This window comes from Marmota flaviventris, chromosome 4, assembly GCF_047511675.1.
Source record: "Marmota flaviventris isolate mMarFla1 chromosome 4, mMarFla1.hap1, whole genome shotgun sequence".
NCBI lineage: Eukaryota > Metazoa > Chordata > Mammalia > Rodentia > Sciuridae > Marmota > Marmota flaviventris.
Genome location: NC_092501.1, coordinates 144,570,191 through 144,642,279, shown reverse-complemented (window position 1 = coordinate 144,642,279; position 72,089 = coordinate 144,570,191). Strand labels below are relative to the sequence as shown.

Sequence of the window (72,089 nt, the reverse complement as noted above, 5' to 3'; positions counted from 1 at the left end):
TCCTGGCACTTCTTAACAGGGACCTCATTCTACTGAAGATTAAGATGTGTTTACTATCAGAATTTGTAGGACTTCAAGTGGATCAATCAGAAATTATTCATAACTTTAGGACATTCTTTTTTATTTATTTTTTATTTTTTATTTATATATAACAGGAATGCATTACAATTCTTATTACACATATAGAGCACAATTTTTCATATCTCTGGTTGTATAAAGCATATTCACACCAATTTGTGTCTTTATACCTGTACTTTGGATAATAATGGTCATCACATTCCACCATCATTAATAACCCCACGCCCCCTCCCTTCCCCTCCAACTCCTCTGCCCTATCTAGAGTTCGTCTATTCCTCCCAGGTTCCCTCTCCCTATCACACTATGAATCAGCCTCCTTATATCAAAGAAAACATTTGGCATTTGGTTTTTTGGGACTGGCTAACTTCACTTAGCATTATCTTCTCTGAGTCCATCCATTTACCTGCAAATACCATGATTTTATTCTCTTTGATTGCTGAGTAATATTCCATTGTGTATATATGCCACATTTTTTTATCCATTCATCTATTGAAGGGCATCCAGGTTGGTTCCAGGGTTTAGCTATATTGTGAATTGTGTTGCTATAAACAGTGATGTGGCTGTGTCCCTGTAGTATGCTATGTTAAGTCCTTTGGGTATAGACCAAAAGGGATAAATTCCTTAATAACACTCCTGTGGTGCAAGAATTAAAACCAATAATCAAAAACTGGGATGGACTCAAACTAAAAAGTTTCTTCTCAGCAAAAGAAACAATCTGTGAGATGACTAGAGAGCCTATATCTTGAGAGGAAATCTTTACCCCTCACACATCAGGTAGAGCCCTAATCTCTAGGGTATATAAAGAACTCAAAAAGCTAAACACCAAAAAATAAAATAAAATAAAATAACCCAATCAATAAATGGGCCAAAGACCTGAAGAGTCATTTCTCAATAGATGATATACAATCAATCAATAAATACATGAAAAAATGTTCATCATAACTATCAATTAGAGAAATGCAAATCAAAACCACTCTAAGATTTCATCTCACTCCAGCCAGAATGGTAGCTATTATGCATACAAACAATAAGTGTTGGCTAGGATGTGGGGGAAAAGGTACACTCAATACACTGCTGGTCGGACTGCAAATTGGTGCAGCCAATATGGAAAGCAGTATGGAGATTTCTTGGAATATTGGGAATGGAACCATCATTTGACATTCATTTTTGAAAAATGTAAAACTGAATTAGGTATCATTATAAAAGAAAGACAATTTTGAAATCTTGCATTTTTTAACAAATTATAATACTCTGAAATATTCTGATCAGTAAATATATATATATATATAAAAGAACAAAAAAAAATCTGATAACGTAAGATGTAATGTATATCAAACTTAATGTCTAAACTAGTCAACTACATAAATCCTTAGAACTGTAAAGTGCTATCTCACTGAGCTAGTCATTATTCTTAGTAATAACATATGACTAAAAATTTAAAGTTCTCATTAGATTGTTTCAGCTAACAAGAATATTTTTGCCATTGGTTAAAAAAAATAGATAAACTCAAAATCTTTTCTTTGGGGGAGTAAGTAGCAGTCTTACCTAATTTTTTTTAAACATGTACATATCTCTACACTAACATAAAATACTTATTTTATAATAGTTTCAGTCTATGATTATCATATATCAAGCTCTATACTATGGCTTACATTTATTCTGATTAAAAGTAAATCAGTTAAACCCCCATAAACATTCAAGAAGTGGGCAATATATGACTAATATATGACTGCTTTCTCTAATTGAGGCAGAGTGACTAGAATTTCAAAGTTACACAAGTCTCATCGGCCACATCATGATTCTGGGCTCCTCCTGGTTTTTAACACACTTTTTTGTTTCTCTGCACAATGCTCCCTTTTAGTGATAGAGTATAAGGTTCTTCAGAATTTACTCAGAGGTCCCTCATTTACACCATTATCATATTCTGAGACTCTCCTGTGAACTATACAGTTCCTAAGTAAACATGAATGGCAGTCTAATATGGAAACTGTGTAACTTTGAGGTTAACCTAGATTTACTTTAGACTCTTGTAATTTTTACTTATAGGACTTTTGAGAAATAATTGTCTAAGCTTTTGCTTCCTCATGTAAAATTCATAACAAAAATTCCATATAACCTTTAGTTATCTGGGGGAAGAAATTAAATAAGTATATAAAATTTTACAGTGTCTGTCACATAGTAAGTGCAGAATAGGCTTATTGAGGTTATCACCATAGGCACCTTTTAAAGAAGGCTTAGACATATTAAATGAAATACATATGATTATACATATAATGATTTTTTTAAAAAGGAAAATATGTACTAGTTTTTCCTGAAGTCAGTTTGATTTTAACTCAACAATAATACTTTTGAAATAATCTGTGAATATATGCAGATTTTCAAGTCTTGCAATGGTTTAAACATCTCAGGAACATTTTTCTTCTTACATAAAATATTTTAGGAAAGAAAATAATTTCCTTTTTGTTATGAACTTTACTGTCCAACAGCACATAAAAATAAAGTTTTTCTTCTTATGTCAGAGTTAGCACGTTTGAAGTACATCAAACATTATTTTTAAAACGCTGAAGTATGCTTCTAGCGGTAAGGAAGTTGCAGTCTCATGACCATTCTCAAATTGTTCTTGTGTGCAATTCTTTCCTGATGGTGTTAATACAATATTTGTTTACTCTCATTGTTTGAGATGCAAGAGTAACCTGAGACACCAGCTTTATAACTATTTTTGAACCTAATTTCTCATTAACATGTTTATCTAATTTGCCCAAATCACATGTGTCTTCCTAATATGAATGGGCTTAGCCTAGCTGAGTATTACTTAATGTCTTTTTCTGTCTGACCTTTGAACCACAGAATATGAGAATATGAGCTAAACCACAATTCTTTGCAGGTAGTGTTCTGAATGTGAAGTAGATTGCATTGAGATGCACTCACAGATAAGGCCTCAAAGAGGTCATACATGTAATGCTATTTTGATGTCAAAGGAAGGGAAGGGAGGTGGGATAGGAATAGGAAGACATGAATGGGACATGACTGTCCTGTGTTCCTATATGAATACATGACTAATGAAACTCCACATCATGTACCACAAGAATGGGATCCTAATTAGAATAAGTTTTACTCCACGAATGTATGATATGTCAAAAGACACTCTATTGTCACGCGTAAAGACAAAAATAGAATGCAAATAATCAGATTATAAAATGTTCTCAGTTCTACAAAAAAGAAACACCTTGATGTTTTAAGCCTAGTACTTCTTGAATCTGTTTGACCATTTATTTTTACTACAAAATTGATATTAAAAATGCATCCAATAAATGATATTTAAAATGCATCCAATAAAAGGAAGGTTGAGAAAGCAGTTGAGGCACCCAATCAGCATCTTTATATATGATCACAAGCTTTGTAACTGCTGGTAAAGAGCATCCGAGGCACAAATATGATACTTTGTCTTTAATTCAATGCCTTGGTGATGGCCCATGATTTTGACTCTTTCAACCATTAACGTCATTTAAGCCTCTCATTATCCATATAAAATGAAATTTTCTTAAGCATCTATCATCCATATTTGCTAGTGCTATAAATCTTTTTGGGGGATTTGATTATCTCACACTTGATTATTGATTTTCTACATGCTGTTTGGGTTCATACAGATTATGAAGTCTTCCATGGCACCTCCTCCTTTATTCTAAAATTCTTTTGAAAATTATTGGTACCTAATGTCTCATATTTATTTCATTTAACCTTGATGAAACCATGTCAAATTATAAGATTGCTTAAGAGACAAGTTATATTCATTTTCTGTTTTCCAAATTGCTAATATAATCTATAGTCTATTTTATTAGACATGTAATTCACAAAGTGGTGTTAATGACTTTACAGTTTCAATGACCCCAGCAAAGTATTTTAAATAGTATTTTTGGTTCCAGTTATTTATTAATTGCTTTTATCAATTGCTTCTCCATGATATTAGAGTTTGGGACAGTATGCTCACATTTTAGATTTCCATTTTGAAATAATCTCTTATAGATTTGATAAGCTTTTTGCATTATGTTTAATTTGCTATATTTTAATAATTTTAAGAAGTGAGTCTATTTCTCTTAGTAATGAATTTCTACTCATTCTAATATGTAGTTTAATTGTAATACAATGTAAATATTCAGAAAGTGCATCATTACTTAATAAATCATCTTTTCAATCTTTATTGTGTTTATTTAATGTGTTTAATGAAATATCATTGGTCAAATCTCTTAGAATGAAAATAATTACTTTTTTAATTAAGTAGAGGAAAACTAGTTATTATCTTTTGCTAGTTACTGTTTAAATCATTACACTCACTGGTTTGTTATAAGCATTTAATATTTTTAAAAGATTCTCCATGTTGCCATCTGGTGGAGAAGGGTTATTTCTTTTTCTTTTCTTTTCTTTCTTTCTTTTTTTTTTTTTTTTGTTGTTGTTGTTGTTGTTGTTTTGGTTTTGGGGGGTTTGTTTTGCTTTGTTTGTGTGTGTGTGTGTGTGTGTGTGTTTTGCAGACCCACCCAATGATTAAATTCAAGGCCTTTCACATGCTAGCTAAGCAAGCATTCTACCACAAAGCTAAACTTTCAGCCAGTGTTATTGGGGTTTTTTGGTTGTTCTTATACTTTTCTAAATTGACAAATTAAAATTACATATATTGTGCACAACATTTCTTGAAATACAGAAGTGACTAAATCAAACTAATTTGATATTCATTACATACTCTTTTTTGTGGTATAAACATAAAGTCTACTCTCTCACCAGTTTTTAACACATTGTTATAAACTACAGGTCACCATTGTACAATAGATCCTTTAAACCTGTTCTTCCTAATACAATGAAATTTTATGCCCTTAAACCAACATCTCCTCCACCCCACTCCTTACCCACTAGTATCCACTTTACTTCTATGAGGTTAGCTTTTATAGAATCCACATAAAACAAGACCATTACTAGTTCTAGCTTATTATATGATTTTAAAATGAATAAATTTTTAAGTATCATCTCAAATATTTAATTTCAAAACATATAAATACTTTATAATTTACATTATATATATATATGAAATTATCATTATAATGACTAAAAATTAAGAATAACAATACATAATAACAATAACATCAATCATTAGCATCCTAAATTTTTATTACGATAAAGTCCTTTATTAAATTAGTATGGTTCATAAATATCTAGATATTTAAATTTCTCAGAGAATTGGTTCGGAAACCCTTGTGGAACCAAAATCCACACATTATCAGGTACCTTAAATAAATGGCATTGTAGCTGTAGAGAGTTATGCATGGCTTCCAAAATACTTTAAATTATCTCTGGATTACTTATAACACCTCATAAAGTATAAATGCTAAGTAAATAGTGGGATGATGCATTGTGTATGGAATTATAACAATTAAAGAAGTCTAGTCTATATATGCTCAGTACAGACACCATTTTTTAAATATTTTCAATCCACATTTGGTTGAATCTGTGTATTCAGAACCTGTAGTTACAGAGATGGGTGATTGAATGTATGTATTATACACATAAATTTTTAAGTATTGTAGGTAAACAAGATGTTTCAACTAGGAATATAATTCAAAGTAATATTTTCAATATCCTACAGTCAATGAACCATGACAAATTAGTGCTATCAACTAAGCTCATATGACACTATATTAGCTTTTGGTCTCTCTAAAATACCTGATGAGGCAAACTTAAAGGAGGAAAAGTTTATTTTGACTCGTGGTTTCAGAAGTCTCAGTCCATGGACACCTGATTCCATGACTCTGAAACATGAAAGGAAGGCATCATGGTAGAAGGTGGGTGTTGGAGAAAAGCTGCTCACTCGTGGCCACCAGGAAGCACAGGCACATCCCTTGGGGACTATATATTTTTGGATTTGTTCATCTCATATTTCCTCCAGCTATGCCCCACCTGCCTACAGTTACCACCCAGTAGTCCATTCAAATTTTTACTCTATCAAGTGGATTAATCCACTGACCTAGTTTTGCTGTTCTCATAATCTAATCATTTTTCTCCTACCTTAACACAGGAGCTTTTGGGGGACACCTTATATCCAATCCATAATATAAACCCATTTGCTGCTCTGGTGGTATCAAAAAGCCAACTCTTGGGAAACCACAATGCAATTTATTAAGGGTTGTTAGAAATTTATACAGTTTTCACAGTCAAAAACTATTGGAGAATTAATATAATTTTCAAATAAAATATGTGAAACATTTCTTTTAAATATTATTTAATCTCTTGATGGTTTATTCACTTAATTTATAGAATTAATTTATAGAATTCACTTAATTTATAGAATTTAGAAGTCTTACACAGCATTCTCTTTTCAAAGACTATTGTATATTACTTGTGTATGCCATGGCTATAATTACTTTCTCCAGCAGGTGGCAGCACATGCAATATTATAACATTTTATAGGCAGAATCCCTAAATATTTGATTTTTTCAAATTATTGAACTCATTTAAACAGAAATACTGAAAAATTAATTCTCTTAGCATTGGTACTACACCTCATGGGTTTAAACATTTAATTTTATTAAGCCCATTAAAATAACATTTAATTCATCTTACAAATAAGATATCTATGACAAAAAATACAAAATATATAAAATCTTCACTAATAAATTACAAAACACATGTAGTTATGCTCATCAAATTTAGAATAGTTTCTGTATTTATAATAAAAAGAACCTATTTCCTGTTTGTGTAACACCTTCAAAGAACCTATGTATAATGTCACAAAATCTTGCTGAAACTCTTTGGTGAATAGTACTTTAAAATTACAGCTCATTAATTATTTTATTAATAACTTTATTTTATTTGTTTATTTATTTTTATGTGGTACTTATGATCCAACCCAGTGCCTCATACACTCTAGGCAAGCACTCTACCACTGAGCTACAACCCCAGCCCCTCATCAATTATTTTAAATGGCATGATTTATCTATCATAAATACTACTTAACCATAATTAAATCTTTTAAGAATAGTTCCACATAAATCAATTTTCATATTAAATGAAATTTATCATGTCAGGACTCCACATCTGTATATATTTCTAAATCTTTTTTTCATTTTAAAATAGTATTTTAGGTGTATACTCCCAAATTTAAATGCCTTTTCAGAGAGGAAATTAAAATTGGTTGTACAAATGTGAAATAATTAGATGGTTGAAACAAATGCCTTTCTTAAGAACTCTTTAGTAACACACCCATCAGCAATATAAGCTTTGTGATTAAAAAGTTTTGAAATTTCAAGACACATAGTGCTACTTAAATAATCCTAAATGTAATTTATTTGTAGATTAAGATAAATCACTTAGTTTCCCTTATTCATGCTCCAGGCTGTCGCAGTGTCCTCCAAGTCTCTGCTGGTTTCTGGAGTGTCTTGAGACACACACAAGCCAGTCTCTTCTTATTCATTTAATCTGCTTTTCTCTCTTTTTGTAGCTTCTAGCTTTCAGTGCTGTGGATATTACTTTGAGGAAACCACATGATTGTCGGGGCAGTACTTCCCTGCTGAGCATTTCTTCCTTATTCAAGCTTCAGAGGGGTTCTGTATCCTGTTTAAAAATGGGCTTTCCCCCTCTGACCCACACTTCCTGACATACCAACAATCAAGCTAACAAATCACTACCAACTGTGATCTCCCCACCCGAACTTTATATAACTGAGCTCTGTGAAGACAACGTCTTTGCATTTTTCCCATAATCCTTCTATTCACAGATCAACAAATTAATACTCTCAAAAAAAAAAAAAAAACTAAAGATCATCTATAAATTCTCACAGATAACCTGCTCATCCTCCCATTCAGTAAAATAACATTTTTATTACCCTGGCATATCATTTATGTCTGCATTAGGGAATCATCTATTTTTATCTTTATTGTTCTGGAATTGAAGAGAATATATTCCAGTGTGGTAAGGCATCTCTATTTCCCAAGGCTGTTTGCCTCTAAAATACATTATTGGAAACATAGTCTGGACCATATTAGTTGTTAATGTCTAGATGTGTATATATGAGAGACTAATGGCTTTCAATCAATTCTTTCAATGGAAAAGTATTAAATGTCCCCAGTTTTTGTATATTTCTGTTTGTATGTGTTGTCAAATAACAAAACACCTTCCAAAAAGATTAGTTTTTTAAAAAACTTTTTTATTATTGTTTATGGTTTTGTAGATTGTCTGTGCTGATCTGGGGAATTCTACTACATGTGGTGTTAGCTGAGATCATTATGCAGTTGAATTCAGCAAAAGCTGTCCTGTTTCTGGAACATCAAGATGGTTTACTCAGCTGGTAAGTACTGGGTCTGCAGCAGGGGAGTTGATTTGCTTATATGGCAACTAAGTTCTGTGGAACAGAAGTGGAAATTGTAGTACTTCTTAAAAACTAAACCTGTAACTAAGTTTTGGAGTATTTCCCATGAGTTCCAATAGTTAGACTGCATGTCTAAAAGTAGTTCAGATTCAAAGGTCAGAGATATAGATTCTATCTCTTTGTGGTGTTCAAGGATGGGAAGAATTGATCATATTTTCTGACAATCTGTCACACATGTCAAGATATCTACTCTACACAAGTCTTCAAATTTTATCCAAATGTATTTGAATTTTGTATTTATTCAAATGTCTTTGAATTTTGTAACAGAACAATTTAATGACAGCTACAAAATAAAGATGATATTCTGGGTTTTTTTTTAAATACAATAGTGACTTTTTGACAAGTTTGCCTCAAATGTGTTAAATTACATATATAGAATCTATAATTTTCATGTGTAAAACAGTGATTATAACTACTAACATTTACTAACATATCTTAGTCATATTGGAATTCAATATTTTGCCAAATTTTCAATGGTAAACTTTATTACCTATAGACTATTTGCATTATTCTCTCAAAGAGATAAATTAGAGAAATTTAATTAGAATTAATAAAACATGCTCAACCATTATTTTATAATCAGAAAGTTTCACCTCAATTTCTGACTTTAAATTGGATTTTCATAACATAAATTGAATTAATTTAGTAAATCCAATTTACCAAGATTAGTTAATTCTATTTCTTCTTACACCCTGTTTGTCATTCGTAAACGGTGTGACTGTGTGCTGAGTATATCATAGTGAACAAAGAAACATGTAGGAATTCACTGCTGCCGTAAAGCAAATTTCTTTACACTCCTGATAACTTTGTCCTGGTACCAGTCCACCAAATGCACACGCCAGCTCCCTCAAAATCCCCTGTGGAGAGGGGGCTACCACATTTGATTCATCAGAATATGCTGCTGCTGGATCAGTGTTATACCACCCAGCACTCCTGGGCCTTCTGCACAGGTAGAGTAGAACACAAGGCAGAACTTCCCTAGGGGCTCCAAAAAGAGATGCAAGAGAAGCACTCTTGCCTTTGGATTGCCACTCAAACCCTCTAATACACTCCTCCACCTGACCTTGAAACTCAGAAGCAAATCAGGGTTTTACTATCTAGACACCCACTTCTCAGTCCTTCCTTTCACTCTACCTTTGACTCCCAGAATTGTTTTAATTTCCAAACTTTTTTGTTCACATTACATTTCCCATAATTATATCTTCCTTCTTTCTGATGTAGAATTTTTTTTTTCTTCCCCATATCCTGGAGCTTAAAAATCATAATGGATACCGCAGGAAACTATTTAGTTGACAAAAGGATGAAAGTAAAATCAAATTGGAATTTCTTCATTGGAACTCAGGTGTAGAATATTGATTTAAAGTTCTTAGATGATATCACATTATTAAAGTTGTGAATAAAAGTGTCTCAAGACTCAGGGTTATAATAAAACTTCAAGGTACAAATAAATTTGGGGATATTATAAAGGAAGAAATACTTTCTTTGGAAAATATTAGAATTCTGTGGCATTTCCTTAATCTTCTTGGGGAGTAGAGAAATATCTAATTAATCCTCACCTCCAGTGACAAAATCTTTTAAGTATTCCACTCAGACTTAATGGGTGTCTCCCGAGTCTAAGGGAATGCATATACACAGGACCTAAATCTAGAAAAACCACAGGTTGTCTATAAGGTAGGTGAGAGAGCAAGGAAACAGGGCCTCACAGATATTCGGGACACCTGCATCATTTCAGGTCAAAGGATGACCAAGTATTGCCCATCAATGAGACGTGCACTAAGAGGAAAATATCAGGTCTGGGAATAAGTTCTTTTTCTTCAAAATCTTCCATGAAGTATGAAACTGTCAGAGAGCTCTTCATTTACAGCCTCTTTGAAAGAATTGTAAGTGGTATGAAGTAGCCAGCGAAAGGGCACTCTTTCCCATATCATAGAAAGTGTGGTAGAACATTCCTACAGAGGACCACAAAACAATTCACAATTTACTCCTCAAATTTAAAGGGTAAGCTTTAAGTATCTGCCAACGCCTGCAGAAGCCCAGATTCCATCAGTACTCTTGAAGTCCTATCTTCCTTACCAACTACCCCTTTACTTTAAGTGACCAGGACTCAAAGAAGTCAGAAAGCAGTGGAAGGTCTGTGTCGATGGGTAGCAACATAGAGGAGACTCAGTGTTGAAATAGAGGAAGCTGGTCTCTCTCCACACCAGTTTCCATACATCTGAAGCAGTCCCAGCTAGATGAGAATCCTAAACTTTAAATAGTATTCAGGGTACACAGTAACTCATTTGGAGAAATAAGAGAGATTTCCACAAGCTGAAGAGTTTCAAGAACCACAGGGAAGCTGTCAATCTCCATGTGTGGCCAATTCATCACTAAACTCTTCCCTTTTCTCTGACTAACCAGCAGATTTGTATTAACTCTAGCTCAGGAAGGCTTCTCTGTTGTACAGTTTCTAATTTCTACGTACAACCTTTGGCTATGATTATTAATGTCTGTATCATGAATAAACAGAAAATAGACCTTCAAAGTGAAAATGGAAATAATGAAGCAAGGGTGAAATTAAAACTCTCATTCAAATGAATGAGAGTTTTAAGCTTTCACCTATCAAATGATGTCAGCTTTTGTCTTCCCAGGAATTCCTCGGACATTTTGTATTTGTTTATAAGATGAATACCTACCTACTACATTCACAGCTTCTGAGTTGACTTGGGAATAGAAAGACTTCCATTGCTACATTGTTGTCCATTTTATCCCTGTTTTTAAAAGTTTCCCTTGAACATTTCAAGACTTGATTTGTTGCATGTGTTTTCCTTTGTTTCCCCCGGGAGTGAGCACGAAGAGGAAACTGCAGTTATATACACTTGACCCTGTTGTTCTGAAGAAATAGAGTACAAGAAAAGCACTGATCTTCAAAGCACAGCTCCCAGGCCTGTGCTGAATTCCTTACCAAATGCAGACAACTGAGGACTGAAACTTCAGACTCACCTACTCCATATGCATCTTGTCTTCTCAATAAGCACCCTATCCTCCTGCAATCAAAAACAAATACAGGCGCATGCGCGCATACACACAAACACACACACACACAATCAAATCTTTTATGATTCATTTTTCTGAAAGTGTCAGAATAAATGTCACTTCTATATGAAGTCTGGATAAATTTTCAAATTCAGTTTGTTTCCCATGTTACAAATATTCACAACTGTAATTAGACAACTATACTGTAGAAATTTTTTCTTATTGTTCTTTTGCATAGGATGTAATCTTAAAAAGATTGCATGATTGTTTTCTTATCATTAATAAATCCAGCACCCACTAGTTGGCAATGATTAAGTTCTCAGATAATTTTTAAATATTGTGATGAATGAATTTATAGTGATTCCTATTAAATAAGTTATGGAAAGGTAAATGTAGTGAATATCAAAACCTAGTTTTCAAAAACACCGAAACTCAAAATGATACCCAAAGTAAAGGGACAGAGATCTACAGATTTTTAGGCATGAGTTTGTGTCTGTGTGAATGAGAGAGAGAGAAAGAGAGAGAGAGAGATTGATTGATAATGTTGAGGCAGTGAAGAGATGTCGCACACTGAATGACAGAACCTGACTGAAACAAAACAACTTTCACTGAGTTACTAATTCTTAAATAAGATGTTTCTCCAAGTTTGATTGTCAGTCTTATTGCCATAGAGTAAATCAACATAAATCAAAGATGATGCTAAATTAGAAATCATACAGCTTGCCAAATGAAAATTATTTTTTAAATATAGATTGATTGAAATATGTTGCCTTAAGGATGAAATTTACTAAAGTGAAGCAATAAGACTCTAAGACAAAATTGCTTAGAGTGGCTCAGATTTATCTGTCTGACGGTTTTGGATAAAACTCCACATTAAGTGTAGGAACAGATGGACAAGTGGTGTGTTTCCCGGCAGCCTGTTATCTATTACATAAGCCATGTTAACCATTGTGCATATGTGTTGGGATGAGTACTGAGCACCTCTTTTGTCTTCTCCTCACTGCAAACACTGTGTGTGTTAAATAGGTATGCTTTTTCACAGATCAAATGAGTTGGGATCGATCCGATCATTTTGATAATTTGATATTATTTTTAAAACACACTAAAGTCTATGTTCTCAACAGTCAACAATCTGATCAGAAGATGTGCTCATAAAATTTAAATACTTAATTTTTGTAACTATAACAATATATTTCAGTACAAGTTTAACTTCAGAGGAATATAATTACATTTTTGTACTACCTTTTACATGTGTGAAATATTCTACAAGCCAACTGAAGTTCAAGCTTAGCTTTATACTTTGAAATGAAAGATGCAGAAATGAACAAAATATTACTGAAAGTAAAACTATAAAAGGAGTTTAGTAACTTAAACATAAAATACTAATATACAAAAATTTTTCTATGATTAGACAAATAGCCAGAAAAAAAGAACTTAGAATGCATGAGTACAAATGAAAGCAGTTAAAATGGTTTAACAAGTAATTTTTAAGTGACAGGAGTAAATGTAAATACAATGCCAAATACCAGAATATAAGAATGTTTATATTCACAAAATGATTTTATAATATCAAATTTATAACCATCACAAATATTAATTTGATAATTTTATTTAAATATGTATCTAGATAAGAAAAATGTAGGTGTCTGGCTAAGTTCAAGGACAGTCATACTAGGAGGTTTCTTTGCAAGATAATGAAAATACATGTGCCAGAATTAAAAATTTGGCACTGAAAAACTCAAGGTCAATTTCAAAGATCTATAAATCACAAGAGCCCCAGAGAACAAGTATCTCTTGAAAAACACAGGTGGTGTTCAGGGATGAGTGGTGATTTAGGCTCAAGTGTCTGTCAGCCTCCCACAGCCACAGGTACACCATCAGCTCACCTCAGACTCCATAATTAAACCCAAGGATTCTCTTGAAGATTTATGATGTCTTCCAGATCACACTTGGAGAACAGTGTTCCTTGTTTATCCCATGGTCTCATGTTATTTGCACTTATTTGAAATATACAATAACCATCTTCAAAGTTATACCGTGGGCTGAAGGGGGTGTGGAGGGGTAGGGTAAGGGAGGAGATCTCCATGACCTTCCTAACCTCTGTTCTGTCATTTTCTTCCTCCTCCTCATTCATCTTCATGGCAAAGGCCAACCTTTCTATGTGCTTTTCTATCCTGGAAAGAACCTCATTGAATTATATTTTCTTTCAACTTGAGGCAAAATGGAAACATGGCATATTTTATCAGAAGAAAACTTGTAACATTCTCTTGATTGAAGAAAATATAAAACATCAATGTCATAGCTATTTAAAAACAAACTGGATAGAGTCAAAGCAATGATGAAAAGAAGTTGATAGTGACTTCTAGTTTTTACCAATATCCAATGTAATGTAGTGAAATCATATAAACCATACTTTATTTTCATTTCTGTCACCAAAAAAAAAACCTTACAGAACAACTGAAAAGAGGAAACGTTTATTTTGGCTCATGGTTTCTGAGGTTCAGTTCATGGTCGGCCAACTCCATAGCTCTGGGCATAAGGAGATGCATCATGGTGGAAGGACATGGTGGAGGGAAGCTCCTCAGTTCACCATAGCCAGGTAGCAGAGAGAGCATTCAACTCCTCTCATCAGGGGCAAAATATAAACCCAAAGGCACTCCTACTTCCTCTGGCCACACCCTAGCTCCTAATAATCACCACTCAATACAGTAGTCCTTTCAAATTATTAGTCCATCAAGTGGAATAACTGGCCAACTAGGTTACAACTCTCTTAATCTAATCATATCAACTCTGAACATTCCTGCATTGCCTCGCACATGAGTTTTAGGGATGCATCTCATTTCCAAACTCTAACACAACACTTCTAAGCATAGTGCTAAAATGATCTGACCAACCTAATATGATAGTGCATGCCTGTATTCCCAGTAGCTCAGGAGGCTGAGGAAGGAGAATCGCAAGCTCCAAGCCAGCCTCAGCAGCTTAGTAAGACCCTGTCTATAAATATAAAAAGAGCTGGAGATGTGGCTCAGTGAGTCAGTGCCCTTGGGTTCAATCCCTGATACCAAAAAGTAATCAAATCAAATCATTTGACCAGCCACAGGCTCTCTCTTGCTTTTTCCTGTATCTACAAGTAGAAAGACTTAAAAGCTCTGGAAGCTGAGTAACACAAGTGCAAAGAAGTAAGATTCTTAATCAAAGCTTTAGAGCAGAATCACACAGAATCTATTCTTGGTCATAAGCAGTTGCTTCATGGTCTGCGCAATGAAGACATTCATTTATATTGTGTGAAGCGAAGCAAATTATAAAGATTAATTATATATGGGAAAAAGGGTAGAATAAAGAAAAATGGAAGCAAACCATTAAAGTTTAAGCTTGTGCTGTACAAATTGCTAAATGATATTTCCATAATAATGTATTCATCTTATTGCTAAATTGATTTAATTGAATCACAAATTACTTCATACTTTTTTCTCTAGATTTATCTGAATTAATTCAACCTTTACTTTCTCTCTTACTTTTGATAACAGTACTTAATATTTTAATCTTAAGATTCTTTTTCTTGATTGTCATAAGTGGCAGGGAACAGCAAGTAGTAGCTCTGTACTACTAGCATAAATAGTAAACAACTTAGAAAAGCAGTAAATATTTTTAATACACATGAAAAAATACATTCCTTTGAGTGCCTATGCTCTGTTTTTATCTTGGAAACAAAATGTTAGTAATAATATAATGTTTCATTTCTATTTTTTATGATACAGCTTTTGTTCTTATTTATCACTATGAATTTGTGTTTAAAACTGTGTTTAGACCTATCACTTTTTAAATGCAGCTATTGAAAAATTGTGTATTTAGATATAGTTTTTCCTGTTCTGGAAATCTATGAAATTTGAAGTATTTTTTCTTTAAATTTCAATTTTGTAACAAGGAGGAAATTTAGCATTTCGGTGTAAATTTTTATTGTTTGTAGCAACACAGATAATGCCTTATGTATTTGCTCATATATAATGATTATCTGGAATAGCTATATGATGTAGATAAAGATTTTGGATAATAAATTCACCAAGACTATTTGCCATACATTCAGTGTTTAACAGTTATTGTTTTTATATATTTAAATAAAATAAAACAAATTGCTTTCTTAGATAAAATCTCATACACAACTCTAAAATAGAGAGAGATTATGTAAAAGTTTGAATGGATTACTTAAAATGAATAAATTGTATTATCTACAATCATATTTAAATGATTTTCATTACTGTTTGCTAACAGCAGAGGGCGATACTAAACTACAAATTAAGATTTTTTTTCAGTGCAAATCTTTTGCAGAATGATTTTTAGCCAGTGATATTTGATTTCTAAGTACCTTTGTTTATAAATAGTTTATAACTATTTATTTGTCTTATGTGGAAGAATGTTACTTAATGACTTCAAATAAAAATATCTTATTGGATTTAATTATATTGAAATTATGAAGAACTGTGTTTTTCCTTTGGATTCACATCATTTAAAAGATTGCTACTGCTTTAATTTAGACCCAGCATTATCTTACACAGTATCATTAAGCCTTGCTCCTGTTAAGTTGTGTCTCTGTGTTTTCTGATTCCTTTCATTGCACTGCTATATGAATACAAGGGTTGTTTCCACTCAGCTCCATTGTAGAACACAGTGTTCCCCATAGGCAGGTCCTGAAGCCGAGATTTCTACCATTTAATTCAACTGGTGGTTATGGATAGGAATCAAAAATTGTTCCTTATAGAGGTTGTATTTGAAATGTAACTATGAATACAGATAAGATTTTGACAAGCAACAAATAAGCATTTCAGAAAGAAAAAACAGCTTAAGAAAAGGCAATTTAAGCAAAGGGGGAAATGAAAGGAACTAAAGAGTCAATTTTGGATAGATCTTTTTCTTTTTTTCATTCTTTAATGTTTTGGTACCAGTGATTGAATCCAAGGGCACTTAACCATTGAGCCATATCCCCAGTCTCCCCCCACCCCCATCTTTTTTTTTTTTTTCCTTTTGAGACAGTCTTGCTAAATTGCTTAGGGCCTCGATAATTTGCTGAGGCTGAGTTTGAATTTGCTTCCCAGACTACTGGGATTACAGGCATGCACCACTGCGCCTGGCAATATTCAACATTTTTTTTTAAACCCAATATGAGAATGACTAGAAATCACAATTTTACTAAACTAATGATCATGCATGTTATATGGTTGAGAATTTACTTTCTAAAATTGTACACACATCTAACAAACTTGATATCAGTGAAAAATTAAAGTTGTGTAACTGCCACATTAAGGGAAAGTGAAATAACTAATGCTTATAACAATATTCCCAGTACACCTTTGCATTACAGAATTTTTTGTCTTTTTAAAACATATACCGAAGACAGTAAAATTGGGGAAACGATGAGAAATATTACCAAACTGTTATGTTTGCTGTGGTATTGGCATAAAAACAGAAGTGAAGACCAGTGGAATAGAAGAAAAGTAGTTTCCTCAAAAATTTCTTCAAATTATAACTGCTGCTGTGTACAAGGTGGTTACACAGTTATACACATGTGCAGCACTCACAGTTGTCTATGATAGTTTCATTCTAATGAATAACTGTAACCTGCTTTTTTTATTAATTTGGAGAATCTTTAAAACCCTTTGCAAAAAGATGCTGCCTATAAAAACAATAGATTGCCAATGATTCCTACAAATATATTTCATCATGCTTTGGTTCTAATCATACTGCAATTTGACTGTTTATTTTAAATACACTTTTAACACACTGTATTGATAATTTGGGGCAATACAGCAATCACACACATGAACTACACACTTAAGAGTAACACACTGTGTTAACCAATTGTTTTACAGTTGCTAAGATTTTTTTTTTTAATTTCCACCAGATGGTGATAAAAGAGTGAAAATGATTTAAACCAAGCTCAGTGCTAGGAATGATTCTTTTATCATTTATTAATGGTCTACAAATAGTCAAGGTTGGGTTTTGATTGATAATCCATATTTTTGTACTTTTATCTTCCTCCAAAATTGAGTATTATTTAAAAGCAATTTCTACTTATATCAAAGATTATATTTTTTGGAAAGCATGTGTCTAGTTAAAGGAAGGATGAGCAGGTAAGTGGTATTTTGAATTGATTCACTTCTTAGAAAAGCTATGCTTCAAAATCAATTTGCTGGCAAATAAATATTAAAATCTGTAACATGTATAAAAATAAATGGTACCTAAATTCTAGTAGGTTGGAGCCACAGATAACAATGAGGGACCACTAGTTAGAAATGCTTCCCTGATTTATACTAGCCAGATGCATAATGTTTTAAAAGAGTATTTGTTTCACTATCGTTAAGTGACCTCAAACTAAACACTGGGTAGAGATGAAAGGAATATTTTATAAGGACAGAATTTTGCTTTTTATTTCCTAGGAAAATCTGATATACTATGTCCAAAATTTAGATATTTCCTCTTTCAGACTACTACTGTCATTTTCCTCCTTTTCTTTCCAAAATGCAAAAGCTATGTATCCATTAAAACAAGCTTGACTTAATAGTTCATTTGGTTATTAGTATGTGTTTGTTATTTTATGAGAATTTTATTAGCATTAATAATTTTTATATTATTTGTTATCACAATGGCCTATGTCCCATATGTCTCAGTATACAGAAACATGAAAATTATAGCAAATGCTCCCATTGTTTTCTTTAACACACAATATTACATGGGATATACACATTTTGCAGTATTTTCTAACGAAAACTGAATTGTTTCTAAGAGACATGGGAGATTAATATAGGTCAGCTAAGAAATGTGAGAAAATCTTCTATTCTTCCTAAAAAAATCCAAAAGTTAAGTCATTTCAATTAAAATGTATGCTAATATTAGAAACCCAGATATGTATAATTATGCTCTCACTCTATGGGATCTGAAAACATAAAGATTGCTAAGTGTTTGGGGCCTCCCTTCTAGGACAACATGAATGAGAACCCCAAGTTCAACATTTGAAGAGCAAACTCAAAGGTTACTATATCACATGAAATTTTGAAAGATAAAGACAATAAATATTCCTTTATTATTAGATTCTATAAATAGTATTTATATAAATAAGTCAAATCATGTATTTAATGTAAACTTGGACAAATATTTCTAAAAGCTCTTTCCTTTATTTTATTTTATATTATTTTATTTTATTTTGGTAGTGGGGTTGAACCCAGCTCAGTGCTCCACCACTAAGCAACATCCCTAGACCTTTCTATTTTTTTTATGTTGAGACCATTTTGAAAAGGGAGTCTCAAAATAAAGTTAATGACACTTTTTACATACTTATATAATTGTTTTAAAATACATATTCAGCAGAAATCTTTGAGACTTTCCATTAAGATTTCTGCTAAATTGCCCGGGCTGGCCTCCAAATTGCCATTCTCCTGCTGAGCTGCTGAGATTACAGGCATACGCCACCCAGCCTAGATTCTTGATTTTTTAAAAGTTATTTTTGTATGCAATTGACTATATAAAGATACAAAATAATAAGCATCTGAGTTGAATTTAAACTATGGAATAATTAGCAATTTTTATTTTTCTTATTTATTTTGGATTCTTTAACTTTTATAACAAAACAAGTAAAATTTTTAAAGATGTGTAAATTTAAAGAAAACATTTAGTGTGAAATGAGCAATGTGGAATATGTCTTTATTGACATTTGTGAAATTTATTTTTAATATTTATTTTGTTGGCATTATCATAAATTTCAGTAATTCCCTGATTGTACAAAGCAGACAGAGCCAAAATAACAGCTATTTCTTGAATATTTCTGTTAAATCTGCATTTTTAAATAATTATATGAGAATGTAGAAAGTGTCATCAATTTAATATTATTTGTTTTAAATTTTTTCTTCAAAGAATAAAATCTGCAGTGCAAATTTAAAATGTACTTATAGTCAAGTCATCCCCAAATGGTCACCAATATTATCCTTTTATTTTCTGAGCATTTAAAAATGCCCCAGTCTGGACCACAGATAGTCCAGAGTTCTGTGTCTGCAAGTCTTTCAGATTTTGGAATTAAAGTGCATATGGCATGTCTTCACTGTACTTTTTAAATATATCACTGAAAAAGTGCCCAGATGCTCTGGGGTAGAACTGGTCCTATGCACAATGAACAAATCTCCCTCCATGTATTGTTTCTTCTTTTCAGAGCTTAGTCTTGGTCTTTTCAATTTATTTGTCCCACATACATACATCATCAAACTGACAAATCTCATAAAATATTCTTTCATCTGGGTTTTGTGCCCTTTGGCTATTAGGATGATTTCTGCCCTGTCTGTGAGAACAGGAAAGAGAAGGAAGGCATCCTAGTTCTAAGCATGGATGCAAACTGCACCATGCTGATTCCGAGCAACTGATCTAGGTTGTCTGAGATGGGCTTATTTCTTCTGACTGCTTGGTATTCTCAGGGTCAATATAACACTTCCTCTTTGCCACTTGAAGGTGTATGCTCCAAAAAGCAGAGATACTGTGGAAGGGCACAGTAAACATAAACTACAGATTGTTACTTACAAACATTTGATCAGTTCATAATATCTAATATGGACTTATGGGGAGGGTTTAAGTCAGTAGGGGAAATCAACAAAATGTTTGTGATTATTTTTAGCATTCATGCTTTCTTTATCTTAAATTTTACAGTTTCTCTTTATTCTCTTGTTCTTTATTCTCTCCCCCCATGCCTTGTCTCTATTCCATATTAAAACACACAGTGCTATTAAAACAAACAAGGAACTCAATGAGTGGAGAATACAATATAGAGAAAGTGGAAATATTAAAAATAATCATAAACCCTCATATTCTAAACAAATATTCTATGCTGAGACTATGAAAACTATACATATCTGAATACATACTCACAGGTAATAATGAAATATTTATCCAATTTGGTATCCTATTTTGAGGACTTAAGCAAATTTAAACTCCCTTTTATTAAATAACGTTTTCTGAAATGTCCTAGTTTATATAAATTACCTCTGGAATCTATAGTCAAGAATGATTCTAAACAGAATATTTTTTAAATGACAGTTTTATAGTACATTCATTTTGGATGTAAAAATGTTTATTTACTTGGAATTTATATAAGGAGAAATGATTTTGTATAACTAAGAATTTTGGAAAATAAGGAATCTAATTGTGGAAAATTTCATTAGGATGTTTCAGAAACTCAAGAAAAGAATGAAGTGCTTAAACATTTACTAATAAAAGCCTGGATTAATTGCACAATCATTTTCCATTGCTATTTTGTTGGTATAATTTAAATATTTACCTCAAAGTCACCTCAAATTCTTTACAGAAAACATGAGCATTAAGATATTATTATTACAAGAATTATGAATAGAAACAGCATTTATTTTAAAAAATGATTTTTTTATACAAAAAAGTATTGATGATTAAAACGATGTTGGCCTAATAGTAAAATAATAGCATACCTGAATATTAGAAATTTGTATCTTATAATATGTATCCTAGATTTATACCAAATTATTTTTTCTGAGAACTTGCAAGATATTTGCAGACTAAGGTTAAGGTCTAAGAAAAGAATAGGATAGAATTAAATAGTACAGGACTCCAGCATAGATTAGGTTCAGAACTTTCTATCTAACCTTTTCTACTTCATCCCTTTTAAGACAATGAAACAGTGCCCAAAACTCCCTGTGATCAGTCAGATAAATATCCTGCTTGAGTATTAAACAGAGGATAGTCAGGGTTGGTCCCTAAGAAGAAAGGAGCTTAAAGTTCCCAACCTCGTACACAAATATTCTTGCCATGTTTATATGTGCAGGCAATTAACAAGTGGGTAATGTTGCGTAACATATTAAGTTTTAAATATAATTTTTTCACTTGAAGAAATAGAAATTGTCAGGGTAGGTAGAGTGTTATCATTGGTAGTTTTCAAGTGCTCAAGCATACGGGTCATTTTATCCAATCATGAAAAGTTGGTATAATGTTATGAGGATGTAAATGTATATTAGACCAATGATTAACTTACAATTTTTTAAAAACTTCTAAAATTTTAATTTTCTCTCCTCTCTGAGTTCCTGGCATTTTTATTAGTGCATTATAATTAACACAACAATAGGGTTCATTATGCCATATTTATATATGCATATAATACAATTTAGTCCATTTCATTCCCCAGAACTTACCTTTTTCCTCTCGTCCTCCCTCCACCTGATCCCCTTATTAGTTTCTTCCATTTATTAGTTTTCATTGGTGCATTAAAGTGGGATTCATTGTGATATATTTATACATGCATATGGCATAATTTGATCCATCTTCTCCCCCAATTCTTATCCTTTCTATTCCCTACTCCTTCCTCCTTGATCCCTTACCTCTATTGTACTGATCTCTTTTCTATTTTTCTGAGTTCTCCTTTTTTTTTTAATTCCTTTCTTACTAGCTTTTGAATATGAGAGAAAATATTTGACCCCTGACTTTCTGAGTCTGGTTTATTTCACTTAAGTTGCTGTACTCCTGTTTCATCCAGTAACAGTTAACATTAACAGTTCATTCTTCTTTGTAGCTGAGTAGAACTCCATTATGTCTATATACCACATACTCCTTATCCATTCATCTGTTTATGGACATCCAGTCTTGTTTCATTACTTGGCTGTTGTGAATTGCACTACTATAAACATTGGAATGGATGTATTATTATAGTTTTCTAATTTTAGTTCTTTTGGATACATACTGAGAATGAAATAACTGGGCAGCTCCATTCCTAAACTTTTATGGAATCTTCAGGAAACTTTCCATAGTGGAATTTTCAGTCCACATGTGTTCCTTTCTCCCCACATCCTCACCAACATCTATTGATATTTTACCCTTGATGGTTGTCATTCTAACTGGGGTGAGGTGAGATCTCAGTGTTGTTTTGATCTACCATGGTGGTTCTATTTCTATTTATTGTCACTAATACTGTTGTGACGGATGTCTTTTATTCATTCATTACAATTCTAAGCATTAATGTGGGATTTTAAACTTTTCATAGAAACTTAGCAGTACTCTGAAATTTTGCTTTTTTACTCTATCTCTTCACAAGTATTTAAGTATGATACCTTAATTGTTTTTTTTTATTTCAGTTCTTCGTATACTTCTATTTGTTTATGCCAATTGGAGGACAAAAATAACTTTCATGCAATTTGAAAACTCATATCCAATTTGTGTGAATTAGATGAGAAAAATCCGATATTACCTAAAGCAATATAATGAAAATTATGTATGATTTAGCCAATTTCACCATAAACAATAGTATTCCCAATTATGAAATGGCAACAATACAAAATAACTAAACTGTATACAAGTTATTCATTTGCTACCAGACAGCACTTCTCTATTTTGTAATTTTTTTCCTGTTCCATGGAATTTTCTATACCTCCACCTATTCTCTGGTGATTTGATGATAAGTCCACATCTTCCCTGATTGGCAGCTTTTCTAAAACAGAGTGATTTTGACTACAAGTAAAAGAAATGCTAACGAACAGTTGCTTGAATATTTCACTGATTTGGGATCCAGGATGCTCCTGTCTTAAGGTGTAGTCTGACAATGTGTCTTATAATTTCCCTCATGTTTGCTACCTCACTTTCACAAGATGGCTGTGCTCCACAGGGAAAATAAAGAGTCACGTGCTTTCTCTAGTGAAGAGTTTCCTCCTGATCTCTGAGGAGAAGCTCTTGATGAGAATCCACCTGCGTGTGACTGGCCATAGCAGTGTAATAGCTGCCTCTGAATTTTTCAGATTCCCAGAAGGAAAGACAAGAACAAGTTGGCTGGGAACTGATGTTCATTGGGTGCACCTTCAGTTCATACTGGGCCTCCACACTCTATATGTCTACCCAAGGGCCTACTCATAGCATTTTAGCTCCCTCAACCCCAAAGTCACCTCAGACAAGGATCTTGTTCTCCCTTTTCTTGATCTTAACTTATAATTTAGGGGGTAAAGTTGAATTCATTTTAATTATTTAATTTTTAAAAAACATAGATTGTTCACTTCAATTATCTCTGTAGATTCAGATTCATAAATCTGTCCTGTATCCATTTGAATGGACACCAAGGTTGGTTCCATTACTTGGCTATTGTGAATTTCACTACTATAAACATTGATATGCATATATCATTCATTGTAGCATGCTAATTTGAGTCCTTTTGGATAAATACCAATAACCAATCAGTTAATGAGCAAATGATTTATTTATTTTTTAATCCTAATATATACATAAAAGTTGCTGAGAGCCATATGGCAATTTCCATATGGCAATTTCCTTGTCAGCCTACCCCATGTTGCTTAGAGGAAGGACTCTCCATTGTGGACCCAGGTCATTTGCAGTGACTTTGCATGAAAGGTGACCTTGCTCAAGGACCAGGGCGGATCAGGGTTTAGGGTGGATCAGGGTTTAGGGCGGATCAGGGTTTAGGGCAATCTGGGTTTAGGGCAGTTCCAGGTTTAAGGTGATTCCTGCTGGGAATAGGGCGTATCCTGCTGCCTCAGGCGCCTTGAGTTCCCGTTGAGTTCTTGCGGGATTGAGAGAGTATTTGGGATGTAGAGTGCCGGTGGATTTTGCCCAGAACGTGTTTGTAGAGTGCCGGTGTGAGTTCGGGAATAAAGAGTTGCTGTGTGAATCTACAAGGTGTGTTGTGGCTCGTGATTTTGTGCCCAGCCAGACTGCGGCAAAAAGTAGTTTCAAAATTATTGAATCATAAGAGTAACAAATGTACTTATTTAAGCACACCATTTATTTACAGTTTGCTATAGTGTAGTTATTGAATGTTACCGAAAGGCCCATGTGTTAAAGCCTTGGTCCTTAGCTTAGTGTGATTGGAAGGTTGTAGAAAACTTTATGAAGTGGGTCCTCATAGGAAATGTTATGTCATTGGTGGGATAATTTAAAGAGTATCAAGGGATGGCAATCTCTTTCTCTCTCTTTACCTTCCTGCTGAGGCGAGGTGAGCAGCATGCTCTAGCCTGCTCTTCCCAACATGATGTGCTATCTTCTCATAGGCCCAAAATGAGAGGAGCCAGGACGCCATGGACTCAAACTTCTAAAGCCATGAGCCAGAATGAGTCTCTCCTCCTTATAATTTGACTCTCTTAGGAATTTCATTATAGTAATAGAAAGCTCATAAACACAGTTCTATTTGGCATTCGCCTAGAAGAAGATGGTTAAAAAGCTGTATTCCACAGTTATGTAAGTTGATCTCTCGTCCCTGCTTCTGGGTGATGTGGTTATGCTATTTGTTTAAAATAGGGTAATTTGTTTCTATTTGTATTCCATTCTTCATTTTCTTTTCGTTTTATTTTATTTTTTTAGTATGTGAAATGATGTCTCTAAAAGATTTTAGAAAAATATGTATTCAGAATACTACCCCTGATTCCTTTTGTTTTGTTTTTAGTACTGAAATATAAATCACATACAATAAATATGCCCTTTTAAAAGTTTAAAATACACTGGGTTTTAGTATATTTTCCATATTCCATTTTCCCAACCATTTCACCCAGTCTTCTGTTCACAATCAATATTAAACGAAGTTAGTGATTTCTTCAACTTTTATTCTACACTATGTATTGAATCCTAGACTTCAATTACTATCTTATAATTATATACATAAACTCCAGTTATGGGTGAGGATCCTGAAACTGGGCGAGATTGAAATTTTTTTTTTCAATATCATATAATTGTGCTTGTAAATCGCACTTAGAAACCAGGTACTTTGAAACCATATCCCTTATATGGTTTATATCGTTTATACAGAAGAAGTCCCAAACTGCTGCCATAATGCTGTAGTCCTGCCCACCTACTGCAACACCTCACTTGGATTTTACCAAAAGTGTCCACGAGTCACCTTGCTGAAGTCCTTCCTCACCTGTGGTCTTTTCATCAGTGTGCAACCCAAATGAGCCACTGAAAACCAGAGTGGTATCATGTCCTTCTCTATTTGAATCCTTACAATATTTTCCCTTAACAATCCAAAGTACTAAAATGGTTAAAGTCTGTACATGACTTTCTCACCCTCTTTTTTGGTTTCGTCTTCCATCACTCTACGTTGGTTTTTGATGTATTAGCCACACTAGTGTCCCTGATGGACACTAACCAAAATCTCCACTTCAAAGTTATTATTACTATCTTAATGTTCACTCTTTTCAAACCTGATGATAAAGATTTATTAATTTTAGTATATATGCTAGATCAATGTGAAATATCATAAAGCACAGCACAGGGTCAAAGACATAGCAGGCATTCAGTAACTATCTTGTGAAAGAATTTTAAAGTGTCAAATGAAAAAAAAAAGATTCCCAATATTTTGGGATATTTTCATCCAGTTACCATTATGATAGTGGTGAAATAATTTTAAATGAAATCTAAACTGTTTGAAGTCTGTAGCAGCATAAAATTCACAGCACATGATAATTTGGATGAAAACATAAAGAGTGGATATATGAAAACAAAACTTCCTTTCTATGAAATTGCATTGTGTTGATTTAATCTTCAATATAGGAATTTCTAGTTTCAGAGGATTGAAGTTGTGAATAGGATATATTTCAAGACCCAGTTTATTTACATGGGGAAAAATCTCTGCATGGACAATATTTAACGATTCTGTTATTTGGCAAATTCTTTTTAAAAGATTGATTTTGATGATTAATATTCAATTACATATGTTACAAGGTTTTTAAAAAGTCTAATATTAATAATGACCAACATTTGAGAGAGAAATAAGAAGTTTAGATATTCTGATTTTTATTTTTAGACATGTCGGTACATGGTATGTAAATTAGCAATTATACATGGCTAATCAAAATAAGGAATGAGAAACGGTTGTGAAGATGAAGACAGTTGCATGCAGGCAAGGCAACTGAGAAGCCATAGAAAATGTCTTTTATTTGTGATCAACATGGCACAAAGAAATGCTGAAATGACCCAGAAGTTATGTTGTGGTAGAAAACACTACAAAAACAAATTATGCTAGGTACATATACCACAGATGGAAATAATCAATTATACTTCTTTCTCTCTGAGATGTCTCATATCCTTGTAGTCTGAGAAAGCCAATATGCATACAGAATTTTGGAAACGTAAACCAAGTTCAAATACAAGGAAATTATCACCATTTGTTTTTAATTCCTTATTCCTATCTCTACATCAGACTTGGATAGGAGAGCTAAAATGCTGGGGCTTGATTTTTCTCCACAAAAGTACTGTTGTCTGATGAATGGGAATATTCATGTGCAGATTAAGTCTTGTATGGAAATCTTCAAATGAACAATGGAAGAGTTCTAGGAGGGTCCTAAATCAGTGTTGTGAGTATAGTCTATGGGACACTTTACTGGACTATTACTCAATGAGGAGCTAGCTATAGACTACTCAGTTATTGCTGATTCAATATTGAGAAAGGTGTCATGTAAAAAGTAGGCCTGTAAGTAGGCAAGTAGATGGAATCCTCAAAGTCATACTGCATAAAAACATATACCCGTTATTATATTAGTGTAACGCACTCAAATATAATGTACAAACAGAGAACGTTAGGTGAACCTAGAAGGCCTCTGGACTTAGCTAAACTCAATATTGGACAGTCAGGGTGTCTTAGAGACTCATAAATTTGGGTTCATTAAACAAAGAAGAAAGAAAGAAAGCTATAAACTGCTGTGATTCTTTATTTTCATTATCTAATATTATCACGAACCTGCATGAGTGTTGAACCATGATGCATCTGAAAATCCACATTTCCCTTAGCACTTTCACACTGAAAGATTCCCAGTAGTGGTGTCTCACTGTCCAGGGTTACATAGTTCAAAGCAATGATTATTTCACTGTTCCAGACAGGTATATTTTCTTCTTCTTTTTTTTTTTTTTTTAGAAATTGGTGCTTATTCTCCTTATTTCCATCTTGCTTATTAATGTGTGACTGCAGAACAACTCAAGACCACTTGGTTCCTACCCACTCAGTGGCCTGAGCAGTGGGAGCTGCAGACCAGTCGTGAGTGGCTGGCTGGGCACTCCAGTCTTCAGTAGGGAACTGCTGGATAGGCACAGAGGGCACCTGCACACCTTCAGACCAGTCTGCAACCTCAGGTTGAGTAGCAGTGAACTCAGGAGCTGGAGCAGTCCATTCACCCTGAAATTCCTCCTTGGTCACAGCCTTTCCAGCAGCAGCCTGCTCTTCCTTTTCAATCTCTTCAGGATCTCTGTAGAAGTACAGATCAGGCATAACCTCCCATGGGTGCTCACCGGAAATGGTGCCACGCATGCGCAGAACTTCTCGGGCCAGCATCCACCAACCACATCAGACCCACAGAATGAGCTCCCTTGCTGTTGCATGGAATGGCAATGTCCACATAGCGCAGAGGAGAGTCTGTGTTACACAAAGCAATGGTAGGCAGATTGACATAGGACGCTTCTGTTAGAGGCTGGTGGTCAGCCCTGGGATCAGTAACCACCAGAAGACGTGGCTCCCGGAAAGCTGCCTGGATCTGGTTAGTGAAGGTTCCAGGAGTGAAGCGGCCAGCAATAGGGGTGGCTCCAGTGGAAGCAGCAAACTTCAGCACAGCCCGCTGGCCAGTATTCCTAGAGGATATGACACTGACATCAGCAGGGTTTTCAATAGCAACAATGGCACGAGCTGCCAGCAGAAGCTTCTCCCAGGTCCTCTTCAGATTTATGATGTGGATGCCATCGCTTTTCCTTTTGTAGATATACTGTTCCATCTGGAAATCAAGGTTGGTGCCACCTAAGTGGGTTCCTGCTGCAAGGAATTTGAGGACATCCTCCTCCTTCATTTGCAGGACATCAAGGGCTCCGGACATTGTGACAGTTTCCCTTTAAAGTTACGACGGGAATCAAGAACAACGCCGAATGGATCCCTCCCTGGGTAGCGCGGAAAAGCTTCTTCTTTTTTAACTTTAAAAAAATAACATGATATAAGTGAGAGAATGTGACAAAAACAAACAAACAAAACCCCTTTCATTGGTTTAAACAGTACTTGAAGAAAAGATCCTATGATGCAGGTGCCTTTTCATTCCCAGTTTGCAACAGTAGGTTGCTGGAGAGATACCCATGGATTAAATCCTGAGAGGTTTAGGATTAAAGTGAGTTTGGAAGGCATCAGCTAAGCCCTAGTGTTACTTGCAGCCACAGCCTGCATAACGGGGTGGAGGTGAGTAGATAGATGGATGGAGGTAGTGGTCAACAAATCACAAGCAGCATGCATGGACTCAAAAACATCCATTGCATTTTGCAACAGGAAAATCATCAGTGATCTTGACGGGAGCTGCCTAGGGAGCACAGTGATCCACCCATTTAGATCACTAAGTCTTACAAGCAAAATTTTTCTTTAAGGTCCCCATCCTGCCCAAACCTGAACAGTTCCAAAATTTCTTTGCATCTTTTGAAGAATATTAAGGAAGATTCAACTCATGAACATGTGTCTAAACTTTGGAAAAGAACCACTTTCACATTCTCAGCTGCTTGAGGCCTCTTTGTTCTCCCCCTACCCCACACTCATCCCCTGTCCCCAGGCCACAGTGTCTCACCATTCCCTTCTTCCTCTACCTCTAGCCTGTCACCAGCGGTTTCTACAGACTCAGTCTGAGGCACAGTTAGATTCAATCAAATCTATCTTATTAATGCTCATCACACTTCAGGCACACATCTTAATTATGAGTCCTAACTGAATCTACACCCAAGGGTCCCAGATGCTCACCTGTGACGTGTGTTAAGTCTGAGTCACTGGAACCCTATCCGGGCTGGAGGAATCTGGTGCAGGGGGGGACAACAATGATGGAGGTCTAGGTCTCTTGGTCCGGGTCCTGTTAGTCCTGCTGGCCCCCAAAGGTCTGGGTTTTTAAATCCTAGCTTGATGATGCTTGTGCAGCTGATAACTGAGTGAGCCCTGGGGTGTATGCTCAGGTGTAGACTCTCACACCACTAACTTAAGTCTATCTAAGTTCTGCAGTTTATCTAAGTTTTGCAGTTCACCTTACATCATTGGCATATTGCTATAGTCTTTTTTAATATTTATTTTTTAGTTTTAAGAGGACATGATGTCTTTATTTTTTATTTTTATATGGTGCTAAGGCTCCAACCCAGTGCCACATACATGCTAGGTGAGCGCTCTACCACTGAGTCACAACCCCAGCACATAGTGTATTAGTCCACCTCCTTTGTGGGTATGGAATTTGAGAGAGAGGGCATCACCATGATGAGTCCCACACATTTCCCAAAATTCAGCCCAGCCCTTCTCCTCTTTCCAGGGTCTGATGGCATGAGTGTCCCCTGTTGCTTTTCCTGTGGAAGTTTACCCTGCTCAGTGGTCTAGCTTTCACTAATGAGTGAATTCTGCCCTACTTGCTATTTTGGATAACGCATGCTTCAGTGTGATGTGCCACCTGTGTGTCTGAGTAAATGTCACTGGACATACAATGCTAAAGCTTGAATTATTCAAACCTGTCTAAGAACAGATCCAAGGATAGCATGACTGTCATCCTTTCTTGCGTTCTTGAGTGACACCGACATGAGAAGAATCATAGCCTCAGTACAGGTGACTGGGCTCAGGAGCAATGCCTCACCTGGGAACATTGCCCAGGTGCTGAGCTGAGGTTCTGTTTCTCTTTGACCTCCAGGCACATTCTCATCATGTTCTGTTCTCTACGAAGAAAGTTCTGCTCCTCCACCAACCACTGCAAGCCACCTTGGTTTTTTCAAAAATATTTTTTTAAAAAAAGTAAAAGTATGGGATATATATATATATATGTGTGTGTGTGTGTGTGTGTGTGTGTGTGTGTGTGTGTAAAATTAAATAAGATGATCAGGAGTAAAATACATTTTATCAACTGCGACTATTGGCATTCTCTCCAGAAGAGACCTGGTTTTCGAAGGTGAATGTTACAATAAACTCCTCAGGATTCAGGATAGATGTCAAGCTCCAAGGCTTGTCAGCCACTACCCATGACAGAAACAGGTTAGAAAGCTGAGAGGAGCAAAGAGGTTATGGCTTGGATCTAGAATATCTCCCAAAAGCTTATGTTCTGAAGATTTGGTCCCCACTACTGAAATGTCCAGATGTACAATAACTTTGGGGAAGTTATTGGATCTTGAGGCCTTTACCCTCATCAGTGGATTAATCGATTTGATGGATTAAAAATTAGAATGGATTGGGAGGAAGTACCAACTGTAGGCAGGTGGGGCATGGCTGGAGAAAATAGATCCCTAGGGTTGTGACTTTGGGAACTATATCTTGTTCATGGCTCCTCCCCCTCCCACCCCACCCCCCCTGCCGTTTTCTAGTTGCCATGAGCTGTGCAGCTTTCCTCTTCTTCCTCATGCCCTGTTCCTTCTTCCTCCTCAGGATGTTCTGCCTCACCTGAGGCCCAGAACAATGGAGCCGGCTGACCCTGGACTGAAACTAGGAGCCAAAATAAATCATCCCTCCTTTAAGTTGCTTTTCTCAGATGTTTGTTAACAGCAACGAAAAGCTGACTAACACAGGTGCTTACTTCTGAAAGAGGCATAAGAGTTGACTTTCACCCAGGGAGGCACAGAAGGCCCCTTTGCTGGGACAAGGGTGGACAGAGGTGAGATTCAGAGAAAAGGCCTGCCCCTGGGGGATTGGGGAGTAAAGGGACATTCGTACCATAGACTCTTCCCCTGACTGGACAATAATGCCCCCTAATCCACAGGGCATATGTTCCAGGACTCCCGATGGATGACTGAAACCCCAGATAGTATTGAGCACTAGCTATACTATATTTTTCCTATACATCTATGTCCCTGATAAAGTTTGACTTATAAATTAAGTTCAGCAAGAGATTAACAATAACTAATAATAAAATAGAACAATTATAACAATACATTATAATAAAATTTATTTTAAACGTATGTATTATTTATTTCTAGAATTTTCCACTTAGTATCTTCAGATTGCAGTTGATGGTAGGTAACTGAAATTGCAGAAAGTGGAACTTCAGATAAGGGGGGACTGCTATATAAAGGCTGTGTAGACCCAAGTGAGTTACAATATACTTGAAAGGAAATCTGATGATAGGACCAAGATTAATGACCTATTTGCAAGGTAATAGCTGATATATGAGTTAATTTGCTTTAAAATACCTCAAGCACAGATTACCCATTGGGGACAGTGTAGTCCAACAGTTAGTGGATGGGTTTTGGCATCCAGATCTGGAGTCTAGTTCCAGTTCTACCATCTTTAGTTTACATTCAATAAATGTTTACTGAACACAAACCATTTGCAGACACAGTGCTAGCTAGGCACTCGTGTGTACATCAGTGACCAGAATACTAGCTGTGGATACTTTAGCAAGTTAAGTAGTTTCTTTTCTTTAACTGTCCTTTGTGTAAACTGCAGATAATAAACCAAAAAGTTCAGATTAGGTGAGGATACATTTAAAGCATTTTCATTGTATTTGATTGGAAAGTCCTGATTTTTTAAATTGATGCATTGTGGTTTACATAATAATAGGATTGACTGTGATATAGTCATGCATGCACTGCTTACAATTTGATCTGTTTTATTCCCTTGTACCCCCATTTAGTATGATCTATCCTTCTTAACAATAGTCTATTCATATTGGGGAAAATACTCTCTTTAAAGTTCTTTAAAACTTTAAGATAATAAATTGGGTCACTAACTGGCCTCCTTTTCTTTAGGATAAACAAACCTGATTCCTTTCATCTGATTCCTTTAATCTTTCTTAATGCTTTCATCAACTTTTTAATTTGATTCATTCCCAATGGTGACCACTTTCTGATATTGTTTTAGTGCTTTTCCTGTTGCTATAACTGAATACCACAGACTAATTTATAAGGAATGAAGGTTTATTTGGTTCACAGTTATTAAGACTGAGAAGTTCAAGATTTCTGGTGAGATCTTTCTTATCCGTGGGGACTTTCTGCAGAGTCCTGAAGTGGCACATCACATGACAATAGAGAACATCTTAGCTCAGGCCTTTCTTCCATTTCTTATAAAGTCACATCTTCACTGGTTAGGGTCCCATTCTTACAGTCTCATTTAACCTTAAATGCCACCCTAAGGTCCCACCTCCAAATACCATAGTCTGATGAAGTTTCCAGCCTCTTAGTAACTCATAATAGGAGTTAAATTTCAGCTTGAATTTTGGTGGAGATTCAAATCACAGCAAATAAGGTGCCCCCAAATGGATACAAGTTATTAGTAGAAATTTGACCAGTTGCAGAAGTCCATAGTTCTCAGACCTCCTTTCAAGTTTGCTTGGAGCCTTCCTTTCATATGAGTCCGTCTTCTCTCTATGTCTCTGGGGTAAGTGTCTTTATTTGCTTATCTGATAAGCAAATAAAGACACTTAACAGAGTCATCACGATCAGTTTGCATTCCCTTGTCCATGAAAATATATCCAGATGGATCCAAAGTCTACTGAGGATATTTCCTTGTATGCTGATGGGATTGCAGGGAGTTATCTGGAAGGCAATTTGGAATTTTAATGCAATACTCTAGAACTTCCTAAGGAAAAAATCAGAAGTGTGGGAAAAAGTGTAATTGGGAATATCCTTTGGAGCATGTTTTCAATAATAAAATTGGAATTGGCCTGGATAGTCAATAAAATGGGAATTGGCTAAATAAGCAATGGTTATTTCCATTCAACATAATTCTAAACCATTAAAAATTATGTAATCCAAGACTGTGTCATGCTTACAGAAATATGTTCATTGTACATTAAGTTAAAAAAAAAATACATGTTTTGAAAATCATGTTACAAAGCAGAATGCTGGTAAAGCACTTAGTACTTTTCCTGACTGTAACCATTTTTAAAAGCATGGTCTTAGGTTTTAGGGATGCATTTATAAATAATAAAAGAAAAGAATATTGCACAACTACAAGTGGTTACCTAGAAGAACCATGGATTTATAGGTCCTTTTTGTGTGCTTTTGTGAATTATCTTCATTATCTGTAACAAACAAGGACTTTTTAGTGTTTCAAAAGAATTTGCTGATCTTTGCTAACTTGCCATGTGTCTATTACTTTGGAATGATCTCAGACAAAGCCCTGAGGCTTTGAAGCAAGAGACACACAACACTACTCCATGTTCCTGCATTATGATTTTAGATATTTCCTGTCATGTCTCTAGGCTTTGTTTAACCCTTGGGGAACAATTTGTGACTTTTTGAGGTTTGGGAAAACTTGCTTATCCTGACGCTAAATTTTTCATTCACAATAATCTAAATAGCTCCACTTTTTGAGCTTCCATGAGTTGCTGCTGTATCTCCACGATCTCATCAGCAGCATCTCATGGATGAGGAGATTCAGGCTAAGAGAAATAAAATGACTTGCCCAAAGTAACACAGGAAGAAAATGAGAGCTCAGGTTTGGGCAGGTATATCCAACTTCAGGCACCAACTGACTACCTCAGCCTAGGACGATTGGCCAAAGAGATGTCACTTGCAATCAGCTCAAGGACGCTATTTCTATTCACAGTGAACTAAAAAGAAAAGTGAGAGCCGGGCTGGGCGGGACTGAGCTGGGTAGCTGGCTTGCAGGAGTCACACTTCACCAGCTGTCCAATTTCAAGAAGGGGACCTGAAAAGGTAAAGCACAAGCAAATCTGGTGACCTTGTCTGACCCAGACTTCAGTTTCCCCACACAGGAAGGAGGATGGCCCTGTGGGGAATTGCCACATTTTGAGGAAAGATGTGCATTGTTAATCCGTGATGAAGAAACATCATCTTGTAAAGCAACTCCATTGTGAGGGGTGGGCGGCTGTGAGGACCAAGTTGATTGTCCGGAAATGGCATAGTGTATATGTCTACACTCTTTCCAAAGGGACCATGAGTTGCCACCAACCCCAGGGGACAGACATTACAGAATCCTCCTTTGTAAAGCTGACACATGCCCCCAAAACCCATTGTTCTGGGAAGCTCTCCAGTTCACCATTCTCTAAATCCAACCAGAATCCTGAACAGTAGCAACAACAACAACAACCCACAAGGGAATCTATTGCACCAGAGTGGACAGCATACTCTTAAGAATGAGGTCTGTTTTGGAGAAAGGCCTTTTTTACCTACTTACCTGCCCTGGGAGATAGAGCATTAAGGAGTTTGATCCTGTGCTAGGCTATAGAAGCATTCCTTTGTACACACTTTTATAACAATGCTTATCTTTCTACCCCAAGCCAGTGCAAAATGTTTCAAAACAATGGTCAGTAGATTCCTTTGGTATTTATTTTTCCCACTACCCCTTTAGTGGAGGACAGTTGATGCTTTCTCTGAGGTGAGGTGGGCAGGTTCCCTTCAGCTCATCAGCAGACCTAGCAGGTACCCTCTGGAGTCCCCCTTACCTGTGGCTTCACCTTCTGTGCATTTAGCCTCCTCACCTGGCTCTGGCCCATGTTACAGCCCAGGTTCTTTGCTTCCTGTGACTTCTGGTCCTGGAGAAGGTGACCAGACCACAGCAAGACCTCAGGTGCATAATCACTCAAGCACAGATCCCAGATGGGCAGCAAATCCCTACCTGCAGAAGAGGTGCACTTCCTGTCTTTGCTCTTTCTGCACACCTGACACTATACCATGCTCCTGCTGAAATCAAATGTGCCTACTGCAGGTTGTTGTGGTGACCTCCTACCAGAGCCCACAGGCTGGCTTGCAGGAGTCAAACTTCACCAGCTGTCCAAAGCCCAGAAGGAAAGAGTGTACTATAAATCTACTATAGAAATATTATTAAAACAGGACCAATTGTCAAAGGAAAATCAGAATTCATTTTGAGGGTACACAGAAATATTTATTTGCTACTTCATTTAGGGCTTGGCCCATATAATTTTTGCACTTTTCTACATTCTAAAATTGGTATATGAAAATATCAGTCTAATTAGGATCTTGTAATAATGTAACAAAACTAAATTTTTTTACAAAATTTAATTTTGTTACATTGTTACAAATGTATTGTGAAAATACATTGAATTTTGTTACCCTTCCAAAGTATTGCTTTTCTGACACCTAAACTTCCAATGTCTATTCTATAGATAGGAAATCTGTTTCTAAACAGTGTATTTGGATAAATGGAAAGCAATCAACAGCCTCATTTTTGAACATTATGAAATTGACAACATTTTTACAAAACAAAATTTGTCACAACTACTACATGTTAAATGTCATGAACCTCATAGAAAACTGTTCTGTTTTTAACTAAATTATTGCAACATGAACTAAAAAACCTTCTCTCTGGCAACAAACAGAGTTATAGCATAGTGCAAATATAGTATTTGACAATGAATTACTTGTGCCATTTTAAAAATAAAAATAAAGTGCAATTCACTGTCATGCAACTCTCATGAAGCTGTTTGTTCAACCCAGAGTTGATACCTTAAGGACATTAAGAAAAGAATTAAATAGTATAGAAGACTGAGAGGCAGAAACCAGATATCTGAAAAGAACATCTGCAGTAATAGTAAAAATCATTTCTCGGATAGTTTTCTCCATGAGTATTTTAGTTTATATCTAGCTCTGTGCTGCCCAATATGATAGCTACTACCCACATGTGGGCTTAAGATTTTAAGTTGATTAAAAATGAAATAAAATTAAAAATTATTTCTCAGTTGCAAGAGTCAGTTCCAATGCTCAATAGATAAACAAGCAAGAAATTGCTATACAGAAAAATTCTATTCCAGAAAGTTTCATCAGACAGCCCTTCTCTGGCATTTTATTCAGGTAATCACAATAAGCAGGAATAAACTTGATAGTTCTTCAAGTAAGTTGTTATTTTTCTATACTAAATATTTACAAACTAATAACTATAGATTACATTAATAATTGATTAAATTATACAATTCAAAACATGTACAGTGACATTGACATTAAAAATAATTCACCAATTATTAAATTGTCTACTTTTAAAGATACAACACATAAAAACATAAATGTAGAAAGACTGAGTGTGTATTGTTAAACTCTGAGGTTTGGCACTCATATTATTTTATTTAATATTTCTTGCAGAAGAAAAGCAACCTTGTTTTTATATGTCCTCAGTGATTTTCCATTGCCAAAACCTAAATGAAAGTGCATAAATTATATCTGTATTAACAGTGCACACACACACATTGCTGAATCACACTTTGACTAGTTGTTGCTTGCAGTAAGGGTTATTATTCTTGGGTCTCAAAGTCTATGAGTAGCTAGAATGGTTGTCCAAATTCACTTTACTCTCAATATAACATCTTTTTGTCAAAGATAGACCATTTTCTGAAATGTTTGCAATCTCGGCACACAAGAAAATAGCCAATCCACGTTTTTTCTTACTCAAAGAACTAAGAAAGCAACTGCACTGCTTTAAAAGAGAATCCCTGTTTTTGTTGATTTGCTTCTTTTGAGGTGTCTTCAGGTCACCTGAAATTCTGTAATTTCAAATGTCTTCCATGCTTCCTTTGAAAATAATACTGCTTGAGACTCTTACAACAAAATTGGATCAAGAAGACTAGGGCCCCATGGGCTCAGCAGAGGGATGGTGGTGGCAGAGAGTAGAACGGACTCATCCCCTGTGCAAACACTCAGCGCAGTTCACCTAGGTCGTGCACAGGTGGCTCAGGCAGAAGCAAGGAACCCAGCTCAACTTATGGAGCAAGAAAATATTCTATTGAGAGGTGTTACAAAGAAGTTTTGAGCAACTACTGCTGCTACAATGAAGCAGAGCCTGTGGGGGACACAGAAATCAACCCTCAAAGACAGATGGCTGGCAATAGTGTCCAGGGGCACAGGTGGTGGGTGTGGTGTTGGACAGACCTGCCACCTATGAATGGAAGATCTCAGGTACATAACTTAGTCTCTCAATCCTTAATTTTTATTGGAGATAATAAAAATGCCTAAAGATCATTGGGTCATTACAAAGACTGAAAGTGGTTTTTAGGTATAAGTACTTGGTATCATGTCTGGAACATCAACCACCCAATGCATTTTAATATTTGCTGTGACTTTTAAGGATAGTAAGTCATTATCATTTCCACAAGTTCACTGACCTGTCTTGCAAGGAGTTTCCCTGCCCCTTCTCAAAAGGCTTGGAAAAATACACTTCTGAAGATATATGGCTCCAGCTTCTTTCCTTCTGGCAGGATGGAAGTGCAGTCTGGACTTCTACATAGTTCTTTTTAAAGCTTACCAGCCCGGAATGACGATGACTCAAAACGCTAACATGTCACATGTTGGGCATGCAAACATCATACATCCTGTATTGAACATACAGTGATTTCTGAAATGCATAGTCAATTTATGAAGCCAACAGATTGTTGGAGAATTTTGGCCCAGACACTATGAAAATTTAGTAAGCTCCTGTGTGTGCAGAGACAGGATAAGGAAACAGGAGGAGATGGGCCATGGATTGCTGGGTCTGCATGTCTACATGTCTTCAATTCTAGAATTAGTGCTTTCAAATGCATCCTTTGTGGATGTGAAGAATGAATAAGTCAATACTTGTAAAACTTTGATTTGAGGATAGTGCCCGACTGCAGAAAATGTTAGTCCTGATTGCAATAATTATTATTCAACTGTAACCATCATGTCTAGTAGTCAGGAGTAACAAAAAATCATTCAGACCCAGAAGACGTACAATAGACAAATCTTTTATATTTCCAACTCTTCCTTGTCAATGAAAATCTGCCCCAGAATAAAGTTCTGGATGACTTACTATTCCAGTACATGTTCTGGGCCTCCAGCTAATGACATTTAGAGGCCACAACCTTCCCTGGCCTGGGCTTCCTTGTCCCTGAAGCGAGGCATTTGGAAAGAACTAGCCAGCTTAAGAATGTAGACCTAGGACTCCAATACATCTAAAAGATCTATTTAAATGGAAAAATTCTGTGCTGTGCTTTATGTTTGGAAAGCCTGCATGTAAAATAGTAGATTTTTTACAATAAAGAAATATTCTTATTCATGCAAATCCATGTCTACACAAATACTATCTGTTGGTCACTGGGCTTTCTCCCCCCCTAAACACACACTGTTGGTGGATTTCAAGAAACATGAATAAAGTTTTTAAAACCTTACATTATTAAAGTTTGCAAAGTACCTAAATGTGAGGTTTTAGTGATTACACTGGGATTCATTTAAAGGCAGTTGAAACCTATTTTTTTTTGTTTTGTTTTATATATGAGAATTGGTTCAAGTTAAATGTCATTTGAAAAACAAAATTCAATGAATAGTCAGCCCCATTCTGAACAAGCTCAAGTCATTTTCATGTCAGTCCTTTGAATCCCACCACTGTTTGCTCTCCAGGGAAACTTTGGGGCTTCTTTGACCTCATAGAAGTCCACCCTGCTCCTTCAGACCCATTAATACCCCACTGTCTCCAGACAGCCAGCCTGCCCTCCAGAGCCCACCTCAGGTCTCTGAGTGATTGCAGGTGTCTGGGCCATCCCTTTGGCTCTGAGCCCAGCTGCCTTTGGAGAGTCGTGTTACCCTCGTATGAACAGCCATCCTTCACTAACTTCACTGGGCATCTCCTAGTAAGCACTACTTGTCTCTAATGTTCACAGTGACTTATATAAAGTCTACGTAGTTTTAGGAAATTCACTTAACCTCTCTGTGCATACATTTCCTTATTTATGACGTGGGAGATTAGCAATGCATATCTCAGAGCATTGCTGAAAACAGTATGCCAGATAATATATGTGGGGCTTTTATCTGGGTACCTATCGCACTAAGTAATGGAAGCAATATTAGTAATTTCAAGGCCTTGGGCAAGTGTAAGCAACAACAGTAGTCATAATAATACTAAGGGAAAGTGGCACCAAGTAGTTAAGTGTGAGTACAGATGCTCCTTGACTTACGATGGGGTTACATCCTGATGGATCCACCATAAATGGAAAACACTGTTAAGTTGAAGATGCATTTCATGCTCCTAACCCACGAATGCCCCAACTTAGCTGCATAGTACTCTGTAGAGTGTCAGGTTTTTCTCCTCATGATCCCAGGACTACTAGGAGCTGTGGTTACTGCCACCACCTAGAAACCCAAGAAAAGATCCGACCAAATATCAATAGCCTAAGAAAAGACCCAAATTCAAAATTGGCAATATGGTTTCTACAAATGAGATTCACTTTGGCTTCATTGTAAAGTCAAAACATCCTAAATTGGCGTCTATCTGTACTATCTATGTTAAACCTTCCCTGTGTCCTATATTACCCAACACTGCGAGATAGTTTCCTGGAGCATGCTTACTCTACCCAATTAGAACATGAAGACTGCGAGAGGTTCTGGGGTTTGCTCTGAGGCCAGTCAAGTAGGAAGGAACAGGCAAGGATGCAAGCCTCGGAAGTCTATGTCCCAGGCTCATCTCTGTAACAGGAAGACATCCCAAACTCTCAGGTGAAAATGCATCACAGATTCATGTGGGTCTGGGAGCATACCTGCTTCTGTCCCAAAGTCTATATACAGTGGGCGGTGGTACTCTGCTTCCTAAACGGTTGGATTTGTTGCTCCTCGGACTGCATTAGGAACTTACAACAGAGAGTGTCTTTAATCATACCCATTTTCAAGTGCTTGAAATATGCTGTCCTACCTTCAAATGATTCTAAAGGAAACTGTACAAATCAGCAATAGTGCTTTGAAATGAAGAGGGGCACTCATGAGAAGGACATCCTTCTAGGCTAAGTGTCCATGTGTGCAAGTTGGTCAGTCCCTAGCATTAAGAAAAGTTGCTCCAAACCTGTCCATTGCTCCTATTACTGATCTCTCTGGACTATAAACCAGTGGGCAACAAGATTAGTGTAAAGATGGGGTAAGATGCCAACTGTCCTGAGGACGGTTCTCAGGATAGAGTCATAGATGTGTTATCCCCACTGAAGCTTGCCAAGATTGTGCCAATCAGATGCCACAGCACTAGCCTGAAGGTCAACTTTGGTCAGCGCCATAGCTTTGGCACGTTCTCACTGAAGATCTTTGGTCTGGGATTGGAGAATGAAGGTGGAAGTGTGTAGGATCACAGGAGAAGTGTGAGAGTGCACCTATGCATGTGTGCACAGTCACATGACCAGAGAAGGTGCAAGGGCATGGACACATAAGGCGTGGCTGGATAGCTAAAGCCTGGCTGTGGACTATTCTGGTCATTCACAAATAGGTCATGAGCAGGACAGGAAAAAGAACAGTCTCATTGGACTTTTTTCCTCTCTCTGCATTCTTTCTATCAGAGGTACATGATGCACAGATGCTGACAGTGGTACAATTCCAATGGAAGGGACGGAGGTTATTTGAGCCTGATGAACTAGAAAATAGCCTTGAAAACAAGAAATTCTGCAGAAATCAGTACAAGGCGGCCCATCTACAAACCAAAATCACCTGAGGGTCTGATGCGAGAACAGCCTGGCATAGACATAGCAGAAAAAGTTCATAGTTTCCAGTTACCCTGAGCAGTTAACATCATAAATAACACCAGGTTAATGTTAAGATTCCACTAAAGTTATATGGCATGCTCCTCAAATCCAGTGTACATCAGGATCCTCTGAAGAACTTGTTAAAATCACATCTCTGGGCCCTACAACCTGAGTTTTGAGCAGCAAGTCTGGAAGAGGCCTGAGAATTCTGTATTTTTACATGTTCCTAAGAGATGTTACTACTGCTGGTTGGAGCCCACACTCAAAGAAACACGGTAAGCAGAATGGAGAAAATTCTAACACTCTGCTTTAGGTCTCACTCCATTTAGTGAATTATTCCCCATTTTGATTAATAGATTTGAAGAGGTATATAAAGGCATAGTATAGGATATGAGGAAAAAACACCAGGAAAATGATCAAAAGACTATTAAATAAAATAGAGAATAAGTGTTTTAAATTAAGAAAAGGAGAACAATACTATTTAATGAGTATTTTCAATATGTAAGTGTTGACTGTGACTAACAGGGTTCTCTGGATTTCCAGGGGCTGGGCTAAGACAAAATAGAACTAGAGTATAATAAGATTGAGATTAGGAATATAAAGTCATGGCTAAGCCTTGAGGGAAAGTGTAGAACTTCAGTTTCCAAAAATGTGTTGATTTAAATGACTTAGATTTGATATTGAAATTTTTGCTTCAAAAATTTTCTTCTAATTCTTAGATTCTATAGAACCCAACAATAAATTTGCTCACAATTCAAAAGGATTCTAGAAGGAATAAAGGTAGGGTAAGATCAGAATCAATTTTCCCTTAGGTTACACCCTAGTAACCACATACCTGTAAAATGTCACTGTCCCTCATTATTTGAAAGGTTCATATTTTCAGAAGCCCAAATAAGAATCCCATAGATTCAATGTATGTTGTTTGATGATAAACGCAGATCCCAGTCTTTACATAGAATTCCATAAGATGCTCTTTCATCTTTTAAGTGTTAGAGGGATGTCTCATGAAAATCAAAGGGAGATCCGTAGAGGAAAAGGACCAGGGTGAGAGGAGGGGAGGGAAAGGTGAAATACTGGGGAATATTAGTGGACAAATTTTATTATTATATTGTGAGCATGTAATAATGTACACTACAAGTATAATATACCAATTTTTTAAAAAGGAATAAAATAAAAAGAAGACACAGCTCTACACTTACAGATGTGAAACTATTGTCCATGACATATTATGGAAAGGTTATGAAACACCAGATAACATTACTCCCATTAAATAAGTCATTGCTTCTTAGAAAACAAAATGCTGCTCTTTCACTTTTTAAAATATAAATATTCTACTATAAATAGTCCATTCAAATAGTTTAGAACCAAGGGAATTTGTGTACCACTAAATGTTTTCATTTTTGCTCCAAACTTATTTTTTAATACACACACACACACACACACACACACACACACACGTATATTAGTTGCCAATGGACCTTTATTTTATTTTTTTATATGTGGTGTTGAGAACCAAACCCAGAGCCTCGCACATGCTAGGCAAGTGCTCTACTGCTGAGCTATAACCCCAGCCCTCTCCAAATTTATTTTTAATTGAGTTTGCTCACTGATACTCAGAGTTAGCATTTGAATTTTGATGACTTAAAATTTCTAGCCAGACGTGGTAGCACACACCTCTAATCCCAGTGACTCAGGAGGTTGAGGCAGGAGAACCAGAAGTTCAAATCCAGCTTCAGCCACTTACAAGTTCTTAAGCAACTTAGCGAGATCCTGTCTCAAATACAATATATATTTTTTAAAAAAGGACTGGGTTGTGGCTCAGGGGTTAAGAACCCTTGGGTTCAATCCCTGGTACCAAAAAAAAAAAAAAAAAAAAAAATCTATATCTCTACTATAGATATTTTATACAAATGAGATATTTAAATTACATGTTAACATCCACCTCTACTATGTATTCTTACATTCTTCAATTGGATATGATAGTTTGTGCCTCTTTCCACAGGAAGGAAACAGAGTATATGGAATACACAGGATAAATGTTAACATTAACAGTATTTTTTGTTGCTAAAAAATAAAGATGAGATACTTTAAAATCTCTCTGGTTACCTGTCTAAAAAAAAGTTACTTTGAGATGGGTGTAGATGAATCTTAGAACCAAGAACAAAAGTTTCTGTCTCACCCTTCTCAAGATGAATTCATGTAGGTACACACAGCCCCGGAGACACATCACTGGAATCATAAAGAAAATCATCTTTGGAAAAAAAGGAGGTGAAATCTTGGTTGCTACGTGTATTCACTCACACATATAAAAACGTATTGCCTGTTTATGAAGTTCCCAAGAGAACTTTCTTTAAGATAATGAGAATTAAGAGTTTAAATCGAGAACATTAACATATAAAAATATGTCCATAGATCTCTTTTAGATCATACTGAGAAGTTCTAGTATAAGTTTAAAGTTCATATCCATTGAACACAGGTTGATTATTAACCTCAGACAAAAATAGACACTCTAAATGTATATTTATGTATATAATATTTATATGTTATACTTATATTTTAAGAATACTGAAAATGTGACACTTAAACTTGGAAGTCCAAGTGTTATTTACAGACCATCAGATGAACATCACACAGGAGCTTTTGAGAAATCAGCCATGCCCCATACCTGCTGACACAGAATCTGCATTTTAATAAGACTCTCCAGTGATTTGCATACCCTTTAAAAATTGAACCTTGGAAGCCCTAGGCAACATAACCATTATTTTTTTTTCTGCATTTTGTTCTAGAAGACAAATTTGTCTGCTAATTAAAACCATGATGTATAAAACTATTAGTTCCATAATGCTCAAATTTTGGACCAGATTTAAATATTCTAACCAGATACCAAGACCATCCAATAGTCATTAAAACTTTCAAAGGGAACCAAAAAAAAAAAAAAAAAGCAATCTGTTCCTTTATTATAGTGGGCATACAATCAAGGTGAAAATGTAAACATTGTTCCAAATAACACCATAAATGTCACTTGTTTAATATATATTTATAATCTAAAATGGTAAGTCGTTCTAATTTCACATGATATATACATGACCATGAAATAAAGACAGTCATTAATTATTTTAGTAATGATTTAAGAACTTCCTTAAAAAATTTAAGAACTCTCCAAGATACTTTTATTGACATGAAATATCTCTGTTCTACATCTGCTCTTTTATTTATTTTTTAATATTTAATTTATTTTTTTTAGTTGAACACAATATCTTTATTTATTTTTATGTGGTGCTGAGGATCGAACCCAAGGTCTGGAACATACTAAGGCAAGTGCTCTACCGCTGAGCCACACCCCCAGCCCCTCATCGGCTCTTTTAAACTTCTTATTTCAATCCTGCCTTAAATCCTGGAGGAATCTAAGACTATTCATGCATGACAAGTCATTTGAGGAATTCTCCCCACCTGAACTGATATTCGATTTAGGCATCCAGGGAAGAAGGGGCTCAGTTTCCCCTCATTGCCCCTGCACAGGAACCAGGAAGAAACAAACTTGAGCTGGTTATAACTCAGTGCTAGAGCACTTGCTTATTATGTATAAGGTCCTGGGTTCAATTCCCAGCACCACAAAAAAAGGAAAAATAAAGAACTTGATTGATAAAAAGAAATAAAGAGTTAAGGTGTAAAAAGAAATATGACTTTGGCTATCCACCACTTGGGTAATTAGCCTCAGCTAAGGATTCTAATAAGGTAAGTAAATTGCTCCATCTTCAAAGACAACTGTTTTCACTGAAAATAATATAAATTCCTTGTAAACTAGAAATAGTAACTACATGGAATAAAAGATTACCTGCTACCTCAGGGCTGCTGGAAATCTGAGAGTTTTCCATATGTATTCGTTCCTGTTGCAAGATAATGTTATTGAATATATGAATGCATACACACACGTAAACATATACAAATACATTGACATACATGCACATTACTTAACAATTAACCTCATAGAAACAAAGCATCCTTGTAGAAAACCACCTACACATTCCAAAATCTTCATAATTTAAAGTAAACTGTAAGGACACATTAGAATTGAACTGAAGAATCCCTTAACTGAAATCTGTTATTTTAAAAATGCTCAAAAGCAGCCATGGGGCTAGTATTTACAAGATCATTATACATACAGAGCACGGTACAAATAGATCTCCTTTACTTACAGCCATATTGGCTATCATTTCACATGTCATTTAAAATAGGAAACTTTATTTCCTAATTATAGAACCAAATTTTTGTAACAATAACATGTTAAAAAGCACTTTTTCCTTTGCCCCCACATCCAGCATTGTGCAAAGAAAGAGCAAAACTTAGGCTTTGGAAAACCCAACTTCGAATTTGGGATCTACCCTGTGGCTTTGTAGACTTAGCACATTTCTTGTCCTTTTCTCTGATTCTTAGTTTTCTGACCTGCAAAAGTGTGTTTCTGTGATTAAAGCTAAAGAGCAGGTAAAATTTCAAGCAGGGGGCTTAGAACCCGTTATGTTGTCTATAGCAGTTCATATTGTCATCCTTATAATTCTTACTATTGAAATATGCAAATGGGAGCCACAATTCCTATGAAGGCGTCATTTATTGCTTTAAACCTCCTCATCAATATTCCCCAACCCATGTCAAAACACTTACCTTGTCACTTCTCCCATAGAGAGACGTTATGAAATTTTAAGTGATTAAAAATGAACAGACTCATCATATTCAATCTACCAAGTCTATCCAATGTTCAAATATATTTTAAAGGCATCAACTTGATTAGTTTGTTCATGCGGCAAGATGCATTAAAAATCCTTTTTCATTTCTTAAATATTTCAGTCCCTCTCCCACTTCCCTAAGTAACCTCAGGGAGGAGACACAGATTCAAGTAGAAGATTTAGTCACACTTGTGCTACATTAGAAGAGGCTTTGGAGAGATAGTATCAGCATAGAGGCTGCTGGCATGATCCTAAGACCACTATGAGCATAATATTTGGAATAAACCAATGTAGTTAAATTATTACAAACAACCCCTCCCCAAAGGCCCTGAAATACTGGTCTTGCTGCTGTGGGAATGTTGATGAGCTGTCCAGATATTCTTCTCTGGTTACATAGACACAGCTATAATTTCATTACAAATAAAGGAACAGTAACTGTGTCTTCATCTCTTTACACTAACAGAAATGACATGCAGTCTCAGTGACTTTAAAGTATATTTAAAGTCAAATTTTTCTGTGAAATTTCCCAAGGCAATCTTTGCTTTCCAAAAACAGGCAATACAATTTTTATTGCATTTAAGTTTGTGTGTGTGTATGTGTGTGTCTATATATAAAAAGAAGGAAAAATTCAAATTTAACTTTTCATGAATAACCATTTGATTATTCTGCTTGTGAACTCACAGGATATAGTAGATACATACCACAGTCATGTATGTATGTTGTTCATTCACAAACTTAATCATTAAATAGGAGACCACCTGTTTCAAATGTATTCTTTGCTACAGACAATATAAAAAGAAAAACTTGTTCTATTCAATTCTATTTATCTCAATCAAGAATAACCACTAATATATTCTTAAAGAGAGATAGGAAAGGTTATGTTTGCATAATTCATGATAGCTTCACATTAATTTATTTTTCAGAACATATTAAACTTATTATGCTTTCAATAGTTATCATTAATAATTTTTGTTTTGTTTCCTGAAAACTATCATACTTTAAGAAACTACAATAGTGGGACTAATCAATCCTATTTCATGTATTATTGATTTTAGAATGGATGTACTGAAAAATGACTCTCTTAATTCTAGATTTGCATGGCAACATTTGAAACTAGTGGTCTAACTAACACAGGAAACCATGCAGAATGAGTCACAGCATTTATAGAAATTGCAAAGTAATTCTTATTAACAGTAATCACTCAAAGGAAACAAAGAACGAATCAGAATGAGTTCATGGTTTCAGTGTTGGTAACTCATTATTAAGTTTATGCTATAAGAAACAGGTCCCTTCCAAGCATAATTATGTAAATAATTTTTGTTGGCTTCAAAAAGATCATATTCTGTTCAATACATGCAATGTTTAAAGTCTACTTTGATTTTTTTAAAAAAAAAAAAGAAAATTCAGAAAAAGTAATTCCTTCTCCATTTTCCTTAATAACTCAGATTTATTTTAAAGTCCAGGTAAAAACCCTGGAACTTGTTTATTTAAATTAACATCATGGCCATGTCATACCCTTTCCTTTCCCACATACCACCATATAAAACAAAAACAACACCCCCAAATATAAAATAAAACAAAATCCTTGTCCCAAAACAAGAAGTAATGCTGAGCAGTCAACAACTTTTTTGAAAAAGTGACAACACTGGTAACATCATTTTCACTCGGTCACTTAACTCATTTAAATGATGTCATTGCTTCACCAATGCTAAGTATTCCTGCGGCTTGACAGAGAATCCAATGCAAAGAATTTAAGGGAGCACATCAGCCATTGGGTGGGCAGTGGAAGTGCTTGCCATAGGCAGTGTCCTTCTAGGTGGAAGGCTGCTACACATCACTAGGCGATCGTGCCCTCTGGGACAGGCTGGATGGGATGCAGCCGCAGCAGATGAGGCAGAGGGCTTTCTGGATCTCTTGGTTTCTGAAAGCATATATAACAGGATTGATGATGGAATTGTAGGTGGCAGGCAGGAGAGTAGCGTAGGTATAGATGGAAGGATAGGTGTAATCTGCTATCAAGGAATAGAGGGTGAAAGGCATCCAGCAAGCAGCAAATGTCCCAAGGATGATAGCCAGGGTGGAGACCCCTTTCCGGGTGGTCACATAGTGTGATGTGGCCAGGAAGTGGTGTTGCAGGGCTATCTGATGGGCGTGCCTCATCACAATCTTACAGATCTGAATGTAGAGTTGAAGCATCAGTGCAAACATAAAGAGGAAAGAGACGGAAAGAATGGCTGCGTTGTTCTTGGTGAGAGGTCTGACCACGCTGCAAGTGGACTCGTCCCGCAGGCAGTTCCAGCCCATGACAGGCAGTAGCCCCAGGCAGATGGAAGTCCCCCAGAGCATGACCAGCATGACATAGGTAAATGTGACCGTCCTTTCGGAATGGTACGTCAGAGCGTAATACAGCGAGAGGTAGCGGTCAACAGTGATAGCCAGCAAGCTGCACACAGAGGCGGAGAAGGAGGCGACAATGAGTCCGATGGTGACCAGTTTGGTGGCTTCTGACTGAAGCAGGTAGGCAAAAACAAAATTGATGATGAGTCCAATGCCAGCCAGCAGGTCTGCAAGAGCCAGACTGCCTATCAGCAAGAACATAGGTGCTCGCAGGCTAGGGTTGTGGAAGATGATAAGGACCACAATGGCATTTTCACAGGAGATGAGGGTTCCTGAGGTACACAAGACAATGTCCCAAGGGTTGACTATGAGCTCAGGCTCTGACTCTACAACCGGAACCTGGGAGGAGACAGCGGCTGAGATGTTCTCGTTGGCACCGGCATCTAAATAATCCCGAGGCAGCCCGCTTAAATTGACCTTCAGGTCTTCATTCATTTTAACCCCTGTCCTCTTCAACGAAAAGACAGGCTTTTTAATGTTTCGGTATAGCAGGGTAACAATCCACCATCATGCAACACACACACACACACACAAACAGAAAGCCAGCGCCTACTCAGATACCAGAATCAAATGACACAAGCTTTGGGAACTGTACACTGGTGACTTTAAAAACAAAAGCCAAAGTCTCCGTGGATTAAACCCCACAACAAAAATGCCGTTTGGCATTGGGGAAAACACAGGGTAGGACTTCAAAACACGAGCGTGAGCGATGTGGGCACACACGGACTCGCAGCGGTCTGTTCGCCAAAGCGCTGGGAATGCACATTTGAGAATCACATCTTGCATGCTGAAAATGAACAACTGTTTCACATCTGGGCAGCTGCTCAAAACACCACGCGGCAGCCGCAAGTCTCGAGTCGGGGACCGCCATCCTCAATGGAATGTTTAAATGGCCTCGAACTCCCACCTTCCAAAATCATCCCTCGCGCGCGTGCACACCCTCAAACACACACCCCCACCAGAACAAAGAGGGGGTCCCAGACTCCCCGCCGTGTGCACGGGGCAGTCGGGGAGGACCACAAAAGGCAGGTGTACGCAATGGAGGTGCTGAGACAGACAGACAGACGGATGCCCATGCATTGCCGCTGCTCCCCTCGCGGCGGGGGAGCGCGGCGGACGCGAGAGTGACAGACAGGGCGCGGGTACGGACGGCCCGCAGGGGCGGGGGGTCATCGAGGGGGTCACCTTGGCACGCCCAGATTGAGGGGTGTCCTCTGGTGCTTCCAAAGAGCGCGGGCTACTCGTGTGGCATGTCGGCGCTGGTGCCCGCAGCGGCGAGGGGCGGTGGCCCCGCTCCGGAGTGGGCCAGAAGGGCGCGGGGCTCGCGCTCCACAGCAGGTGAACTGCACGGCGGCAGGTGAGCGGCGGGCTCGGCTCTGGAGCCCAGCTCTCCCTACAACGCCCGCCCTGCCGCACGCTCACCGCGCGCGCGCGCCCCGGCCCCCGCCTCGTGCGCGCCCGCCCGCGGGAGCCCCGGGAGGCCGCGCGCGCCCTCACAAGTCTGGGCTACGCGGGGGCGCGGGCAGGCGAGGGCTGCCCAGGGCGTAGGGCGCACACAGACAGCAAGCTGAGAAATGCATGGTCACCCTGCCCGCCTGCTGCGCCCCGCACCCCACCCCGGCTGGCGGCTCAGGGCCTGCGCCCCTGCGGGACGGGGGAGAGAGCGCTTCTTGAGAACCCCGTGACCTATTTCGTTCCTGTGGTTTCCCTGGAGAGTCCTACCCTCCAGGGTCCCGACTTTTCAGCTCCTTAAACTGCTATAGTTATGGCCGAAAGAATTGCTTAGGGTGATGTTGTATTCAGGATCAGCACAAGGGGTGCAGAGTTTCCATGTTAGGGAGGCAGATCCTTGAAACAGCAAAAATCAGGGAGCTCTTTTAGAATTGTAGTTATCCACATTGTAAAGGGGTCCTTTTCCTTAGTTGTGTTCTGGACCTTGTTTATTGTTATTGTTCCCAGGGAACATATGCTTAACTGGATATATGCTGCTGCTATATGGATCATCATTATTATTTCCGAATTGCACTTATTATGTGCTCCTTGAGCTGTGCTTTCAAATGTAAATGATTTACAAAAACTCATTTTTGCAGAAGCTTCCTGTGGATGCTGGCCAAAACCAGATTCATTTAGGTGCTGCAGTGGCACTGTTAATTTATTGTTTTCACTTCACCACATCAATCAATTCTAAGATTAAGGACCTAATAGTAGCTGTCTAATTTTAAGAGCCCACGTCTCCTCTAGATTAAAACAACAACAAACAGCATCTCATAGCTCTTAAATTTAAATATGGTCTCCCAGTTTAAAGATGTGAGAAAGAAAAGGCATAATATTCTGTGTGAATACAGATGGTGTGCAGGTCCTGGGATCCTGGAAATCTTTCCTACAGAGGCATAATCCCAGGACTCATCTGCCTCCCCCTCCTGCTTACTGTCATTTCTACTGCAATCCAGCAGACTCAGTCTCAACTTCCTGGATTCTCCCTGCCTTCTCTTTCCTTCTCCTGTCAGTCAGTTTCTGACTCCAAAGTTGTTGCAGCTTTACTTGCACCCCAGTCTATCAGCTTTTCCTCCCCAGTTGCACTTCCTGAATCCAGCCATTTCTCTCTTTCCCACCCACAGCTACACACTGCTGCAGTTGTGTGGCTCCTCCTCAATTTGACACATCTGTTCCAAGCCATCTAAGACCTCCCACTTCCTCCAAAATGGTCTGAAATTTCCACCTTTACAAATCCGCTTTGGATCATTCAGGCTTTTGTTTTGTGGTTTGTCTCACCATATCCCTCCACAGACTCTTTCTGGGTCTTCTATTCCCTAAGACAGCACTTCTCAAACTTTGTTTTTCATACACAACACCTGGTTTACAAATCAGTAATTCAGAAGTGAGGGCCAGATTTTGCATTTGCAACCCTCTTTCCCAGGGATGCTAATGCTATTGGTCCCTGGATCCTCTAAAAAGAAAGGTTCTATGGAGTGTTAAGAGTCACTTTTGCATGGTAGCTAGATATCAGACATCTGTTCAACAGAACAGCTTTGTGCTAAAAGGTGGGTATACAAATGCAGTAAGACATGATCTCTGTGCTCACAGGCATGAAAGGTCTGGTGTACACACACACAGACACACACACACACACACACACACACACATCTATAATAATACCAGGCAACAAATGCTATATTGAAGAGATGTATAACTGCCTCTCAATTTTCATGTGATAAATAAATAAATTTTAGAATAAAGCAACAAAAAATGAACAAGTTTAACATATACATAGCAGTTTCAACAGCATACGGTTCCACTTAGTGCTAAGATTTTAGAAGGCTCACATTGGCAGTAGAGTTCAGGAAAAGCGGATACATAGGGCAAGGTGGACACTCATAACAGTCAATAACACTGAGATGGGTTCTGACCTCACAGAGATTTCAGGAGTGGAAGTTACTCTTTACTGTGTCTGGGAAATAAGATAAAAGCAGTGAGGGCTGGGGAAGAAAAACAGGTATTGAGGTAGATGGCAGAGGCTTATGAATTTTTGCAGTAAAACCTGGGGAGAGATAAAGGAAGGAACTGAGGAAACATACACTTGGGCTTGGATACTGTCACATGGCGGAGCCCATGAACTGGCAGCTAAGAGAGTGAGGATGCCCAGCTCCTCCAGGTGGCCAACATCAGCTGTAGTGACTGCTCTGTGGCCTTAGCCCTTCCCCTCAAATGATTACTTGTAACTTTTACTATACTCCTGATTCCATGTTTATTGGTGTGTTTGTTAAATCTTTTGTTGCCAAGGAGCAGAAATCCAATTCAAACTACTTATGAAAAAAGACCTTTTCTTCTCTGCCATGACTGAGAAAGATCCAGAGTGACTCATGAGGAGGAAGGAGAATCTACAAGAAGCAGGTGCCCTGCACCTGGTGGTCAGTTCCTCCCTGATTTATTTCTGCTTGTTTTTGTCTCTAGGTCTGAAGCCCTCATACTTTTCTATATCAGGTCGGTTTCCTCCATGAATCCATGAAAAGTGGCCCTAGGCAGCCCCAGGCTTGCATTTGAGACCATCTTCCTTACTTGTGGAGTGGAATTCAAGGAAGAACCCCGGCATGAGCTATGCTATGTGCCCAGCTACTAGCCAACCACTGTGGCCAATGGGATGAAATAGATCCCAGGCTAGGGTAGTGTATAGAGTCCTGTGATGGAAGTCTGCTATAGGTTGGGTGTTGAACGTTCCTCAAAGGTCCATGTGTCAAAGGTTTGGCTCCCAAGGTGGTGTTCTTGGGAGGTGGTGGAATCTTTAGAAGGTGGGGCGTAATGGGATGTCCTTAGGTCATCGTGGGATGGTGTGCTCTTGAAGGGACTTATGGGACTCCAGCCCCTTCCTTGTTATCTTGGCTCCCTGGATCATGATGTAAGCAATTTTTCTCCACCACGTGCTTCTGCCATGATGTGCTGTTTCTTTGCCTCAGGCCCAAAACAATAGAGTCAGAAGATCTTGGACTGAACCTCCAAAACTCTTAGCCAAAATAAATCTTTTCTCTCTTGAGTTAATTATCTCAGGTATTTTGTTATAGTGATGAAAAGCTGACTGACACAATTCCCCATTTGAACTTCACCAAATGAGCATTTTTTTTCCAGAGGAAAAAGTGAGTTGGGATCTCAGGTAGGCAAAATCCAGTGTGTCCTCTGTAGCCTGGAACCGGGTGGGCAGATCCAGATGTCTTACACAGCCTTCAGTAATGAGATGCATAAAGGAGTTGTCTGCAGAGCTGTCTTCTCAGTTTAGTCACTGCCCATCATGGAACACTATAGCAGATGTCCTCAGTATGTGATGCCTTTTCAACAATTTTTTTTTCACTTGTTTGGTAACTTCAGCAAGAGGTTGTAAACCTTCCTGTATAGTGTGCTAATTTCACAACCTATACTAACAGTTCTTGTTTTGTGTGAGAAAGTTTCTTTGTATGTCTTAATCATTAATAACATCTTTGCCATATCATAAAACTGCAGGCCCTCCTGAATTTGTAAATATGAGGGCATCCCAGATTTTTAATGGAAACAAGAAATAAACAGAAGCAGTATGGAACAGTGTATGCTACCTATGCTAAAATTATACCAGTCAGCTTTTTTCTTGCTTGTGTTAATTATTACTAGTCATTTTGTATAGATTTGATTAATTGCTGCACTCTTTGAACCAGGATTGCTCATGCTGTAGTCTTCATCCAAGGGTATAGATCACACCTGACAATAATACATGATCCCAAATTAAAGTTTAATTTACTTCTTCATCATATAGTAAATTTATAAATGACTTATAGAAGAGTGCAAATTTTGCAAATGTACAGTAGGATGAAGATTTTCCCAGATAAATATACACATGTAACCACTTCCTGAGAAATAGAACATTCGTAGAATCATAGCCTCTGGACAGGAGTCCCCTGTGTTTCTTCTTTGCTAGCAAAACAATAAATTGTCTTTTTCCCTTTTCTCAAAACCGTGTCCTCATTATTGGATTGGCATCAGGGACAAGGACTGAGCTTTAAGCAACAAATTTGGCACCCCAGATGGGGCCCGAGAGCAGCTCCTGCTGTAGCTTGTTTGGGGCAGGCACGGCTGATGGCTGTCCAAGGAACCCCACTTCCATGCTGAGCATGCACGGTATTGGCAAACTTGTTGAGAGCCAACTGCAGGAGAGTTAGGTGAGTTTGCCTTGGGTCAGACCAGAGGAGCTATTCCTGTGAGTAAAGGAGGGACTGAGGGACCGTCCCAGCAGCTGCCGAAGCTCCTTTTGCTTCGGGGAACTCCTGTCTTCTCTCCCTGAACAGTACAGGATGCTCCACCATGGTCCACTTTGAGAAAAAGAAACTGAACTCAATGAAGTCATGACACCCTTGGCCATTTGATAAGTCCCCCAGTGTGTACGCCGAGCCCCTTGATTCCACACATCTGATTCCTCTTCACGAGAACATCTGGTTCCTCTTTGTGGGGACATCTGCAGCACCACTGGTGAAGGAGTCATGATTAAGCAGGACTCAAGAACCCAGGGATACTGACTCCTTTCTGATCTGTTCTAGGTTCTCATGGCCTTGGGTTTGGGAATTCCCTCTGGTTGTCTGTCTGTGGTTTTGTTTGTTTTGTATCTATTACCACCCCTTTTAAGACATGGCCAATACTGCATTGATCCTATAGGTAGTCTCTTGGGAAAGATCTTGACTGGTCAATTTAAAGGTCCCTGTATGTTGGCCATGGTTTGGGGCTCATTTATGGTTGTCTCTCTGTGTGTTTCTTTTTTATACAATCTTGCAATTGGAGTTGGTCTGTCAGAGGTAAGGTATGTTGATGGGCCACCTACAGGTATAAGCCTGTCTGAGATGTTTTACTATAACAATCTGACTTTTGAGTAGCTTTCTGGGTTATTATACAATATTGCAGTTGGAGTTGGTCTGTCAAAGGTAAAGTAAGTGGAAGGAATTTGTATGTTCAGGTCTGTCTGTTTAAAGGTTCCCATTTCTTAGTCCTCATTTCCATGATCCTCTATCATCTGTGTGGCTTTTTTTCTTTTTCTTTTTCTTTTTCTTTCTATGATGATGATGATGATGATGATGATGTTTCTGACCATTCAAGACATGGGCCAGGCTGCCTTGATCTTACCAGCAGTCTCTTAAGCAGAGAGATCTTGGCTGAATTGGCCACCTATAGGTGTAATCCTGTCTAAGAGAAAGACGGTTTACTCTAACCCAATCTGGCCTTTGAATAGTTTTTCTGAATTACAATCTTGACATTGAAGTTGGTCTGTCATGGGTAAAGTATATGAAAAAAATTACATATATACAGGCATTTATGCAGTTGCATGTTAAGGGATCTGATCCATCAGGAACTAAGTTGAAGCTGCCAAAAGGTACTTCCTCTGGTGTGAAAGGACAGCAGGACACCAGAAGAAATGATTAAAAAGATTTAAATCTTTTAAACCCAGTGCTGGCACGCCCAGCACTGTTTCTCAGCCTGGCCCCAGGCAGCCACAGATCCTCTCACTGGAGACACTAGCCCTAAATTGGGGGAAAAAAAATCTGGCCTCTGCCCTGCCTTCCAGTCTCTTTTGCCCGTGAAGGGTAGAGGTGCTGGCCACAAAGGAAGTGTCAGTAAGTTCCAGAACTGTCAGTTTATGACCTGGGGGCAAGAATAGTTTTCCCTTTTAAGATCTGATAGGACACTCCATTTGGCCAGGGGATATTCATCAATGGGGCAAAGCAGTTCTTGCTGTAACAGTATCCCATCAAATTAAATGCCTGGGGAGACTGGTAGGATAAAAAACTGCACCCAGAAAAGAAAAAGACAGAAACTAAGGTCAACCTGTGTTTTGCAGGCAGTCTTTGCAAAGGGATCTTCCAAGAAACCTAAAGAAAAGAACAGAAAGGGCCTCCTCCTTTGCAAACCAATATGCCTAGTATAAGAAAAAGGCACAAAAGAAGACTGGGTACCATTGACTGTGGGTAACTTACTTAAGTTGATGGCATTGTGATAGTGATAAGGCAGACAGGGCAGGCTCAAAAATATCCTGTGTTCCAACCCCTTGAATACCACTTCAAAGAGAAAAGATTAAGACACAGATTTTGTATTTGCCAGATTATCTAATCCCTATCCTGAGATGAAATTTGTTGTGTAAATTACATGCACAGACAATATTCATAAGGACTGTTTCAGAATACGAATTTAAGAAAGGGTCTGAAACTACAAAAAAATACAAGAAATTTATAGATATGGAAATATTTTAGTATGGAAAATTAGAAAGTAAAAGAAATGTTTTTGGATGGAAAGTATTTTGACTGGTAAAGTAATATTCTTGTACTAAAAGTCTAAGATGAAACAGGACAAAACTAAGGATGTAAACAAGTTGTGATTGTCTAAGTATGTCACAGAAGATTTGCTGAAAGTAAATCTAAAAAAGTTTGGATTGGGGATTAAATTGGCTATAGTTATCAGTCAAAGTTATTGAAATTTAAAGTACTGATACGAAGCAAATTCTGAAACATTCATCCTCTCTTATTTATCAAGATAATTTTCTTGTATCTATTAGGTTTTATTACTTGGGGGGAACTAAGACTTAAAGGAATTAGGGTTTGTACTTATTTAAAAGTCTTAAATGATTACTTTGTAACTGGTTAAACAATTGTAACTGTTATTTAGGTTATAACAATATAGTTGACACCCTAAATATATGTATACATCTGAGAACTGTATCTGTCTAAGCCTTGTCTAAGTGTTATGAAGTGTTATGTAAAAGTTTATAAAATGAAAGTTTATGTAAGTTTACTAGCAGGATAACCAATAAATGTTCCCTTTTATACATTGTATCTGACATAGAAGGGCCACATTCTGATCATTAAAATTGTTTCCTAAATGTATGAGACATTTAAAGCTATCCTTTGATTTTTGCTAACCCAGGCAGAACTATGATTATTGTTAATATACACTATGGATTCTAAATTGTACTTTAAAAGTTAAACTTAGTTAAATGTAAAGCTTAAAGAAGTACTTTGCCAAGTTGATGTTCTCCAGACTAAAATTATCTGTAGCAATGGTCTCAAATTTCTATAGAAATAACAAATTCCCTTTGCATTTATTCATGTCATTTGATGTTTTATAACTGAATAAAGTAACCTACTGTCAATAAGTTATATATACAATTTTGAGTTTCTCTTCACACTGGAATTGGAATTTAAATGTGTTTTTGGAAGGTAAATAGGGAGAGCTTGATCTGTTTTAAGTTGACATTGTAAAACATGGAAGCATTTTGCTACTTTTTCCACAAAAAAAAAGTTAAAAGTTCTTTTAGCCTTTGTTTGATTCATGTTTTAGATGTAATGTTGTATTGTGTTATTTGTCAAAAGTTCCGCCTTGTCCAAGATAAGACTCTGCCTCCTATCTTACTCCATGTTGGAATAGCTTCAAAATAGGCTAGATTTGAGCTAATTTAGAGTTGTGTTCAGAGATCAAATTTTGTTGTAAATATTACTGTGGTCTCAAAATAGGAAGGGGATATAATATATAACTAAGTAAAGGTTTAAGATTATAAAAATAACTTTTCTTGGTTTATAGCTATTCGGCAGGTTGAATTTTTTGCTCCATTAATTTCATTTTGTTTTGTTCCTTGTAAACTCTATAACTATTTCCTGTTAATGTTTTGCAAAGGTGCTGCTTCTAATAAAACAAGTTCAGTTAACTTGAGATAATAAGCCATCATAGTATATAATGTTGACTAATAATGACCCTAGTTAAATGAAAGGGTAACTGTTAAATTATAGATATTGAAGTTATAACCTGTTACTCCCACTTCAAGACTGGTGAAACTGGCCTGCTGGGGGTTTAAAACCAAAAACCTAGAAACCAAAGTCAAGGAAGCAAAAGGGCCAAGGACACAGCAGCCAACATTTTTGCCTTTGACCTCTAAAGTCAGGCAGGACCCAGAGAATGATGAGACCCCTTTTGGGCTCTTCAACTAGGGTGACTCACACAATCTGTCAATCAGGGAGATTGAGAGGACCTTAGAGAACAGGAAGTCAACCAGTACACATTCTGCAAAAGGAGGGTCATTGAAGAGGGAAATGTCCCTGATGCTTCCAAGAGAAGCAGATCCTGACCCATCTTGGCAAATGACACCACTAGTAAAGGAAAGCTAAAGGAGCCAAGAGGCTTCACACATGTCCCCAAGAGTGATCTCTGAGGAATCTCAGCAGACTATTAAGAGTAGATAGGAACAAGGTCAGTTTTGACCAACTTGGTCCTAACAGCTGGCAGGAGAGAATAGCCTATGTGGACATTTAAAAGGAAAAACATTGTTTTAATTTTTTTAAATGTAACTTAAGATGTACACTTGTGTCAACCCTACTTAAAGTAAGTAAAGCTGGAGGCTACAGAGGAAGGTTTCCTGAGTGGGAGCACCTAATAATAATGATCATAAAGAACTCTAGAGTCACAAGTTTGTCCTGAGTTAATTTGTGTCTGATCTCATAGACCTATTCCTAACCTCCTACATTGATAAACTTGACCTGTTTGCCACTAATATGATTATGACTTACTGTCTTCATGGTTTTCAGAGAGTGGCTGAAATAGTAATTGCTTTTGTGCTAATTGTTTACAAAAAAGTAATGCTTTTCTATCTTGTTTATTGTTGTCTGAATTGCCCTGATGCTGAGTACTCTTAACTGTCCACACCCCAACTGATAGAGAACAAGGGTTACTTCCCCCAAATTTGCCCTCTTTCAGCAGGAAGCAGCTTGGAGATATTGTCTCTAATTTTTCCATAGAAATGGAATGTAGAAATTGACAGTGGAGAAATATAACAGTGGTCCACTTTATGCTTTGAATGTAGTCTTTGCTGGCATGCTACTGTGACTTATTTTTAAAACGGGACATGTTTCTTTCTCTTCCTCTCTCCCTGCTCCTTCTTAATCTCTCCCCCGCCCCAATCTCAAGGGAAACAGGATTACTTTTCTTCCCCATCGTAGGCAGATTTATCTGTCCTTGAGCATATACCCACCAGAGAAACAAAGTAATCCAGACTTTGGTGATGGTATCAAAAGATCTCAGAAATGACTATCTCCCAAATTAACAAGTGAATTACAACTCCAGACAGAGAACACATGGAATGTAGCCTTTGAGTCACCTCTTTAAAAGCCCCCTGTTCCTGATCAGTGGCAGAATCATATCCTCTGGAACAGGAGTCCCCTGTGTTTCTCCTTTGCTAAAAAAGTAATAAACCTTCCTTTTTCTTTTTCTCAAACAAACAAACAAACAAACAAAAAAACATTCCTAGCATCCAAAAGCCTTCCTCTTGCCCCCTTCCAGTTATTATCTGTTGAAAGGCAGTCACTAGTCTGAATTCTAACATAATAGCTTAGGTTTGCCTGTTTAGAGACTTTATATAAATGGAATTGGGTGGTGTTCATACTTTTGTGTCTGGATTCTTTCACTCCACATTATGTCTGTAAGATGTATTCATTTGCTGCATGGAGCAGTAGGTTATTCTTTTTTCTTATTTCTGATTCTTGTAGTATTCTATTATATTAAATTTGTCTTTGTGCTGCTATAACAAAATACCTTAGACTAGGTAATTTGTAAGCATCAGAAATTTATTGCTCACAGTTTTGGATGTTGAGAAGTCCAAGATCAAGACACCAGAAGATTCATTGTCTGGCAAGGGGCTATTACTCATCAATCATGCCTTCTTCTATAAGATTGCTAATACCATTCATGGAGATTAATTAATCACCTCCCCCAGGTCCCACCTTTCAATACTAACATTGAGGATCAAGTTTCAACATGTGAATTTTAAGAGACACAAATTTAGACCATAGAAAATATTCTACAGGATTTGTTAGGTTTTGGTTTTGGTTTGGTTTGGTTTTAATCCATCTGTTGTTGATCAACAGTTGTTCTCTGGTTTGGCTATTGTTGATAAAACCATGATGAACATTCTGGTATATGTCATGTGATGCAAATATACAAGTATTTCTATGAAATACTATTTCTAAGAACGGATTAATCAAAAGGATAATTTAATAGTGAATTTTCTGTTTAAACAAAACCTAGTTTCTATTTAAGGAAAGTGAGGGGCCTGTGGAAATCAAAACATACCTGTCCTTTTTCCTTTTGAATTTCCCACTAAACTTTCCAATTTAATAGAAAAAAAAGAATGTATTTCATGGAATAGGAAGAATAGGAAGAAGAGACATAAACATCACATAAAGATGAATATCCAGTCTAAGATCCTATGTGAGACAGGAGAGATCCATTGTCAGCACTAACTTTGTTTCATTTCTATCTACATTTTATGTTTTAAAATTATATTACTTAAAAAATAAATATCTTGTTCTGACTATAAAGTAATACATATTTATTACAGAGAAACTGGAGCCTACAACTAAATTAAAAAGTAAAATTTCTTGTATGCTCAAAGAGAAAGGAAATCTTGTTACTTTACACATGTGTGCATGTGTGCATGCTCACGTGTGTGTTTGGTCCTGGGGAGGGGACACAAACTTCATGTGTGCTAAGCATGTGTTCTCCTACTGAGTTACAACCCCAGCCCTAATAATTTTAATGAATCTATTTGGGAATTTTGTGAGGTGGCAGCACTTCCAGATGCTACTTTTGGAAATGTTTTATTCACATGATTGCATGGAGCAGTAGTTTCTAATTTTATTTAGACCTTGAGCTGCTCACTAGTCTGATTTGGATGCATTAAGATGCAGGCAGTGAGAAGGGACAGCTCTGATCGCCCTTAGGTGCACATGCACCTGACTTTCCTCCCTGCACCTCCCACTCTGGCTTTTCCTCAGCTCCTCCAACTGTCAATTGTCCTTGTGGCCGGTTGGACACATGGCCTCCAAAGATGTCTACACCCAAAATCCAATACCTTAACTGTTATCTCATATGGCAAAACAGACTGTGCAGAAGTTATTAAAACTCTTGAGATGGGAGAGCAGAAGGATTCAAGCCAGTGGGAGGAGATGGAGGACCAAATCAGAAGGAGAAAGACAATGAGATTTGAAGATGCTGTGCTGCTGACTTTGGAGACAGAGGAAGGGTCCCAGGAGCCAAAGGACATAGGTGCCCTTTGAAATCTGGGAAGAACAAGGAGACGGCTTCTTCCCTGGTGTTTTCACAAGAAATATGGGTCTGTCAGACAAGCTAGGCTTCTAAACTCCACAATTAATTTGTGATTTTTAAAAAATCAATACATTATTATTAACTAATGTTCATAGTTTATATTGCCATTTGTTTTTGATGTTGTACACTCCTTGAGTTTTGATAAATAAGTAATAACAGGTTTCCATCATCATAGTGTCATACAGAATAGTTTTCCTGCCCTAAAAATCCCCTGTGCTCCACCTGTTCCTCCCTCTTCTTCAATCCCTGGCAACCACTGATTATTTTTTTTTCAGTCTGCATAATGTTATCTTTTCAAAAATGTCATATAGTTGGAACCATGTTCCAACTGACTTTTCAGACTGACTTCTTTCACTTGGAGATATGCATCTAAGGTTCTTCCATATCTTTTTGGTACATTGGTGTCTCATTTATTTTTGTTCCTGAATAATGTTCCATATCTTGACATACCAGAGTTCCTTTTCCAATTAACCAAACCTCAGTGTTGAGGTTTTTGTGTGGATGTAAGTTTTCAACTCATTTGAATAAACACTAAAGAACATTATTGTAATCATGTTAATCAAAATCAATAATTTGTACTGTTTTAAGCAACAAAGCTTGTGATAACTTGTTAGAGCAGCAATAGGAATCCAATACCATCTTCCATAGTGAGTCAAGGAGACCTGGGTTTTCAAGAACCCTTGCAACTTTAACTACCTCACTCATGACAGACAGGGCCAGGTCTCTGATTGCTAACAGTGGAGTCCAATATTTATTAAGAACTCACTGTGCGAGTTCTAACATATTATATAAGTTCTTTATATATTAAATATAATATTTTATATATACATAAATTAGTACATTTATTTATTTTTAGTTGTAGTTGAACACGATACCTTTATTTTATTTATTTATTTTTATGTGGTGCTCAAGAGTGAACCCGGAACCCCACACATACTAGGCAAGCACTCAACTGCTGAGCCCATAGAAGTACATTCTATCTTAATGCTCACCACAGTCTTGTGAGGGGCATCTTATTCATAGGTAAAGGAGGTTACATAGTGAGGTTATATACCTGCCCCCAAAGCCAGACAGTCATATGCCAGGACCCTTTCACCATTTGAGATTAAAGCAGAAAGTGAACAGTCTATGAATCAGGAAGCAGGAGTTCACCAGACACCAAACTTGCTAGTACCTTGATCTCAGACTTTACAGCCTCCAAAACTCTGAGAAATAAATTTCTGTTGTTTATAAGATACCCAGTCTCTGACATTTAATCATAGAAGCTCAAATGGACTAAAGTACCTTAAAAATCCACTTTTTTCAAGTTCTTTCCCCATAATGTCATTTCAATATTATCAAAAGCCCTCCTCTGGATGCACTGGGGCCCAGAGTTTCCATTCAAAGGACAGAAAGAATGATAGGCACTGGCTGGCTCCCTGCACTGGTTTCGATAAATTTCTGTCATAGCAGACTTGTTGAGGTTATAGGCCAAGAATGACAGCCCAACTCCACAGGACCATTCAGGGATGCTGATGTGCCTCTGGCATTTGCAACAGCATATAGAGAAGCTGCTATCTGTGCTTCTTGGTGAAATCCTGAGATCTCCCAGCCTGAATATTAGAAGCCTCAGAACAACAGGAGTTGGGCCCCAGAGTCGTTATGGGCAGGACCAGGAGGGCCGTGTCACCAGAAGTTCCCCCTGAGGTTGATGGAGAGGAGGAAGAAAGAGACAGTGCGATAACATGGAAGTGGAACTCACAGATCATTCTAGGCATCTGGGATACCTCTTTGGGAACTTCCTGAAGTCACTGGAGGATTCTGTAAAGAAATTTAAATTTTAGTAATCAAGTCCATGGAGGTCTTGGTCACTATTTTTTGGAAGTAAAAAGGAAGCATTTGCCAGAAGTTTCATGAAGTGGTAAATAGAAAAGAGTATCTTTGTCTTGCCTTGTGACAAAGGCTATTAACCCTGATTTGGGTAGCATGGCTTGGAACACGAATGTACTACTACCTTGGGGTTGCCACACACTGTTGTTCAGAGGTCCTGGGAAGTTTTCTTGTGGGCCTTGGCACTTGTTAAGTTTGGGTAGAAATTCCAGGAGAGAAGAATATAATCAGGCCTGGTATTGATTTTGTGACTCACTAATGATTTAGGAGCACTCATTTGTGCAACCGGAATGCCTTGGATTTCAGAGGAGGAGCTGAGTGTCTTTGCAAGTCTGCAGCTTGACAACTTCCTTTGCAAAGGAGCCTTCCTAGGGGATCTGTCGTTAATGCACTGTGAATCATGTGTCTGCAATCTCTCTGTCCTTGTGACCTACCCTTAATTGTACCTGATTAACTTCTCTGTGTAGTTTAGAGGAAATGGATACCTTGAGCCAAAATATAGCCTTTTCTTTGGATGCAGTTTGTAGATTCCAGTGCCCTCATGCTGGGTGTGTTTTTATATTTTTCTTTTTGAACAGAAAACAAAAACTACAATGCACAGGGTGGCTAGAGGTGGGGAAATAGAATGCTTTGCTGATGTGCTATTTTGCTTCTAAATTTTCTTTTGCCATATTAGGTGGTTTAGGAAACCGTCACAGTCAATGCATTTTAACAAAAACAAGGTTGGTCAGCATGTGTCTCATCCTGTGACTTTTCAGATACTAACTTGAAGTGCTGGTGGATGAGAGGGAAGAAGAGAGAAAAAAAGGAAGGGATAACAAGGTTCTAGGGTGCTAGCTTAAGGCCTCACCCCTGGCTTACTGCATCTTCCCTTTTTTTTAACTCCTGCAACAGCACGAAGAGGTTGGGTTGTGAAATTTACACCCCAAATTTACATGAAATATGACGGTGTGTGACTAGAACTCTGCTGTGAAGGAGGATTGTGAGTTTTGTTTTTGTCTCTGGATGATGCCTACCCAGCCCAGGGAACTGTGGCTGGGTGATTAATATACACTTTGCTTGGTAATAAAGATGGCCTGACTGACTCTGGATCACTCTACATCTGATTCTACGTTCTGCATAGAGGTTTACACACAGCTGAGTTTACATGGATTATGTAAGACATGGTACCCAGAGATTTGTGTTTCATGCACTGGTAAACTTCATCAGCAGCAGTAGCAATAGCAAAAAAAGGAAAAACCGACACAGGGTTGCCAAACTTTAATTTTGCTAAATTAGTTCTTTTAAATAAGACAAGACTAGCTATTTTCATGACCACTTCATAGGAAAGAAAACATTTTTAGTGTACACACACACACACACACACACATACACACATACATATCTCAGACAAAAGGCTAGTGAATTGATTTAAATATGTCTGGTTTAATGAAAACTCACTGCATTCCTCTGATTTTTCTCATTTCCCTTCAGGCGAGTAGAAACTCCGTGTCTCAGATTAGTCAGGGGAATGGCTCCTGAGAACTATTGATAAATGTGATGACATGCCTTTTGCATCTTCTCAGAGGGATCATAGAAGATATTTCATATTTCCTGAGGGGAAATTTACAGGTGACATTTCAGATCATAAGCAGCTTTCTCTTTGGAACTCATGAGAGGTCACTGCCTCTCCAGACTGATGGCCAGTGTTGATGGATTACCCAATGTGCACCAGGCTCTGTGTTACAGCCCAATACTTTATATTAGAAAACATGCATGCCACTGAAGGCATGTTGGGATGTTGTCACAAGAGAAATGGCCAGCCAGCCCCTTCCCAAAGCGCCCCACAAAGTGACATTAATTTCTCTCCATATGTGTATTAGTTTGAGGCCTTACTTTCAGCCCTGTATCTCAAAAATACTTCATTTATGTCAGCATATAATAAGTGGCTCATGTTTGAGGGGAAATTCCACACTAACTCAATTTTTAAGAACAAATATGAGCAGACCTGCATGGCGCCTGGCACAAAGCTAAGGATCAGCTAATAACTGTAATGACTAGTGTTGTCACCATCTGGAATGCTCTATCCACCTCCCTGTGCAAATGGAGATCCACATGAATTCCATTCTTTCAGCTGCACAGGTCCAGTGCCTGAACGTTCTCCTTGGAGTCATTGTTCACAAAACATCCACCTTGTCAGGAAACCTTGTCAAAATACATCTAGAATCCAAATTCACCAAAACTTGGAAGCAAGCAATGTGCCTGGCCTTCAGTAAGCAAATGGGTAAATAAACTCTGCCACATCCAGACAGTGGAGTATTGTTTAGTACTAGAAAGAAATGAACCAGGAAGCCACACACAGACATAAAGGAAATTTAAATGCATTTTACTATGTGAAAGATGCCAATCCTGAATTCCAACTGTGTGATACTCTGGAGAAGGCAAAACTATGGCAGTAGACATGGTAAAAAGATGGGTTGTTGCCTGGGGTGTTAGGGAAGAAGAAATGATTCGGTGGAGAACAGAGGCAGTGAAATGATGGGCACATGTCAACTGGCCAGATGCAAACCCATCCAATGTACAACACTAAGAATGAACCCTAGGATTTTGTGTGATAATGTGTCAGTGTAAGGTCACCTGAGAACAAAGGCAATGCTCTCATGGGGGGTGTGAGAGTGGGGAGGATGTGCATGTGGGGGTGTATGTGGGGACCTTGGTACCTTCTATTCGGTTTTGCTATGGACCTAAAACTGCTCTAAAAAATAGTCCATTTTTTAAAAATAGAAAAATATTATAGGAAATAAATTCAAACAGACAACTATTAAATGGCCAAATATTTGGTCAATTTTATTGAATAATCAAATAAAAATATTTAAAAGGAAAAAAATACCTCCAGAATCTCCCCACTTCTCACTTTGTCCCCCCTGCCTCCTTGATCTAAGCAACCTTCCTTGCTCACTTGGGTTATCTCAGGGTTTCACTGCTGAGTTCCTGAACCTGCTCTTACGCTCCTTCAGCCTATTAATGAACCTAAGTCAGATCATGTATTCTTCTTGGCCAAAACACGTCAGTGGATTTCCATCACTCTCACCCCAAAGTAAAGTCCAAGTACACTGCCATCGTTAGCAGTTTTCATCTCCTGCTGCCTCCCTCTCTACTCCTCCTAGGCCTCTCTCTCCCAGGGCCCAGATCTTAGCCTGGCTGTTCATTCCCAATGCTCTTGCCCTCGTGTTCTGTGACTGGCCCCTGCCTCCCCTGGTCTTTCCTCAAAAGTCCTATTTTCAGGGAGTGTTCCCCAGCCACCTGCACATCCCCAATAAGCCTTCTTGCCTCTTAATTTTTTTTTCCTTAGCACTCATCACCACTGATATCTGAACTATTTTATGTCTTTACCTTGTTTGTTATTTATCTCCTCCCCACAAAGGCAGGATTTTTTTTGTCTGTTCAGTATGTGACTGTCATCCCGGGGATCTAGAACACTGTCTGGTGCAGAGAAGGGCCTTGTTTTTGGTAAATGGACCAATAGAATTGGAGTAGGGAGTTGGGGGATTGAATGCGAAAGGTCAGGCTGAGCTAGCTGCAGCAGGCATCGCCCAGCAAGGCAGGTCTTTCTGGGGTCCTGGGACCCTAAGTGGCTGGTGGCCTAGAAATCCTGTCCCTGGCCTTGCTGAGCCTCACAGCCCAGGGCTCAGGGCTCACTGTCAGAGCTGGACATGACAGTTAAGGGACCTGATCTGAGGCAAGTCCTGCCAGCTTCAGTGCCCCTTGGTCCTCTTCAGGTGGCTTGTCCTGATGCCAGTGGAGAGACAAAAAGTGCCATCTGCTAAAGAGAGTCCTCAAGTGCATTTATAACTCAATCACACAGATAAGGCTAGATGCCAGTTGACACAAAACCCAAAAGGACATGATCCCTGCCCTCCCACAGCTCACAGTGGTGAGGGAGGCCAGGGAAGAGCAGCAGTCCCAGCAGAATAGCCCGCACTATGACCAGCCTCGTGCGGGGTCTGCTTCTGGCTTCTGGGACATTACGATAGAGAGGAGAAGAGCCATTTACCTGCTGTGGGCTGATCCCTCCTGTGCTCCAGAGATGCTTAAGCTGTGCTCATCCGTCAGAGTATAGCGTTTCACTCTCCTGTTGCTGGATTTATTAGAATTTCAGTCAACTGTTTCTGTGGCCACTAGAAATGTTTCCTTCATTTCCCCTGAGACGAATTAGATTAAATGATGTTGAAATAATGATTTCAGTTCAATGTTGAATCATACACGTTCACATCCCAACTATTTAAAAGTGTTATTTATGGGCCAATATTCTTCCTATTAAAATTAAATGGCATGAAATTTGAATTAGCTCAATTGAATTCCTATCCTTCCCTAATGTATTTTTCCATTACTCAGAGGAGTCCGGAGAAAGGTTGTCTTGGTTTTGTTTGATAAGACACATTCTGTTCCCCACTCCATACTGTGGTCTTGAAGAGTAACTGTGGGCCTGGAGGAAGTCCAAACCTCCCACCCCTCACCTTCTCTACTCAGCTGAGAAACAGGGATAGGTAGGGCACCAGAGTCATAAGGTTTGCTTTTGAAGATCAAGTAAATGAATGCTTGTGTGGTCTGGTACTTAACAGGTTCCCAGGAAGTACTCAATGGTAAGACAGGATGCTCAGCCTTCCTGATAATCCCTTTCCATTCAGACATGAGGAATAAATACTAAAGGATTGGACTGGAAACCAAGAGAGCCAGATTTAAGTCCAGCTTTTTTCCTACCTTGATGGTGATCTGTGCTGTCCTGAGTCTTATTTTTTTATTTTTTTGGTACTGTGGATTGAACCCAAGGGCACTTTACCATTGAGCTCTATTCCCATCCCTTATTAAATTTTTTTATTTTGAGACAGAATCTTGCTAACTTGCTTAGGATCTTCACTACTTTGCTGAGGCTGGCCTCAAACTTGCTATCCTCCTGCCTTAGTCTCCAGAGTAGCTGGGATTACAGGGGTATGCCATTGCACCTGGCTCTGAGTCTCAATTTTCTGACCTATGAAGGCAGCCATATCTTTCCAGGTTGGAAGAAGCTCCATGTACAGCTGATGGGTGAATCTCTGTGGTCGCACTGCCTTCTGTGGTATGAACCAGGTTGTGGCCCTTGGGTTTCAACCCCAGTGTATTAAAGTTTGTTTGATATATTTTAGGCCCTCAGGAAATAGGAAAACAAAGCAGCATATTTTTACACATGCAATTATCTATAGGTCCCAAGACAATTTCTTCATGTTGTCCTTCTATGATTCAGCCTCAGTCCTTGAGGTGAACCACTTTTGCAGTCATCATCCAGATGGTCCCACTGCACAAACAGAACACTGGTACCCTGTCCACTGACATCGACTGGCCCCAGACCCTTTAACAATGCTGGGTTTCAGGGATGTGCAAACCATCATGGACATTTACTTCTAGAAATTCACAACTGGAAGGAAACTTGGAGATCACACTTCATCTCCTTCAAGTCAAAGACAAGGTGACACAGAGCTGAGGAAAGGACCCATTTCCCAACTCTCCCCTGTGTTCATTATCCACCTTGGGCTTTGCTCATGTCCCCCTGAGACCTGACCTCTCATTTCCCTTCATGTAAGTCCTGTGACATCTCAGGGATTAGGAGTTTTAAATTAATTTCAATTAATAAGACTAGAATCCTCCATCAGTCAGAACTGGGTATTATTATTATTATTATTATTATTATTATTAGAGATTTTATAAGAATAAGGCAAAGGACACAGATAATGTGACATTTAATTTAAATAGCAAATAAGTCCCAGTATATGCTAAATGTTCATTTTTACTCAGCTGATTCTTTGTCGAAATTATAAGTCTGGGGTGTCAGTGGTGCTCAGAAATCACCTCGTGAATTTTCAAACTGCTATTGGGACCCATTAGTAGATTGTAAAATCAGTGAGCAAATTTCTAGGAAAATGACATAAAATTAAAAGTGAAGAACTGCATCACATGAGAGTCTTTTCAAAAAACGTTTACTTCAATTCTGCATATACATATATTTGTGTATGTCCTGATGTTCTGAGTATCACTGGACACTATTGTGGGGTGTGGCCCAAAGAACATGACAATCACTGATGTAGTCTGTCTCCATTATTCCCAGATGAACGCACACAGGCCCACATGGATTGACCTCCTTGCTCCATCTTGTTTGCTGAGTGTTAGGATGAGGCAGGGCCAATCTTGAGCTCACTGGCATGAAGGGGACTCTTCTGTGTGCCTGGCTTTCTCTACCTCTCCATTACAACCTTGTAATGGCTGCTGTTGCTCTCAGTCCCTGTGAGAGTCTATTATCACTGTAATATTATATTTTATTTAGTAAATGGCATTTATGTAGGAAAAAAAGTGACTAATCCATTTGCTGTGGTTTGAGTATGTGTCCCAAAAAGCATGTGTTGGAAACTTTATCTGAGAGAGGACATTTAAGAGATTAGGCAATTGTCATGAATGGATTCATGCCGTTATCTGGGGAGTGGGTTCCTTAGGAAAGGAGGAGTCCAGCCCCCTTCTTGCTCTCTCTGTGCTCTCTTGCCCTTCTGCCTTCCACCAGAGGATGAAGCAACAAGAAAGCCCTTGCCATATGGAGCCCCTTGATCTCAGATTCCCCAGCCTGCAGAACTGTAAGAAATAAGCTTTTGTTCTTTATAATTTACACATTATATTCTTTTATACCAACAACAATAAATGAACTAAAACGTGATTTTAGAAAGATTTCCTGTGAGAGTTGAAACTAAAGGGGTTTTCCAGTGAACCTTTCAACCAGAAAAATTCACTGAACCACTTCATGTACTTGTCTATGGGTTCTAGCTGTCGGTGTATTTTCATAGCCTCCTGGCCCCTGGCCCATCCCACTTCACCGCTATTCTTTAGCATCATGCTGGACACATGTGTCAGCTTGAAACTGTGCTAGAATTGCCTGGATGGAAGGAAAACTATTGTTTCCCTGCTCTTCAGATAGGGGTACCAGGGAAGAAGGGACTATCACAAGAACCCCTGGTGTTTTAATTCAGTATTGGGGTGTGTTCTTGAGCTTTGATGCATCTTGGCTTAGTCCAGATATTACTGAACACCTTCATGAAGCAGCTCACTCAACAGATTATGGTAGATTTTAACCTTTGGAGTCTAACAGAGATGGGTTCATATCCTGGCTCACACTAAGCCAATTTGTAACTAAGGGACAGTTTTATACCACATCAAGTATCAGTGTTTTCATCATTCATTCAGCCAATATTTCTTGAGAGCCTACTATGTGCTATGCACTGTGCTAGGGGCTGGAGTAGAGCAAGGAAGGTAGTATCTGATCTTAGGGAACTTAAAATACAGCAAGGGAGAGATCTGTTGCACAAATAGTCATTAAATTATAACTGTTGTGAACATTACAGGGTAAATATATATATTTACATAATATAATATGTACATTAAATTGTAGGATTAGTCAGTAAAGGAATACTATAGGACTAGTTAACAAAAGTATTAAGGTATTATTAAAGCAAGGGATTCTAACCTTAGAAGGTTGAAATAAGGTCAGTCCTTCTCCAGGTAGAAGATAGCACATGTAAAGGGCCTGATGTCACAGCTATTTGTTACATGCCATCAGGGAAAGAAGGCCAGTGTAACCTATGGACCAGGGCAAGAGGAAGAGGATAGTGAGAAATAAGGAGGGCGAAGCACTTCAGGAATGTAAAACAATAATAATGCCTACCCTGAAGTTTTATTGTTAAAATTAATTGAGTATCTACTGCACCCAAAGTGCTTAAAACACACAAAAAACACTAATTGCTGTCATGAAGAAGGTATGTCATGCTTTACATGCTGTAGTTAAAAGCCCTTATTTTAGAACAGATCAAAACTTCTGTGGCCTGTATTTCTCCCTTCGGAATCTCAGAAAATCAGTCACTCCATTTCTCAGGGCCTCACCTGGGAGATATCTGTGATCCTCTTTTTCTCACAGTTCACTTTTAATCCACCCACGGGTCCTTCGCGTTCTGCCTCCAGGATTCCTCTTGAATCTCTACCTGCTCCCATCTCCACTAACCTACCCTAGAGTATGGCATAGTCTTGGAACGAGTTCCCTGGGGGTGGGGCAGGAGATGTGTAGGGGTCAGCAACTGTGAGGGAGCAAGGCAGGTCGGACTAGCTGGAAGGAGGAAATAACTGAAGGTTTTGTTGTAAAAAAGCCTTCACTGATTCCCTGGGGGCTCTGGATCACCCCAAATTGAGGCCGAAAGATCAAGGTTTTGGTCCCCGTTCTCCACCGACCAGTCACTGGCTGTGGCTGCCCCAACCAAGGCAGCACCTGGAGAGGGGCTCAGCTAAGAGGCACTGGCAGCCAGGTGGCCAATCAGCCTCCACAGAAGGTGAGCTCCCTGGAAAGCTGGTGTGTGGTCTTGTTCACCCATATACCCCTGGCATCTAGAACAGGGAGCAACTAATAAATGTTCACCAGACGCCAATTATCCAGTTATAATTCAACCAATTATTTTGAGACGTGAGGTAGGATATAGACTTGGGATAAGAAATCTCACAGAATTTTAGAATTTAAGATTTTAAGGGAAAAGCGCACTAGAACAGAAAATAAAAGACATACATATATATTTAATTCTTAAAAGTGTATTTAAATTGTATTTTAATTGGTACATAAAACATAAAAGTATACCTATTTATGGAGTTCCAAGTGATGTTTTGTCATGTGCACATTGTATAACGTTTAAATTAGTATAAACATGTAGATCTCCTCAAACATTTGTTACTTCTTTATTGTGAAAATATCCAAAATCCTTTCTTCTGGCTTCTCAAAATGTATAGTATATTATTGTCATCTGTGGTCACCTTACTATACAATAGCACCCCAGAAATTCTTGTTCCCATCTAACTATAACTCAGTACCCACTGAAGATATATTTGGAGGTTAACATTTTTATAGTTTTTATTATTCTCAAAGATATCACACAAAGCATTATAGCATTGTCTTAAAACAGGGGTTTTTAACCAGGTGCCCCAGGCCCATGGGTTCCAATTTTGCTAGACTGTGCACAAGCTGGGTTGGGAGATGCTAACAATCTTGCAGGTGATTCTGAGTGTGGCGAAGGTTGAAAACCTCTGCTGCAGAGATGAGGAGGGTATGGCAATTGCATTTTGGTTCAGCAGAGATGCATCTGGACAGTGATTTTGTGCATTGGAAGTATCACTTCTCAGTTTGCTGCATGGTGAAAGCACATGCACTTGAAAGCAGTACCCACAGGGCCAGGAAACCAGAGCATTTGTACAGCAGAGGTAGATTTGATCTTCATGGAATTCACTAATTTGGTGACAGCTATGAGCAAAGTTCCCCGGTTCATTTGACATGGTGTCTGCTTTTATTTATCAACAAGATAGTTGAGGGGAAAAATGGTCCAAATAAAACCAGTTGTACCTGCTTCTAAAAATGATATTGTGCCCTACTTTGCCCAAAGCTAAGCCTTATTTGCTTCACCTTTTTCAAAGTCATTACCACTGTAAGTTCAAAAACAAATCGTATATTATCACAAAGAAGGTTTTTTAACTGAGATAATTGATTTC

The 72,089-nt window shown here is 37.7% G+C and overlaps 1 protein-coding gene and 1 pseudogene across 1 annotated transcript; both read right to left on the bottom strand.

Moving 5' to 3' along the window:
* Positions 1 to 27,446: 27,446 nt before the first annotated feature.
* LOC114087396 (small ribosomal subunit protein uS2-like) lies at positions 27,447 to 28,418 on the bottom strand (annotated as a pseudogene).
* A 4,478-nt stretch (positions 28,419 to 32,896) lies between these two features.
* Gpr12 (G protein-coupled receptor 12) lies at positions 32,897 to 48,434 on the bottom strand. Its single transcript, XM_071610795.1, has 3 exons — positions 47,280 to 48,434; positions 44,717 to 44,768; positions 32,897 to 32,992 (listed from the first exon to the last, which is right to left on the bottom strand). Exon 1 carries the CDS (start codon positions 48,432 to 48,434, stop codon positions 47,430 to 47,432), a length of 1,005 nt encoding a protein of 334 aa, XP_071466896.1. The 3' UTR covers positions 32,897 to 32,992; positions 44,717 to 44,768; positions 47,280 to 47,429.
* Positions 48,435 to 72,089: the final 23,655 nt, after the last annotated feature.

Bases quoted from the DNA above. Each gene is read 5' to 3' on its own strand.
- Gpr12 (XM_071610795.1), bottom strand. From the start codon at position 48,434: ATGAATGAAGACCTGAAGGTCAATTTAAGCGGGCTGCCTCGGGATTAT.